The 69,123-nt window shown below is 57.8% G+C and overlaps 1 protein-coding gene across 2 annotated transcripts; it reads left to right on the top strand.

Annotated features, from left to right (window-relative positions):
• The first annotated feature begins 14,501 nt into the window (after nucleotides 1-14,501).
• On the top strand, nucleotides 14,502-41,293 carry EPHA2 (EPH receptor A2). 2 transcript variants are annotated; one of them, XM_035019703.1, is made up of 17 exons: nucleotides 14,502-14,625; nucleotides 19,131-19,198; nucleotides 20,600-21,269; nucleotides 29,710-29,865; nucleotides 29,967-30,299; nucleotides 30,771-30,886; nucleotides 31,543-31,696; nucleotides 32,363-32,462; nucleotides 32,955-33,010; nucleotides 33,256-33,381; nucleotides 33,483-33,668; nucleotides 33,859-33,920; nucleotides 34,002-34,211; nucleotides 34,423-34,572; nucleotides 35,262-35,455; nucleotides 36,065-36,220; nucleotides 40,338-41,293. In XM_035019703.1, the coding sequence occupies exons 1-17, from the start codon at nucleotides 14,541-14,543 to the stop codon at nucleotides 40,441-40,443; spliced, it is 2,928 nt and encodes a 975-aa protein (XP_034875594.1). In that variant the 5' UTR covers nucleotides 14,502-14,540; the 3' UTR covers nucleotides 40,444-41,293. The 2 variants fall into 2 exon arrangements, with proteins under 2 accessions (XP_034875594.1, XP_034875595.1); XM_035019704.1 differs by lacking the exon at nucleotides 14,502-14,625 and adding an exon at nucleotides 15,615-15,694 and having other exon boundaries at nucleotides 40,338-40,443.
• Nucleotides 41,294-69,123: the final 27,830 nt, after the last annotated feature.

Genomic DNA, 69,123 nt, shown 5'->3' on the forward strand with positions numbered 1-69,123 from the left:
AACAGCACCCTGGGCAGTTTGGGCCCTCGGCCGTGGCCCTGCTGTGTGGCCCCAGGGAGGTACAAATCCCTCTCTGGGCTTCGATCTCCCTGTAGGCCCCCCCAAAGTCAGAAGACCTCCTTCACTCTGTGGTGGGGATGCGGGCTTGGTAACTCAGGGTCCCCTTCCCTGAGTCCCTGCAGTGAGGCAGGCGGGTGCGAAGCTCCAGACCTGCATTCTTTCTACCAGTCCTCCCGGCAAGCCTTCCAGGAGGCTGCTATTCTTTCCTGCCCACGTGACAGAGGAGGAAACTGAGGCTCAGGGAGGCCTGGCCCAGGTCACACAGCTTGGAAAGATGTCAGAGCCTCCGGACCTCATTCCTGCCTTCTCTTCCCCGGGATACTAGGCCCTGGCTGTGTGGGCTGGGACCCCGCAGGCTGGCCCCAGGGCCTGGGCGGCTGTGGGGCCCCGGGGCCCGGGTGCGAGGCCCCTTCCCTGCTGGTGCCCAGGTGGCAGAGGAAGGTGCCCACCTGCCCCCCCACCCAGTTGCGGGCGTAGTGCCACGGCACCCCCCAGGAATGCCGCTGCATTCCTGTGGCGGGGGTGTGGCTGCCTGTGGCCGTGTTTGCCGGAGGCGGGTGCCTGTTGCTAAGCAAGGCCCAGCTCCAGGCGCTGAGTCAGCAGGCCCGGCAGTCCCGGCCCCCCTCCCTGCGGAGCACCAGGAAGGTGGTGGCAGGCGGGAGGACGAAGCTCTACTTCCCTCGGAGGGCGGGGGGGGGGGGGGGGGGGGTCCCCCCCGGGGACACAGTGGGGGACGTGGGGGTGGACGTCTGAGGTCTGCACGGGGGAGGTAAGGCGGTCCTGGCAAAGACGCTGGGGCAGTGGGGCCCGGGGCCCCCGGGGAGGAGGACTTCAGACTGGCAGGGAGGCAGCGGCTCTTTGAAGTGCCTTCTGTGCTCTAGGCGCCAGACGAGCTATGTCGTCTGCGTCCTTATCGCATATAATAAAACGAATTCACTCTTGATAACCTCCATTGTTCATGTGGGGAAACTGAGGTGCAGCCAGGTCCTCAATGAGTAAAGGGCACAGACTGGCCTCTGACCCCAGGCCTGTGCTCAGCATGCCAGGATGGGGAGGGACCCCGCCAGGCCTGGCTCTAGGAGCCTGGACTAGCCTTTCCCCCTGGGCCTCAGTTTCCCTTCTCTGCTGGGGTCAGCCTGGTGTCTCTCCAAGCCCTGACAAGGAAGGGAAAGTGGGAGGCCGCACAACTTCCTCCTTGATTAGGGACAAGTCACTTCCCCTGGCTGGTCTCACTGCCCTCCCCCCCCAGACTTTGGTCTGGCAGTGTCTGCCTTCAGATGTCCTTATCTTTATGGGCAATGCCCCGGGCACCACCCTCACCCACCCCCACCCCACTCGGGCATCCTGGGCAGAAAGGGGCAGGTGCAGGGACTGGCACCGGGAGAGCGCTAGCACTTAGAGGGGTTTGGATGCCAGTTCTGCTCCCTCCTGGGTCTTCCTTGGAACAGAAGTGGTGGGTCATGGACACTGGGAGCCAGGATGCAGGAGACAGGGTGGGGCAGGGTGAGGTGTGGGGGTCAGAAGGCCAGGAGTTTCGATGTCTGGTTTTGTGGGCTTTTTTTTTTAGATTTTATGTGTGTATGTATGTATTTGAGAGCAGGTGTGGGGGAGGGGCAGAAGGAGAGAGAGAATCTTAAGCAGGCTCAATCCCAGAGCAGAGCCCAACATGACATGGAGCTCGATCTCGTGGCTTTGAGATCGTGACCTGAGCTGAAACCAAGAGTCGGATGCTCAACTGATTGAATGGTTTTGGTGGTTTCTGATAAGAGAAGGAAGCGGAGATGACAGGGCTGGGGAAGGGCGGGCAGGGGTGGGGGGAAGCAAGTCCCATCCCAGACACTGTTGTCCCTACTGCCCTGGCTCCCCTCTCAGGCTTGGTGGGAGGCGACTGGAACCAAAGACAATGATTTGGGGGTTAGGGCTGAACGGGGCAGTGTCTGTGAGGCTTGGAGTGGGGGGGGCTGGGGGAGGCACCCAGGCTTTTGGGGGAAGGCCTGGCCTCTGCCCTGGGAATGTCTCTGATCAGAGGGCATAAACTCCATACCTGGAAAAGGCCCCCAGTTGGCTGGAGGAGTCCCTGCCCCTTTCCCTTGGGGGGTTCACAGTCTGAAGACAGAGGCAGGCAGGCAGTTTGAAGGTGAGGAAGGCAGAGCAGGGCCCAGAAATCCAGCCCCACAGGGATCAGCCTGGGGTCAGGCCCCCGGCAGGGGAGGGGGATGGTCTCTCAGATTGGCCCCAAGGCACATTTTCAGGCTGTGACATGAGGTGAAGCCCCTAGGCAAAACAATGATTATGGCCTGCTTCTCCAGGCCTGGCAAGCCGGAGAGGCTCTATTACAGGGTTGGAACAGTAGGCAGCCCTCCCGCCACCCCCCTGCCCCCCATGCACCCAGGTGCAGACACACACCTGCACACACGTGCAGACAGCAAGCCCCTCCACCTCCCTAAGCCTCGGTTTCCAGGGCTATTAGGAGGATCGTAACCGCGTGCATGCCTGCGTATACAGTATCTGCAGAGGCCAGTGCCTTCCTCCCCCACCCTGCGCCTTGCACTAGGACAGGACAGACAGACACAGGCACGCACGCATTCCTACACACTCACCTATGCCCTGCTCAGCACCCCCACTCACTCTCATGCAAGGTGCCCACACATCCTTGCTCAAAGACCTTCACACAGCTGCATGCACACGTGGATGTGAAGTTGGGGGCCATGGCAGGGTTCCCAGGACCCCAAAGAGAGCCCTCACCACCCCTACCAGCCACATTCTGTCTCTGGGGTGGACCCCCAAGTCAGCCAGTCCCCAGGCAAGGTCCCCAGGCTCAGGGGAGGTAGTGCATGAGAGACCTGTAGCTCTGGCTTCGAACGCCAACTCTGCCCCTGAGCCTCAGTTTCCCCATCTGTAAAATGGGGATATGAATAGTCATTGAGAGATCGCAGGGCCAGGGATACAGACCATAGGATGATCTGTATCAAGTGTGACATGGATAGAGTGCTGGGATATAGTAGATGCTCAATGAACGCTGGCTGGATTGCCGGGGGGAGGCAGAACCTGCCTGGAGTAGGGAAGATGACAGATATTATCAGGGTATTCAACAAACCTGTTATGTTCCAGGCCTTGAGCTGGGCACTGGGGCCTCAGATTTAAGACAAAACAAAACAAAGCCCTGTTCCCTCCTTTCCCTCAAGATGCTCACCCAATACTGCAGACTTGTGTCAACAGTCAGTTTCAAGTCAGTATGAGTTACGCTGGGAGTTGAATAGAGAGGCAGCAGGGTGCTGGGGGAAAGAATGGGCTTGCCACTTGTTGGGGGTGATCTTAGTCAAGTGACTTTCCTTCTTTGAGACTCAGTTTCCCCATCCATAAAATGGGCATGAAAATAACTACCTCACTGGGCTGGTTCAAGACGAGCTAGACCCATAGCTCACTAAGCAGAAGGGTTAATGACTGGTGTGGTGGCTCCCTGAAGGTGGTCCCTGGACCCCTTTCTCCTGTTCTGAGCCTGTGTGTGGGAAGGGTCTGGGGGTCTGGGACCAGTCTGTTTCCACAGCACAGCCTGCATTTCCTCACATCTCTGGGGCAGGGCAAGGGGCTGGGGCAGACCCCCAGGACGTGCTCGTCCGTGGACAGACGTGGTCAACCACCTTCAATCACCTGGGTCTGTGTGTTTCTGGTGACCACAGACCTGGAGAAGTGGCAGAAATGTACTGACCCTTAGGAACACCCCAATCTAATGGGAGAGGCACCCCCACCCCAGCATCTAGTCAGAGTGGGTCACTCTCTCGTCATAATGTGGGAGCTGGGAGGCCCCTTGGAGATGTCTCCTGAGTCACCGGGGGTTTGGCCTGGAGAGACCCACTCAGGATCACAAGGGTAGGACTCACCGTGGGGGCACTGGGTGTGGACACAGCGCTGGGGCAAACTGGTGCGTGCATGCCTGTCTAAAGACCTTGGAAGCCGGGATGTTAACCCACACCCAGGCAAGTCTGTGGTCTTGCTCCTTCCCTTGGCTGGTCAGTTGGCAAGTCCCAGGGGCAACCTTCCCCTTCTACAGGTGGAGAAACTGAGACCAGAATGAGGAATGAGAATGGAGTTTTCTAACTGTGACACCTTGAGCCAGCCTTAGTTTCCTTATCTGCTTTCCCTACAGGGTTGGTATGAGGGCAAAAGGTGATGAATGAGAAGCGGTAGCCTGGTGCCTGGCACAGAGACAGAGCTCGCTAACGCCCCCTGGGATCATTGTTATTCATTACTGTAATGAGGCCGCCAGGTGAGGTGGTAGTGACTGAAGGCTTTCAGGAGGAGGTGACTTTTAAAGGTGGGGTGAGGGGGGACGGCTGGGACCCAAGGGGAAGAACCAGCAACCTGTTTGCAAAGTGCACAGGGGAGCGCCTGTCGCCCACCGCGCGCCCCCAGACGCGCGTGTCCCCTGTCGTCGTCCCCAGGACCGCCCCTGTTTCCATGACGACGGGGGCCGCCGCTCCCCAGGCTCCGACCCCTTTAGGGAGGCGCAGAGCCGGTTCCTCGCAGCGGGGAAGGGACTCTGCCGGGTCGCAAAGCGCGAGCCGAGACCCTCCGCGGGGACACCTGCGGGGCGGAAGCGGGGGGCGGGGCGCTAGACGGCGCGGGGAGGTGGCCCCCTCCCGCCACTCCCCCGTCGCCCCCCCCCGCCGCGGGCCCTCGCCTCGGCCGCCCCGCCCCCGGCAGGTGGGGCGCCCGCGCGACAGGGACCCGAGCCCCCGCCCGGCCCCGCCCGCTCTCCGGTCCCGCGCGCCGGCCCCTCTCTCGGGCCTCCAGCGCCTCTCCTTGTCCACGTGGCCGCCCCCCCCCCCCCCCCGGGCCTTTTCTGGACTCTCCCGCCGGCTGCTCGGCGGCTCTGAGCGCCTCGGCTCCGAGTTTGTCCCTCAGCCGCGGGAAGAGCCGGCGGGGCGGCGGTGGTAGGGCCCTTCTGGGGCCAGGGATGGAGAGGGCGTAGCCCGGCTGGGGCGGGGGTGGGGGGCGAGCCTGGGTCCCTAACCGTGGGGCCCTGCTCAGGCCCCTCCTCGGCAAGCAGGAGATAAAGTTAGAGGCTGGGTACTTTTTTTCCAACTCATGTACTTATTTTTGTATAGCTCACTGATGCATATGGTGCAAAAATGCATCCGGTACGCAGGAAGGACACACAGCCAGAGTCACACCAACCCCCCAGGCCCCACCAAGTTTCCTAGTTTCTCTACTGCCCCCCCCCCCCCCCCCCCCCGCACATGCTCTTCAAAGCAGGGCTGTGTCCAGGTCTCTGGTGCCTCCTGCTCCACACAGGATTCAGCACAATGCATGTCCCAGGTCACCGAGGCCCTACAGACGTGAGCAGCGTGTCCAGATGCACGCACACACCCCCACCCAGGGCTGGCTGAGGGGCACCTCAGGGGGCCCAACCAGGGACTATGTGAACGGTGGCTAGTGTGGACAAGTGGCTGTGGGGTGATGGATAGGATTGCAGATGGATGGATGGGCTGGTGGACAGACGGACAGACAGCAGCTGCCAAGAGGTGACTACCTGGCTAGGCAGGACTGTCTGGGAAGTGATGGATGGGGCTGAGCCCATGGGGGAAGGAAGGAAGGATGGATGGATAGATGGACAGACTGACAGATGAGGGAGACAGATGAGGGAGTGGAGGAGGGCTGGGGGAGGGGGTGGGTGAGTGATGAGAGAGACTCTGCTGAGAGTGGGGACAAGGTCTTGCTGGGGAGGTTGTGGCAGAGATGATGCATAGGACTGGGTGAGGATGGATTGCTTACTGCTGGGCTGGCTACAGACAGCAGGACAGACAGATGGACTCATGGATGGGTGGGTGGGTAGATGGGGAGGGGAGTCGGAAAGGAGTGACCAGGGCTCCACTGGGACTGGTAGATGGAGATGGATAGACAGATGGAGGGAGACAGGATAGGGAGGAGGGGCAGGGGTGGGGTGGGATAGGAGCTTCTGTCTGTCCTGCAGTGGTTCCTACAGAGACCTGTACAGGTTTGTGTGTGTGCGCGCGCGCACACGCGTGCCCGCGTGTGCATGCAGATATGTGTGCTGCTGGGGATGTGATTGTGTTCACAGCACTTCCTAATATGTATGTAGACGCGTGAGGGCACAGGCCTGATGCTGGGCAAGGGAAGAAGGGCCTGGAGGGTGGGGTCCCTGCCCTTCCCTTAGGGACTTGATGGGATCCTGGTTTATCCAGGGAGCAGGGCCAGAAGGGGACCTGGGGCAGGGTTCCCAGGGAATGGGGCCTTCAAGGAGGGGAAGTGGCTGGGGTCAGACTTGGAGGTTCTCAGAAAACCAGCAGAGCGGCCTCCCTGCCCTTCCTCCCTTCCTCACCAGAGCCTCTGCCGGGCCAGCAGTGACTGTAAGGATGCAGGATGCGGGGCAGCGCCTGGCAGGTACTGTGCCAGCCCCGGCCCCCAGCTATGGTGTCAGTGATAAAAATAATCACAGCTGCCATTTACGGAGGACTTGCCATGTGCCAGGCATTGTGCCAAGAGTTTTTCACACTTTCATGGCTCCCCCCACAAGGTGGGTACTATAATATTTTTATCCCCGAAACAAAAGAAAAAAAAGATTATATTTTTATCCCCACCTGACCAAGGAGAAAACAGAAGCTCCTCATCCGGGGTTCACTGTCAGTGGTGGCTGTGGGAAGCCAGAAGTGTGCCCTTGGCCCCTCGCCACCCCTGGCACAGGAGACCCTGGTTGTCGGGCTGGAGCATCACAACTCACAACAAGGAGGGGGCCAGGGGAGACAGAAGACAAGAGTGATCTCCAAAGGTCACGCTTAGCCCAGTAGCACTGGGACCATAGAGCCCATGGGCTTGGATTCGGATCCTGGCTTTGCACTTGCTTGCGTGACTTTGGGCAGGTCACTGTACTGGCTAAGCCTCAGTTTCCTTGTCTGTGAAATGGGGGATGTGCTGCTTACAGGGGCTGCCATAAGGATGAAATAAGATAATGCAGGAAAAGCACCTGGAAGGTCAGAGCACCCCAGGGCCACAGTGGGGAGGTGGGGGACCCTGGAACTCAGGGAAGATTCCCCACCTTCTGCAGCAGGGGGAATCCCCCACAAGTCCCATCAGCCCTTGTCTCCCAAATTCATCCTGGGCCTCTGGGTGTGGCTGAGCACTGTGCTTGAGCCATCCTTCCCCCTCTCTAAGAGGAAGACTTCCCCCCACACCCCACTGGAGCGCCCCCCCCACCCCCCGTTAGCAGTGAGGAAAAGGGAGGGAAAGAGAGAAGTAACTAGCCCAGATCACACTGAGTGAGTTCTCTTACCAGTGCAGTGGGAAGTGTGAAAATTAATAAAAGAGGACCCCATCTAAAATGGAGTTGGGAGGGGGCACCTGGGTGGCTCAGTCGGTTAAGCCTCCAACTCTTGATTTCAGCTCAGGTCACCATCACAGGGTCATGAGATTGAGCCCGCTGCTGGGCGAGCGGCCTGCTTAAGATTCTCTCTCCCTCTGCTCCTCCCCCGCTAAAAGTAATTAATTAATTAATTTCAATGGAGTTGGGAGGCCCAAAGGGGGAGCCTTCATGCACTACCACTCTGCCACCCCTCAGTCACAGACCCAGAGAGGAAGAGATGTGCCTTGCAAGTCAATACTACTGTAGCCCTCCAGGCGGAAGGAAGATTTCCTTCCCTGATCAGCAACTCAGCCAATGACAAACTGTCACCACCCTGAACCCTCCGGTGGAGTTTTGTTCAGAACAACCCCTCCCAATTTCCTCCTTTTTCTCCATAAAGTAACATTCCTCTCCTTTACTTGTTGGACTTGCCTATGGCTTGCTTTTCCTGAATTGCAATTCTTTGCTATTCCTGAGTAAACCCATTTTACTGATAAAATAACGGGCTGTTTTTTGTTTGTTTGTTTGAAGCTCAACAGTGGCCTATTCGTTCAACAAAGCTCAATGCCATGAACAAAATGAGCAGAGCCAGCCCTCCTGGAGCTGACATGCTAATGGGGCAGACAACAGGCAACTTTTTAAAAAGATTTTATTTATTTATTTGACAGAGAGAAAGAAAGAAACAACAAGCAGGGGGAGGGGCAGGCAGAGGGAGAGGCAGGCCCCCCGCTGAGCAGAGAGCCTGATGTGGGACTAGATTCCAGGACCCCCGGGATCATGATCTGAGCCAAAGGCAGATGCTTAACCAACTGAGCCACCCAGGCACCCTTTCTTTCTTTCTTTTTTTTTTTTTTTTTAAGATTTTATTTATTTAGGGATGCCTGGGTGGCTAAATAAATCTTAAAAAGATTTTATTTATTTATTTGACAGAGAGAGAGAGAGAGATCAGACGATTAACAATACTACGTAGTAGAGTGTGGGGCTGCTGGTAAGTGCCATGGAGAAAAACACAGCAAGGAAGGGAGATAGTGAGTCCAATGTGGGGTGCCCTGCTGCCCTTTTACATAGAATGGTCAGGCAAAGTACCCCAGTGAGCTGAATGGACTTCCAGCAGGGACCTGAAGGAGGTGAGGAAGGAAGTGTGGGAGGGAGTGATCCTGGCAGGGGGAAGGTAAGTGCAAAGGCCCTAAGGCAGGGCTATTTCTGTCTTTGAAATTCTCAATCCAAAGGTTGATGAGGCACCTTCCAGGTGCCTGACAGTCTTTGGAGTCAGAAGGTCGGGGTTCCAGTCTTCATGCTGTTTCTGTGACCTCCAGCAAGGCCTTTCCCCTCCACGGGCCTCAGTTTTGTAAAATACAGAGGTTGGACTTTATCTTCTGAGGTCCCGTTCCACAGGACATGCTGTCACTAGTTTCCCAAGCATGGTCAAGGTTGTGTGTGTGTGTGTGTGTGTGTGTGTGTGTGTGTAGGGGCTGGGAGAGCAAGGACTTTGAAGATCCTTCTGCCCCTCAGGCTCCTGACCTTGATCAAGTGACTCAGACCTTCCTGAACCTCAAAGTTCTCATTTGTAAAATGGGAGTAGAGCCCCCACTTCTCCGGGTGCTTGTGTGCTTGGGATGAGGCAGGGCTGCAAAGCTCTTAGCCAAGACTGGCTCATCACTGGTACTCAACAAGTGGGCACTGCTTTTCCTTTGATATTTAAGACACCTGGTTAAAGACTGGCCCTCAGAGAAGGGAGAAAGGGCTGGGGGCCCAGGATGGTCAGGGAAGGCTTCCAGGAGTGGAGGGTCCAAGCTCAGTTTGGAAGGGGAGGAGGAGGATGTGGCCAGAGTGGGAAGGGAAGGCTCAGAGAAATGAGGGGTGACAACCGGGAGCCAGAGTCAGAAAGATGGGGGCACCAGGCGGAAGATGGCCCCCAGCAACACTGGCCCTCGAACCCCCAACGGCTGGCCCAGGCTGAGGCCCCGCCCCGCCCCCGAGACTCCGCCCCGTATCCAGGCCCCGGGGCAGGATTTGCCAGGAACCCACTTCAAAGGGTCCCAGGAAGCTTGAGCAAGCCCCAAAGGAAGCGGCACAGTCTCCGAGCCAGCTCTGGGATTGGGGGAAGCCCCGCAATTATGGGGGGGAGGGCTTCCTCCCACGCTGTCCGCCTCCGCTCCAAATGCGGGAGGAGCGCACATTTAAGTACCCCCTCCCCCAATGTCAAACTGTTCCATCGGGGGAGGGGAGCTCAGCAAAACTTCTGTTCAGGCAAGTTCAAGTTCACCCCCAAAACCTCACCTGAACATCGCTTCCAATTGCCGCTGCAACTGAAGCATGTGTTATTTGGAAAAAAAAAAAAAAAAAACCAAAGAGTCCTGGTGCCTGCATGTCTGTGCAGGCCACAAGCATTTACTGAGTGCCTACTGCATCCCCGGCTCCATAGGGCATGGCAAGAAGGAATACACCGGCCTCTGTCCCTCAAGGAGCTCCCTGCCTAAAGGGGAGGGCAGGTGAGGAAGTAATTATAACCTGAGAGCTGAGGTTTGTTCCAGGGTGAAACAATTTGGCCTGGGGGAGCCCAGCGGCTTTTCAGAAGTGCCTTCTGATTGTGAAGGTAACAAATAGCTAAGATTTAGTGCACACTCACTATGTGGCAGACACCGTGCCAAGAGCTAGACACGATGTCTTCTCATTTAACCCAGCAGCAGTGCTGAAGGGCTGAAACCATTATTATTGTGCCCATTTTATAGATGAGGCAGCTGAGGTTATAAGGCTTGGCCAAGGCCACGGTGTTGGTTAAGTGGCAGAATCCAGGTCCGCTGGACCCACTGTCCATTCATTCTTTCCTTGGCCCACTAAGTCTGTCTCGGTGCTCACCGTAGAGCAGGCACTCCCCTGAGTGTGGGGCTCCAGTGTTCCTTCTCCCGGGGTTGCCGAGGGGGCAGAGCACCAGGGAGATGCAGGATACAGCTTGGACAAAGGCATGCAGGCTTGAAAACACATAGTGTGTTCAGGAAAGAGCAGGGAGACTGGGCTCTGGGATGAGACACACTTAACTTTCTAGTTCTACCTCTGCTGAGTCCTAGCTGTAACTTTAGACAAGTCCATTCTCTCTTGGCCTCAGTCTTCATCCGCAAGAATGGCCACACTATTAGCTTTTCCTTCCAGGGCTGCTGGGAGGGTGAATGAGCTCTACGTGAAGGCGGCTTGGCGCATAGAAGGCCTTCAAGAAATGGGAATTGAAACAAATGGAGGGAACTGATTTAGAATGTCACCCTTGGGACACCTGGCTGGCTCAGTTGGTACAGTAGGAGACGCTTGATCTCAGGGTTGTGGTTTCGAGCCCTGAGTGGGTGAAGAGATTAGTTAAAAATCGTAAAAAAAAAAAAAATAGAATGTCACCATCACATGTGAGCATCTACTGAGTGACTCCTGGGCGCAGGGCACTGTTCTAGCTGGTGCCAGGAAGGCAAAGGGGCGTCAGACTCCTTCCTTGCCTTGGAGAGCTTACAGTCTAGTTGGGGAGACAAAAAGAGCTTAGCTGGCTGATGCCAGGGTCCAGGGGGGCATGTGGTATGGGGGCTCCAGGGGCTCAGGGGAAGGCCTGATCCCTGGGGGGGGGGGTTCACCGAAAACGGAATCTTCAGACTAGCCTCCGAGACACCTGCAACAGAAAGCAGGTGTCTCGGGGCACCTGGGTGGCTCAGTCGTTAAGCGTCTGCCTTCAGCTCAGGTCATGATCCCAGGGTCCTGGGATCGAGCCCCACATCCGGCTCCCTGCTCGGCGGGAAGCCTGCTTCTCCCTCTCCCACTCCCCCTGCTTGTGTTCCCTCTCTCGCTGTCTCTCTCTCTCTGTCAAATAAAATCTTTAAAAAAAAAAAAAAAAGAAAGAAAGCAGGTGTCTCATTCCAGGCCAGGGAACGGCTCCGGGCAAGGGGGGGTGGTGTGTGGAGTTCAGCTTCCAGAAGTAGGGGACAAGACAGGTACCCATGAGGGTGTGCACTGCGGATCCAGATTGCCTGGGCTAGAATGCCAGCTGCAACTTTTAGCTTGGCTCCTCAGCAAAATGGGGACAGTCACTGCGTCCACCTTGGGCGGCTATGAGAACTAAGGGGGTCAATGTAGGTCAAGGGCCTAGAACCAACCGGGCTGGGCCAGGCGCTTAAGCACTTTGTAAGTGTTGGCTACAGTGGTTTTTTTTTTTTCCTCCTGCTACTCTTGGCCAGAGGCAGGCACAGATCAAAGGTGGGGTGGATGAAGCTATTGTTTCAGTGTTGATCTTTGTCATCTCCTTGTCCCCAGCCCACAGCCAAGTCCTAGCAAAGGGGGACACCTGAGCAGGCTGGTGGGCTGGAGGTGGGGACGGCGGGCAAGGAGGCCGGTGCAGACACACACAGACACACTCAGCCTCAACCTGCCTGTACCTGAAGCCTCACTTCCTGCGGTGGCACCCAGGCCCCGCGGGCTTTTGGGGGCCTTTATGGGGTAATTCTATCTCCATTAGGGCTTTATTATGTCACAATAAATACCACTTTTCAGTGCTGCCACTTCCTAAGACTCACCAAAGAACTTCCCTTGTCAGCATCCAGTCAACCTGAGCGGGAAGGACTCCGGGTCGGGTCAGACAGGAAGAGAGAGAAGGGCGTGTCACCAGGTGAGTGACTAAAGACTGAGCAGCTGCCCCCGCCCCTCACCCTCCTCCCCTCGCACACACCACCCCTTCCCACGGGCCTCCGCTGACATGTCATAGTTGAGTGGCACCGGTCTCTGCGCTCTGGGTCCCCAGCTGGGCACATACTTCCAGGCACACAGCGGGCAACCAGCAGGGCCTGCCCGCAGCCCTGGCACCCCTGGCACGTGGAGCCAACCTAGTGGGGCCACGCAGGGAAGCCTAGGCGACACCTGCCACGCAGAGGACCTCCCAACACAACGCACGGAGACTCTCAGGCAACACAGAGCTTACTTACCAACCCCCTCATGCCCTCATTACTTCATTCGCTCCCTCGGCGAGTGTTTGCTGAACACCTGCCATGTGTCAAACACTGTGTTCTACAGACAAATGTCCCCACACTCTTGGAGCGTATCTTCTGGCCTGACATCCAGCATACGGAGCCTGCGTGGCAGGTAACACACCTGTAAGGGCAGGATCCTACACACAACACATGAAATCTTCCATTCACCACAGCCCAGAGTGTCCAACACAATATGCAAAGCACTTAGCCATACATTTACTGCGCACGTGCACGCGCACGCACACACACACACACACACACAATGCACGTGCCATCGAGGTGCCCAGTGCTCGCCACAGGCCCCACCCTGCATGGATGCTGCTTCCTCCATGTAACCATCGTCACAGCTGGGGTTTCACAAGTACGTCCCACAGCCACAGCCTATGTGGTTGACATGCACGACCTTCCTCCATCGTCGCCATAACCCTCTGAAGGAGGTTTATCCATCTTCCCGATGAGCAGACTGAGCCTCAGAGAAGGGAAACGTCCAAAAACCCATGAGCTGAGTCCACAGCCTATGTTCTCAGCCCTTGCCACGGATGGCACACTCACACACACATATACTTACACCCGCATATACTTACACACATGCACACACACCCCCGCACGCACACCCCCGCACGTCTGCACGCACTCACGCACACACCCACACATGCACATGCACTCACACACACACACACACACCAACAGGCCCACATGCACTCACGCACACCAATACTCTCATGGACACTTGCACGCTCACAGACTCTCAGAACACCAAGATTCTCCTATCATCTTGGTCAAAGGCTTTAATTATGCTACCCCAACACCTGTAATTAGCCCTCCTCCTTCTCCAGAGGAGGTGTCTGGACCCGCTTCCCAAGGGCAGGCGCCAAGGCCGAGAGGCCAAGATGTCCACATCTGGTAGGGAGGATGCGGGTACTGGAGCAGCCCAGCTTGGCCAAACAGGTCCAGGGGAGTCAAGGAGAGTCAAGGATGGGGTCAAAGAGAAGGGAGGTGGACAGAGGGGCCTGGAGTCTCTCAGGGAATCAGGCCTGTTACAGCTGCTCCTCCCGGACTGGCCAAATGGCGATTGGGCAACAGGCAGCCGTGGGTGGCCGGCAGGCAGGTGAGAGGACATTTCCCGTTTGTTTCACTAATTCCGGCCGCTTCCGTTGGGAGGGGAGATGAGCTCATGTCTGAGGAACCTTTGGGGAGGGGCCCCTTGAAGGGGCAGGGAGGAGGCAGGTGCCCTCCAAGGTATTGAAACAGACTGACAGATTCAGCCTTGCCAGGGGTGGGGGATGGGGTGCTCCACACAGCAGCCTCCTGCCTGCCCTTCCCCAGCACCTGGCAGCGGTTGAAGCAGAAACTACCTAGATTCAAATCCTGGCTCTACTTCCTTTGAGCTGTGCAATCTTTGGGCATGTGTGTAAGCCCTTGGATCCTCAGTGTCCTCTTCTGTGAAATAGGGATAATGAGACCTGCCTCCCAGAGGAGAGTTACATGAGATAATCCATGTCTGACTCATTCCTAGAGGTGGTTGCTCTTAGATTACGATATTCTCGAAGGCTCCTGAGCAGAGATGCTCTCCTCGACCTCCACCGGTTTGGTGCGCCCTTCAGAGGTCCTAGAAAGAGGGGCATCCCGGTCTATTTCGCAGCTCCCCTCATAGGCGTGCTTCTGAGGAGGCAACTGCTTCTTGCCCCCCAGCCCATGTCAGCCCAGGCCCACCGGCCAACGTTGAGCCCCATCCCGAGGGCAAAGGGTGAGAGTGCGGATGGCTCAGGGCCAACCATCCCCATGTCTGGGCCGAGGATCTTGGCTCAGAGCTGAAACTTGGGAGGGCCTGGGGGGCGCCAGGGAGTCCAGAGGGCCCCAAAGTCCTCCCCAAACCCCTCGGGACTCCCCTCCCTTCTAGCCCGGTGCCAGCCCTGCCCCTTTAAAGACATTCCTGAGGGCGTGGCTTCGGTGACGTCAGCGCGGGGCATGAATGAACACGAGCCGGTTCTCACCCAACTTCCATTAAGACTGGGGCAGGAGGCGAGAAGTTGCGCGCGGGCCGCGGGCGGGAGCGGGCGGCGAGGCGGGCGTGCGGCCGTGCGGGAGCCGGGCGCCGAGGACGCGGCCGGGAGCGAGGAGGCGGCATGGAGCGTCGGGAGCCCCGCGCCTGCCTGGCCCTGCTGTGGGGCTGCGTGCTGGCCGCGGCCGCCGCGGCGCAGGGCAAAGAAGGTGAGTGTGCGCGCGGGGCCGCCCCGGCCCGCCGCAGCCCGAGCGGCCCGACCGCGGCACCCCGAGCCTCTCGGAGCCCCGCGGGGCGACGCGCGCAACTTTGGAAACCGACCTGGCACCGCCAGCCCCGGCGTGCTGGGGTCGGGAGGGCGCGCGCGCTGCCTTCGCGACGAATCGGGGACCCCCCGCCCGGGGTTGCGGGGCCTCCAGGGACTAAGGGGGGCGGCCGGGCGCGCGGAGCTCGGAGGCCACCGAGAAGGGGCCGCGGCGCCGGCCACGCGGTCGCAGCCTCGGCGGCGGCTTCAGAAACACGTCCCGACGGGGGCGCGGGGGTCCCTTGGAGAACGGGGTGTCTGAGGGGCTTTCCGCGGACTTAGCCTCTTGGTGACCTGTCTTCACTAATCCGCTTGCCCCGATTTTGCGGAGAAGCATTCCTTGGAGGCCCCTCACTTTTGGGGAGGGGGCTCTCCACCCGGCAGGGAGCCCCCTGCGGAAGCCCCTGCCCCCTGAGATTTTCTCCACGCCTCCCTTTGCCTCCAGCCGGGCAGGAGAGTATGGGGGGAGTTTCGGGCCAACCTGCCCACGCAGAGCCTCCCTGTCTTCCCAACCCGCATTCCCAGGCTCGCGGGTCAGGTTCGGGGCCGCGAGTGTGGACAGGAAGTCCCAAAGTCAAGCGTTCTGAGCAAGGGGTGACTCAGAACGAGGAAATGCGGCAGGTGGGGGCGCGGTCTCTAAAGGTGTGGAGCCGTCACTCCAGGGCCACCGGGGAGTCCGGGCATCCGGGGGTGGGGGACTGAATCACCCACCCCCGCCCCAGCGCTCCCGGAGTGGCGCCGGGTGAGGGGCCCGCAGACTTTGACCTGGGCGGGGCAGGTGTGTGAGTGGGGGCATTGCCCCTCGGCTAGGGTCGCAGAGCGGATGGGGGCTCCTGCCCTTGGCCGAGGACCTTCCTGTCCAGCCGAGGCCGGCTTCGGTTTCCAACAGTGAGAGCAAGTTTTCCCCGTCGGCCTGGGCAGAGCGAGGCTTCCGCAGCCTCCAGAAGGGGGAAGTGCAGAGGAAACCCGGGCCGGTGAGAAGTTTCCTTGAGCCTTGCTTTCTTTTTCTGCCTCCCAAAAAGGGGTGGGAGGTTTTGCTTTTCCAAGTTGGGAGGAAAAGAGGCCAGAGCTGGAGCTCTTGGAGGTGGAGGTGGGGGGCACATCTTGTCCCAGTTCCTGTATGGGTCAGGGCTCCGGGTCCCAACTTGCAGGAGTGGGCGGCAGGGATTTCTACCATCTCCAATACTCACCCCACCACCCGCCAGCTTTTGGTCCTCCCCCTTCCTGGGGGACTGTGCTTGGAGAAAAGGGGAGAGACAGTTGGAATCACTACAGGCTTTTCTGGAAGGCTGTCCTGGGGGTGAGGGGATTAGACAGGACCCACACTACTGAGCTGCTGAGCGGGTGCCCGGCCGCCAGCTGGAAGCCTGGAGCTGCCTGGTCCTTGTGCCCCATTGTGCCTTCCCCAGCCTAGCCCACTAGCCACCCCCTCCATGGGATTGAGGAGGAAGAGGGTGTGTATTGGAGAGTCCTGGGTGGGGGAACATTTTTGCTTAGGCTCCAAGAGTCCCTGTGAACAACTCACTAGGTATGTCACGGTGGTGGTGGTGGGTCTACTGGGGGTAGATGGGGGTGGGTGTGTGGGCAGAGAGAAGGACACACAGGCCCCTTCCACCCTTAACCCAGGCTTCTGCTCACTTCCCTTCTCCTTTCTTGCCTCCTCCCTGGGGGTAGAGGAGCCAGAATGTATTTGGAGACCCAGATGGAGCCTATCTGGATTCTCAGGAGCCACTGTATCTGTCTTCTTTTTGCAAATGGGGAAACTGAGGGAGGCCCAAGCTAAGCCCTTGCCAGCCAGGGCCCTCTGCACAGAGGGTCAGATCTGAGCGGCTGGCTTCTAGGGCCGCTGGAGCCCTGGGCCCCTGGCACTGTGGTTTCATGGCTGATTTTCCTAGGAAGCAAAACAGCTGGGCACGGATGCAGTGGTGCTGATGAGGTGGCTGATGGGAAGGGGGCTGGAGAATGGTCCGGGGCCCTGGAAAGTCCTTGGCCGGGTTCCGTAAGAGCCCCGTTTGCCCTCTGTTTCCTTTTTTCCCACAGAGCCCCTTGTGTCCCCCCCTTTCTTTAGGAATTAGCTGGTTTCGGTTAAAGTGGGATGCGGGGAGCAGGGAGGTGACCCCAGGTAGTGCTGTGTTTGAGTAAAGAAAGCAATATGACATTCATGATGGAACCGAAGGCGAAGTCAGAGAGGGAGGTTTCCTGGGGGTGGCGACAGGGATTGAGGGCTCCCGGATGAGCCCTGCCTAGCCAGGGCCTCTCAGTGAAGGTTTCAGGGGCAGCCAAGGGGCTCCCTGGCCCCCCCCCCCACCCCTCCCAGGGAACCGGAGCCCTCTGTCCCTGAAGAGCTCAGGGAGAGAGAGCTGCACCAGGGCTGGGCTCCGGTTCCTGGTGATCGGTTCTAGGGAATTTCCGGGGAGGGGGCTGTGGCTGGAAGCCCCCTGGGGAGGCTCCTTCCTGTGTGAAGGCTTCTTTTCTTCTCAGATGGAGCCCCGTGATACTTCTAGAGCCAGGCCTGGGGCTGGAAGGGGAATGTGCTCTAGCAGGGGTGGTGGGGTCCCTCTGGGCCAGGTTAACCCTTCAGGGCCTGGGAGCCCTGAGCCCCCTCCCTCAGGGGCACAGTCTGCAGCTCCCTACCAGTCTGGGGAGGAGGGGATATACAGAACTGTGGGGGGCACTCACCATTGTCCTCCTACCCACCCAGCTGGAGCCAGGAACCCCCAGATTCCTTCCTTTGTAGCCAGAACATTCCATTTGCTAGTGGGGTGAGTGAGTTTTCCAAGCCTGGGCCCCGGGCATGCCCGAACAAATCTGCGCCCCTACCCCACCCGCTCCAGCCACCCTCCCCTATCCCTGTAGCCTTGGGACAGGTGCCACATCGGATTTCCTCTTCCCGGTCTGGGCTGCGGGGCCCTTCCTAGAGAGATTTGGCCCAGCTCAGCGGCGGGTGGCCATGCCTCACATCAGGCCTAGGGGCCTTCAGCCCAGGGGAGGAGGCCATCCTAACCCGAGGAGAGGATTTCCAAGACTCCTCTCTCAGTCCCCTCACTCCATCCCCACCCCTAAATCCGGCCCATCTCTGCTCCCTGCCTGCCCGGGTTCCACCCTCAGAGTTATTCTTCCAAGACCTAGGCTTGAGGAATGCCGCTTCTTGAGGCCATACTCCTCATGCTCCAGGGTCCAAGGAAGTGAGTGCTTGGTCCTCACCAACCCCCACGGCTTTATTACCCTCTGAATCCGAGGCGGGGGGCGGAGGCGACATTGTCTAGGTTCTCTGCCTGAGCTCCCCCAGTGTCCTTTCTCTCTAGGGAGGGTGGCGCCTATTGGCAGCTACCTGGACTTGACTTGGCAATGGAGGAGGGATGCTCCCCGGGGTCTTGGGTCTTGGCTATAGCCACTGAGCCTGGCAAAGAGCCAGGGGTGGACTGATGGGAGCTGCCCAAGGGCAGGGCTAGATCTAGGGGAGGCCACTGACAACGTGTCCCTCTGTCAGGCTCCAGATGCCTCTCTGGGGACAGCATGAGCCTGGCCCCTGATCCCTCTGGGCCTGGAAGTCCCCTCTAAAGTTTTCCAGCTCTGTTCCCCCCAGGCACCGCTGATAGGGCAGTAGCCAGGGTATGAAGGACAGGGCAGTGGGAGCGACTTTCCTAGGGACAGGACCTTGCCAGCTGTGTATATCTTTGGGCCCCTCCTAGGGGCCCTACGGGTTCAGAGCTTTATCCTGCCTGCTCTGTGGCTTTTGTGGTGGGAAGATCAGTTTCCAGAAACCCCCCTCTCATCGTCCCCCCTCTCCTCCCCTGGAGTTGTTCCCACCTGTTAACAGCCCTCTCGGGGTGCCACGAGACATGATGCACATATGTGTGCCTCGTCTGTGTGTGCTACGTGGCCTGGGCAGGATGGGGGTGTTTCATGCTGGGGGGGGGGATGTGGCAGGAGCAGACACGAGTGCCCCCGAGGCCCACATGCATGTGAAGTGCTGCTGAGGGGCCTTGTTTCTGGAAGCAGATGTGGTGGGCGTGGTGTCACTTAGCAGCCTTGCCCGCCCCAGCTCTCTGCCCAGCTGCTGTCCCTCCTGCTGAGCTGAGCTCCGTCCTGCTCTGCCCAGCTGGGGGCTGATGGGGGTGGGGGGTGGCGTGGCTGGAGCTGTGGCCTGGGAGACAGGGGGCCTAGTCCTCACCCAGCCTGTCGCATGGCTTTGACTGGGTCCCCTCCCTTCCCTGGGTCCCTGTTTCCCTCTCCATTGAGGGACAGGTCTTTGGGATATAGTAACCCCATATAGTAGGGTCTCTCTATGAAAGCTGAGGAAGCCGTAAAGGCCTCTTGGGGCTCCTGGGGGACTCTCACCTTTCCCACCACGGCCTGACTCCTGGAGACGCCCCCAAGCTCACGGGCCCTCCCTCCTGTCTCTTCCAGTTGTGTTGTTGGACTTTGCCGCAGCTAAAGGGGAACTCGGCTGGCTCACGCACCCATATGGCAAAGGGGTAAGCCTTCAAAGTCAAGCGCGGGCATGGGGATGGGGAAACTGAAACCAAGGGAGGATGGGGCCCACCTAATCGAACAGCTCAGTCAGGGATCAAACTCCTGTTTCCCACACCAAACTCCTGTTTCCCACACCAGGCTCAGAGTCTGCCATCCCAGACCAGGGCGGGGGGCTGCGGGTTGGTGGGGAAGGGGGAGGCAGAAAGGGTTGGGGAGACAGCTGGAGGCCCCAGCAGAGCAGGGGACCCTTGGATGCCCAGCCGCCCAATGCTCAGAGGAACCCCCTCTAGTTTTCTCCATCTACCTCTTGGGAGGAAGGGGTTAAAGGCTCCCTGTCTTCAAAGTCCCAGCCTAGAAGGTGAGGGGTAAGGGAGAGACAGGGTCCCCAGAGCCCCTGGGAAATGGGATCCAGTTCCTTCCTGCTCGGCCGCCTTCCCTTCTCCCCCAGCTGTTACCTCCCCTTCCTGTTAGGGGCTGAGTTTGTTTTGCCTTATCCCCACCCAAGACCTGCCCCCCTTCCCTGCCCGACTGTCACCAGGACTGGAGGGCAAGACACTGGGATGGATCCTTTTCCCGACTTTGCATGATCTTGGGGAGGATAACTGCTGCTCTCTGGGTCTTGATATTCCCCTCTATATAATAGGCCCTTGCTGAGTTTGTCCTGGGGCCCTGAGGCGGGGAGAAGTACGTCTCCAGGGGGTTACTTGGGGCAGTTTCCACTGCTGGCCAGGTCTGTGTGAGTCACGTGCTTGTCCCTGGTCACCTTAGCCCTGTGCAGGCCTGAGCTACATCTCTACAGATTTCCAGGATCCTGCAATGTCCAGCTGGGAAGAAACACAGATCACCTAATCCAACCCACTCATCCCCATCAGAGTGGGAAACTGAAACTGAAACTGAGGCCCAAGGGCAGTTGAGTGAGGCCTTGGCCAATGTCATGTAGTGTAGCCCAGGCCTCTATGCCCAGTTCCTCTGCTTTCTTTCATTCATTCATTCATTCATTCATTCATTCAGTTGTTCATTCAACAAATACTTTCCTGAGCACCTACTCTGTTCCATGTAGGCCCTGGGAATGCATAAATGAATTCGGGTCCACTGCCCCAATGAGTTCAAAATCCAGTAGGGGACAGATGTAGGTATCACCACATAGGCACCAAGTGCTGTGATAAAGGGGACGTGGAGACTGTGGGAGCCAGAGGGGGAGACACTTGGCCCAAGTCTTCCCAGAGGAGACTGAGCTGATGTTCTGAGGAGGGAAGAACATGTGCCGATCTGTTCCAAAGCCAAGATTTAAAAACTGTAAAGCACCGTCCTGATGCTTGCCACCTGGGCATTGCCTCTGGGTCTCAGTTTCTCCCTGGGCGCCTGCCCACACTAACCTGTCCCCCCCCCCGGCCCCCGCGCAGTGGGACCTGATGCAGAACATCATGGACGACATGCCCATCTACATGTACTCCGTGTGCAACGTGGTGGCCGGCGACCAGGACAACTGGCTCCGCACCAACTGGGTGTACCGCGGCGAGGCTGAGCGGATCTTCATTGAGCTCAAGTTCACCGTGCGTGACTGCAACAGCTTCCCCGGGGGCGCCAGCTCCTGCAAGGAGACCTTCAACCTCTACTACGCTGAGTCGGACGTGGACTATGGCACCAACTTCCAGAAGCGCCAGTTCACCAAGATCGACACCATCGCGCCCGACGAGATCACGGTCAGCAGCGACTTCGAGGCGCGCCACGTGAAGCTGAACGTGGAGGAGCGCTCCGTGGGGCCGCTCAGCCGCAAGGGCTTCTACCTGGCCTTCCAGGACATCGGCGCCTGCGTGGCACTGCTTTCCGTCCGTGTCTACTACAAGAAGTGCCCCGAGCTGCTGCAGGGCCTGGCCCGCTTCCCCGAGACCATCGCGGGCTCCGACGCGCCCTCCCTGGCCACGGTGGCCGGCACATGTGTGGAGCACGCCGTGGTGCCACCGGGGGGTGAAGAGCCCCGCATGCACTGCGCGGTGGACGGAGAGTGGCTGGTGCCCATCGGTCAGTGCCTGTGCCAGGCTGGCTACGAGAAGGTGGAGGACGCCTGCCAGGGTGAGTGGTGGTGCGGCGCTGGCGGGGAAAGGGGGTGCTGGGGGTGGGGGGAGGCTGTGCTCCTGGGTTCTAGGGTCGGCTTTGGCACCATTGGGACCTTGGGAAGGTCACCCCTGCTCTGACGTGTGGTGGTTCTGTGAGCGGAAATCGCAGAGCCTTCCTGGATTTTGGTTTCCTCATTTTTATTTTTCTTAATTTTTAAAAAGATTTTATTTATTTATTTGACAGAGAGAGACACAGCGAGAGAGGGAACACAAGCAGGGGGAGTGGGAGAGGGAGAAGCAGGCATCCCGCGGAGCAGGGAGCCCGATGTGAGGCTCGATCCCAGGACCCTGGGATCATGACCCGAGCCAAAGGCAGACGCTTAACGACTGAGCCACCCAGGCGCCCCTCAGTTTCCTTATTTATGGTTGGAGTCACTCATTCACTGAGAAGGAATAAATTAAAAAACGGTATACTGTGGAGGTTATGAGCAAGGATTCTAGGACAAAAATGCCTGGGTTCAAATCCCAGCTCTACATTTAGCTGTGTGACATTTGGCCAGTTTCTTAACCTCTCTGTGCCTGGTTGCCCACTCTGTAAAATGGAGAGGAACACGGTGCCCATCTTGTAGGCTTGTTATGATAATCAAATGACCTCACGCTCATGGAGTGCTTAGCTCAGTGCTTAATACGTAGGTGCTTTTAAGTGTGCTTGTTATTTTTGATTCATTCCACGAATATAACTTCAGTATCGGCTATATACCAGCACCGTGGACACGTGGTCCTGTTCCTGGAGCTCGTTCCATCTCTGTTAGCTCACTGCATGACCTTAGGCAAGTCACTTAACCTCTCTGGGTCTCAGGCTGCTCTTTGGTACATGGTGGTGAGGGAACTGGACCCAGGATTCACACCCCCCAGCTGTACATGAATCACCTGGGGAGCTTTTGAAAAATGTCTGCATTGAGGTCAGAGTGGAAGGCAGGTGCAAAATCTGCCCTCCCTACCTGACCTTCCCCGGGGCCGCGGACCCAGGTTCTCCTGATGAATCTTCTAACTGATAACAAATAGAAGCAGGCGGCGGGGGCGGGGGGGGGGGGCGATTCTCTGGGACTCTGTCTGGGAACAGGGCCTGGGCATCAGTGAGCTCACATCAGGAGGCTGTGGCTTGGCACGGCTGGGGCCTGTGACAGCGGAAATCTCTACAGCAGTGTGGATTTTTTCAATGGGTGACTTTTTCTAGAAATGGCTGTGGGGCAGGGCATTTGTGGAATGCAGGCCAACTGTTGGAAGACCAGCACATCTGCTCTCTCTGGGAATTTCTTTGCTGAGATAAGCGGGGTGTTGAGAAATTGGGGTTCAGTCCCTGCAGTTGCATGTACCCACTGGGCAAGAGATCTTGGGTAAATCTCTCTTCATCTCTGGCCTAAAATAAGAAGGCTTCCTCCTTGGTTTTTTAGCCCTAGATCGTGTGACAGACGAAGTAAGTTGAAATGTTGGAGGAGCCTAAAGCCTTTTCTGATGGGCTCCATTTGTCCCCTCAAACAAATCCTCAGAACCTTGCTTAACCCAGTCTGTAAACCCCTGGATGAGAAGTTCCCTAGAAGGCCCGTGGTGTAGCTTCTGCTGCAGCCCTTCCTGCCACCCCATTGTCCTTCCAGCTCCCCTATGCCGAGTCTCTCTTCCCGAGGCGGCCCCTGCTTTAGGTGACCTCCAGCGCACACTCCCAGTTTCAGACAATGACTGCGGGGTGGGGGGGCCTAGGCAGCCCAGTGGGTTGAGCAGGCTCCTCCCAAATGACATCCTCACACAAGAATGCAGGGGTGGGGAGTGAGGGGCAGCTGAAAACTTTCCACAGGCTGGTGATTCAGGCCCTGCAGAGATAAGTGGATGTTGGGGTTGTCTGGGGGGGGGGGCGGGGAGTGGGGGGCTCTCTCCAGTAAGCGGGGAGCAGGTTTCCTTCCCCTAGAGGTGGAGGGTCAGGGTTCTGGCAGGCTTTGCCGGTGAAGAGCTGAGTAGGCCCCGGATCTGGAGGACTGGTTTCCAAGAGCAAAATCTTTGACTTCATTGGTGGAACGCTCTCAACGGCCAGCTACCTGTTGCCCCAATTTTTTCTCCTTGAGATCCCTCAGCGTGGTTCTTAGGGGCCCTCGGTATGGCTGGGAACCCCCAGCCTGGCTGCTCTATATCCCTGCAGATGTTTGCAGCAGCCCCCGACCGTGGGGCCAGTGGAGATAAAAACAGGAGCTCCTATAGACAGGTGCCCTCCACGGGCTGGCGGGAGCCAGGCAAGCACTTTATCAGCACACTTGCTGAGTCGGGCCCACCTGTCTTCGAGGCATTTCATAGACAGGAGACTGAGGCTCAGAGAGGTGAAGAGACTCGCCTGGAGTCACACAGCGATGTGTGGTCACAGCGGGATTTGAATCCAGGCGATGCAGCGGCGCCCAGGCCGGAGGATGGGTCAGGAAATGGGACGGGAAATGACCAGTTCCTTTGGAATCCCTGACTCAGCTCCTGGCCAGGGGATGGAGCACGAGCTCTCCGGGCAGCCCCCGGATGGTGGCTCCTGGTGTGGGAGGGTGGATAATCGGGGGCTGTTACTGAGCACACAGAGGGAGAAATGGAGGCAGGTGCAGGGTCAGCCCTCCCCGCCTGACCCTCCCCGGGGCTGTGGAGCCAGATTCTCCCACTGGGGCTTTTACTGATGACAAATCATGCCCAGAGAGGGGTGTGGATTCCCTGAGGTCACCGAGCACCTGGTCCAGGTCATCTTCAGAGCTTGCTGCTTTTCAGGATTCTTTCCCCAGGAAGTTTGGCACTCAGGAAAGAGTTAAATGGACAACAGAAGGGAGGCACCTCCCAGGTGCTGCGGTCGGACAGGTGGGCACCCTGCCCAGCGAGCTCTCCGAGCTATGTCAGGAATGAGCCAGCTTCACTCCAGGCCCCCGCCCTGCCCTGGCCCTGCCTGGGGGACAGTGGAGTCGCTCATGCTGACCGGCCTCTCCCCCATCCTCTCCCCCAGGGCGGCTTTGTCTCTGCTTCCTGTGCTGGCATCGGCCGCTGAGCTGCTGGGGCCCTGCCTGGCGCCTCGGCCGTGGGCACTGCCGGCCAGGTGAGCAGGTGGCCGGCAGCTTTGGCCAAAGGCTCAGCCCAGCAGCTGGGAGGCCAGAGCTGGAGGTGGGCACCGTGGGGCATTCCCTCTTTGGAGGCGCCTTCAAGGGGCCCAGCCCCCTGGGGATGTCTCCTCTCTAATTTCTCTGTCCCCCCCCCCCCCCAATTCATACAGACACCCTACACAGTCCAGGCACCAGGCTGAGCATTTCATGTAGTTTCTTTCAGTCTTCACAAACCCGGAAAGGCTGAGGACATTAGCTCCATTTTATAGATGAGAATCTGAGGCCCAGAGAAGACATAGTGACCAGTGACCAAAAGAGCGGGGGCCTGGCACGAGGAGGGCGGTGTACTGTCCCCAGCTTGCTGCTCCTGGCGTGTGTCCTCCCCATAAGCTGTGTGCCCTTGGCAGGTCCCCTCTGGGTCTCATTCACCCCGCCTGTCAAATGGGTGGGTTGGACCCTTGCTGACCTAGTGATCAGGATCTACCTCCCATGACCTTTACCAAAAGCCCGAGAACCCGGATTGCCCTGTTAAGCAGCTGACTGGATGACCTCACCACGCGGGGCGAGAAGCAGGGTCCTAGTCCTGGCATCCTGAGTGGCCCAGGCCCAGCCCAGGGTCCATAGCTGAAGAGGAGGCACTCCCTGGGCAGGGGACAGTTCCGGTCAAGGTGGTCTCAGGGCAGGTGGGCCCCGGGCTGTGTCAGGAGCAATGGGCAGAAGCCCCGCTCAGTCAGGACATGACTGATCCCCAGGCCAGGGGCTCTGTGAGCTGTTGACACTTGGGCACGTCACTTCCCTGGCCTCATTGGCCTCATTTCTGTGCTTTCCTCTGGCCTGCTGGGGTGGGAGCCATGGATGGCTGGTCCCCCACCTCTGCGCCCTACCTGCCCCGCCCTCAGCTGGCAGCTCCATGGGGTGGCCCCTCCCTCCCCTCCAGAGGTAAGTGGGTCCCCAGAATGGAAGGAAGGAGGCAGGGAAAGCAAACAGAAGATAAAAGGCTGGTGGTGGGGAGAGAGCAGGAGGTGGAGGCTGGTGGTGGGGCAGTGGGGTGGCGGGGCCGGGGGTTGGGGAGCGGTGCTTATCACAGGCTTCCGGGGAGGAATGTGCCTGAAGATTTCTCCAGGGTGTGTGTGAAGGGGGCAGTCAGGCCAGAGGGACATCCCCACATGGGGCCGCCGGGCCACTGGGGAATGAGACGCCCCCAGGGTCAGGAGCTAGCAGTTCCCCTCATTGGCAGGGTCGATGACTTCTGGGTCACCATTTGCTGCCTGTCAGGGCACAAGACAAAGTCCACACTCTGCCTCCAGGGCTGGGGAGGTGACTGGCCCCAGGTGAATGGCCACTGCGACCTCTTGACCCTGTGACCTCGCCACTACCAGTTGGGGAGGTGGTTGGGCCTGGGGGGGAGGGGCTCCGCCAGGGGCGATTTGCGTCACTCCAGAGGGTGTATGTCCCTAAGTCACTCCACGCTGCCACCTGAGAGGCGGGCATCGGGAACTGGAAAAACCGGGGTGCAGCTCTGGGTGCAGCCACCGTGGCCCAGTTCCCTTGCTTGGTGTGGCCTCGGGCCCGCCAGTCAACCCCGGGCCAGAGAAGCTCTCCACAGGTGCGCCGAGGCCAGGCTCCTGTGTCAGGCAGTTGGACGTCCTGGGGCGCCGTCCCCGCAGGGTCTCCCAGGGCACGGCGACACCACTCACTCCTGGGGCGAGTGTGTAATGTACATGTCCTAGGGTTAGCCATTGACTCACACATTCACTCACTCGTTCATTCGCTCACCCGTCCCTCCACCGAGTCAGCAAACGTTAGCTGCACACCTACTGCGTGCCGGACCCTGTGCTGAGCCAAGCGCCACAGAGAGATCGGGCTCAGCGCCTGCTGCCAGTCTCACGGAGGGCTCTACTAGGAGCAGCAGCCATTTCAAAGGGAGTACACAAGCCAGGCTGTGAATTCCCCTGAAGCAGAAACGGTGTTTATCTGCCTCACCATCATATCCCAGATGGTGCCAGACACGTAGGAAGTGCTCCATTTCTATTTGGTAAACATAAGATTGAGTAACAGCTGCCCCCGTGGGGCAGAAGAGGGCCAGAAATTGGGCAGTCTGGGAGGGCTGTGGAGAGGAGCTCAAGCAGGGTATTGAAGGGTGCATAGGAGTCCCCCGGCCGGCTAAGGGACTGTGGGTATTTCGTGCACGTGGCTGTGGTTGGGTGTGTGTGAGCGCCCGATGTGTGCCCAGAATGCCAGGAAGCCCAACCAGGCAAGGTCAGAAAGACACGGGGGCTTGCTGGTGTCCTCCCCGTGAACCCCGGGGCCCCTGAGTACTGGCCCACTCTGGCAGGGCCCCGGGGACAGCCCCTTGTCACGCGGTGGGAGGAGGGGGCAGCGCATTCTCGTCAGGCCGGCACATGCCCTGTTGATGCTGCTTCTCCCCTGTATTATCTGGCATATCCGCAGCGGAAATCTCTCCAAATTCCCTCTTTCCTGCCGGCAGCAGTCAGGCCACCCCCGGGCTCTGGGGCCAAAGAATGGAACCTGACTCTTCCCCCACCCCACGTTCCTCCTCTTGGCATAGGACTGGGTGGGGGGCTGCGTGGGGGCGTCTTGGGGGGGGGGTGGCAGGTGGCTAACGCCTTCGGTAGAACCAAGCCCGAGCCGTGGGGGCCTGTGGTCCCCTCCCCAGCCTGAGGGTCTGAGCTGGAAGGTGGTTCTAGGGGTCCCCCGAGCACCCCGACTCCAATGGGCCTGGACAGCTGGGGCCAGCCCTTACCCGGGGTATAGGCCCCTCCAGGGCCAAATCAGGGCACTCGGGGGAATTGAAATCCCAAGATAAAATGGCCCGGCTCTCTGGAGTCTCATTTTTACTTGAAGATTTGGGGAGGAGACAGCTATTTTTGTAATGTGACAGATATATAAGGAGGAATGCAGAGTACACATGAGGGGCGCCTGGCTGGCTCGGTTGGTGGAGCGTGCGACTCTTGATCTCAGGGTTGTGAGTTTGAGCCCCACGTCGGGTACAGAGATTACTTAAAATTAAAATCTTAAAAAAAAATACATGTGGATTGCTGAAGTACAATAGGAGATGGTTCCTCAACCAATGCTGTGGGATTGCTTCTACGCTTTCTTCGCATAGGCCATAAATGTGCTGCGTTTGAAAAGACCTATGTCGACCCCTGCCCCACCACCCCACTGCTCTGAAATTAGTCTTGGGGTCTCCTGGCTATTAAAGCAGGTCAGGACTCATCTCCTGTCTCTTCAGGCTCGTTTCAGAACGTTGGTTTCTCTTTGCTCTAAAATGAGATGCATGTGGGAGGAGAGGGGCTCAAAGTCAGGTGTCCCGGGTTTAGGCTTTGGTTTTGTGTCTTAGGAGCTTGTTGACCTAGGACAAGTGGTCTTGCCTCTCTGGGCCTCAGGTTTGTCCCCTCAAAAGTGGAATGAATGATACAGTGCCCAAGTTAGACAAGCTTGTTGTGAGGACTGAATGAATGTGAAGTGTGTGGTCCAGGAGCTGCACACAGGAGGTGCCTAATCAGCGGTCACTGTGTCACTGCACAGAGCAGCCCCCTGTGTCCTGGACAAGCGCCCTCAGGGCCTCTGCTGCGGTTCTGACGTGGTGGCGGCACGTGGCGGGACAAGCTGCGCACTCACGGTGGGCGAGAGGGGCTGCCGAGGGGTCCTCTGAGGCCTGTCCCCTGACTCCCAGTCCTGCTCCCCACCTCTGCTCACAAAGGGAACTGGACAAGGAGGGAGACTTCGAGAATGTTCTCGACGGTGTGGATCTGACTGTGCCATTTTGCTCTGCATCAAACCTTTAATCCTAATGGCTCACATTGCCCCTGGATAAAATCCTGGCTCCTTGGCCTGGCATTAAAGGCCTCACTCAGTGTGGTCCCTGGAAACCCCTCGGCCTTCTTGCTTCCTGCTCCCCGCCCTCCCCCCCCATTTATGCCCAGAAAGCCACTCATACTTTCTGTATGAGTCTTGTTCTTTCTCACCCCTACCTCTTCCTTCCAACATTTCTGCCCTGCCGAACTCCTACTCGGCCTCTAAGCCCCAGCTGAAATATCCCCTCTATGACTCCTCAGACCTCCTTAGCTCTCCCCTACTCCTTTATGGCAGACATAGTCACGCAGGCCCACTCCCTGAGCCATGCCGCAGAGTGATGTCCTGAGGTGAATAAGATGGAGGTGGGTACAGTAATGGTGGGTTGCAGAAGAGGTCCCTTGGGTGATCCCACCCCCCACTCTGGCCACTTTGGCAGCTGCCCAAGCCCTGCACCGTGGGCCCTGTGTCTGGGCAGCTTCCTGCTTGTGAAGCCAGGAAGGGGCTTGGGGCAGGGGCAGGGGCAGGATAGGGTGGTGGGAGGAAGAAGCCTCTGGAGTCAGGTGCCTGAGCCCCTAGCCGGCAGGGCCAGGACAGGACCTTCCACCGGGGGAGGAAATGCTGCTTCCTGGCTGCCCTTGTAAGGGGCGGAAATGACTCGGTCCTGGAAGTAGCTCCACAGAAGGTGCTGGGGGCCTGGCCTTTCCTGCTTCCTGGTGGGCCAGCCCCGGAACAGGAAGGCAAGCGGGTCCTGGGCTAGGGGGGATACCCGCAGGGGTGGCATCCTGAACGGGTGTGCCTGGCCGCTGGGATAAGGCGGTGGTGACAGTGGGTCAACAGAGGCCAGCGGCGAAGATGCATTTACTGCCCTGGGCAGCTCTAAGGGAGGTGGGGACCCATCGGGCTGGTCTGCACAGATTAAAGGGGAGGAGGCAGGCGGGCAGCATGCTCCGTCCGGTGCCGAGCCAGGGGTGAGATGGGATCCTCGGGTGAGATGTGAGCCTTGAACGCCAGGCTCAGCTGTGGCCCTGGTTGCGAGAGCTGGTGGGGGGGGTGTGTGTGCAGAGGTTTAGAGCACATGGGAGAGGCCCTTCCTGGGTGCCCAGCGTGAGCTATGTGCTTGCCGTGCACTTGGCCTTCACAAGATGCTTTGCCAACGAGAAACCAGGCCCAGAGCGGTTTAGCAACCTGCTGGGGTCCCACGACAAGGTCCCACTAGAAAAGTCGCTTCAGGGACGCCTGGGTGGCTCAGTTGGTTGGGCGACTGCCTTCGGCTCAGGTCATGATCCTGGAGTCCCGGGATCGAGTCCCGCATCGGGCTCCCTGCTCGGCGGGGAGTCTGCTTCTCCCTCTGACCCTCCTCCCTCTCATGCTGTCTCTCATTCTCTCTCTCTCAAATAAATAAATAAAATCTAAAAAAAAAAAAGAAAAAAAAAAAAGCTGGAACTCCAGAAATCTTTAAAAAAAAAAGAAAAGTCGCTTCAGGTGGGACCTGGTTGAACTGATGTCTATCCCTGTGTCCGCCAGCCTGCTCGCCTGGATTCTTCAAGTCCGAGGCATCTGAGAGCCCCTGTTTGGAGTGCCCCGTGCACACGGTGCTGACCCCCGAGGGGGCCACCTTCTGTGAGTGTGAGGAAGGCTACTTCCGGGCCCCTCAGGACCTGCTGTCGATGCCCTGCACTCGTGAGTCTTGCTGTGGGTCAGGGAGGGTGGCCGGGGGGGGTGGGGGGGACGTGGCGTCCAGGCTACCGGGGTCTGAACTCTGGCCTCTGCCCTCTGTGCAGGCCCGCCCTCCGCCCCGCACTACCTCACGGCCGTGGGCATGGGCGCCAAAGTGGAGCTGCGCTGGACGCCCCCCCAGGACAGCGGGGGCCGGGACGACGTCATCTATAGCGTCACCTGTGAGCAGTGCTGGCCCGAGTCGGGCGAGTGCGGGCCCTGCGAGGCCAGCGTGCGCTACTCCGAGCCTCCGCACGCGCTGACCCGCACCAGCGTGACCGTCAGTGACCTCGAGCCGCACATGAACTACACCTTTGCCGTGGAGGCCCGCAACGGTGTCTCGGGCCTGGTGGCCAGCCGCAGCTTCCGCACCGCCAGCGTCAGCATCAACCAGACAGGTGCGGGCCGCGCGTCGGCAGGACGGCCACCCAGGGCTTGGCTGTGTCCGGAGGGAGGCAGCATCCAGTGGTCAAAGATCACAGGCTGTGGGGTTACGTCCGAGCTCTGTGACCCCTCTCAATTTCCTCACCTACAAAAGGGGAGTCGTAATAGGGCTCTCAAGAGGAGTCAGTAAATTATTATATATAGGGCTCTTAGAACAGTGCCTGTCCACAGACGGGATATACCAAAAGTTAGCTGTTGTTTGACTTTTATTATTTATGCACTCACAACTACTCGGAGGGCCCCCAGATGTGCCAGCCCGTGGGGTCCGGGGCCTGCGGCTCTGTGTGTGCCAGAGCCAGAAGAATCCCAGCTTGGGATCTGAAGAGCCTGGGCTGTGGATGGGACTGGGTCTGGGGGCACTCAGCCTCCTCCCCCGACTGCCCCCACGTGGCTCCTCATACTTCCCCCCACACTGTCCTGCCCAGAGCCCCCCAAGGTGAAACTGGAGGGCCGCAGCACCACCTCGCTGAGTGTCTCCTGGAGCATCCCCCCACCACAGCAGAGCCGTGTGTGGAAGTATGAGGTCACCTATCACAAGAAGGTAACTCAAGGGGTCAGGGCTGACCCTGGCTGGGCTGTAAGCAGAGGACGGCCTGGTCCCATAGATGCTTACCATATTCTGCAGATGAGGACACGGAGTCTGGGGTCTTCCTGAGAGTCACCTCTCCCAGGCCAGCACAGCAGAGAGTTGTGGGAGGGAAGACACAGTGTTCTGGAATCCCCAGAAGAGATAGTCAGGATGGGGGAAAGAGCCAGGTCTTGGCGATCAGACAGACCTGGGTTCAAGTCTTGGGTCGTGCATTTGCTGGCTGGAACCTTGAGTGACTCACTTCATTTCTCCAAGCCTCAGTTTCCTGCACTGTTAAGAGCGTCAAGGGGCGCCCGGGTGGCTCAGTCCGTTGAGTGTCCGACTCTTGGTTTTGGCTCAGGTCATGGTCTCGTGATCATGGGCTCCAGCCCCATGTTGCACTGGGCTCCACGCTCAGCTGGGAGTCTGTTTCTCCCTCTGCCCCTCCCCGTGCTTGTGCTCACACTCTCTCAAATAAATAAATAAAATCTTTAAAAAAAAAAAAAAGTAAAATCTTAAAAAAGAAAAAAAGAGCATCGAGTTTGCTAATGTGAGCTGCCTTGCTAAACTGGGCTGGGGGTGGTCCCTGGTGGGTTGAGCTGATGCCCCCGCCCTGCCCGCACCCACAGGGGGACTCCAACAGCTATAACGTGCGCCGCACTGAGGGCTTCTCGGTGACCCTGGATGACCTGGCTCCGGATACCATCTACCTGGTCCAGGTGCAGGCGCTGACGCAGGAGGGCCAGGGTGCTGGTAGCAAGATGCATGAGTTCCAGACGTTGTGTGAGTTGGGCAGCAGGGCATGGGCTGGGTTGGGGCCCTGGAACAGTTGGGACGTCTGGGAGGAGGAAATGGATCAAAGAACTTAGAAATGCCCCCCTCCTTTCAGCCAGGGCCTAGGAGAGCCTGGTGGGGATCGACCCCAAGTCTGGGGAGGGGTCCCAGGGACATGCATTCAGGGCAGTGTTGTGAGAAGGAGGGACATGGGGTCCAGCATTGGCAGATGCAGTTCCAATCCTGTGTCGTGGAAAAAGTCCCACATACCTGGTGGTTCCTACCGTATTCCCTAGGGAAGACCTGTCATTTGTCATCTATGAGATGGGAATAAATATTCTCATGAACCATCACAAGTAAAGGCATCCAGCACATGTCCCTAAAGTGGCCCTTGGGTGCAAAAGGGGCATTGCTGGGTGCCTGGGTGGCTCAGTTGTTGGGCGTCTGCCTTCGGCTCAGGTCATGGTCCCAGGGTCCTGGGATCGAGCCCCGCATCGGGCTCCCTGCTTGGCGGGAAGCCTGCTTCTCCCTCTCCCACTCCCCCTGCTTGTGTTCCCTTTCTCTCTGTGTTTCTGTCTGTCAAATAAATAAATAAAATCTTAAAGAAAAAGGGGAGCATTGCCATGTTTTAGGGTGCAGGGGGCTCCCTTGTCATCAGCTGGTCTCCCCTGACAGCCACGGAAGGATCTGGCAACATGGCGGTGATAGGCGGTGTGGCCGTTGGCGTTGTCTTGCTTCTGGTGCTGGCAGGAATCGGCTTCTTCATCCATCGCAGGTTTGTCGGAGCCCATGCCCCTGCTCCCCAGGGGCTGAGGTGGGATGCAGAGGGGCGGGAACCTCGGTTTCCTGTCTGGAAAATGGGGCTGATGGTAATCTAATCCCTGCCTCGTGGGGGCCCGTGAAGATGCAGTGAGCTGTCAAGTGCCCAGCACAGTGCCTGGCACACCGCGGGGGCTCGGGACGTGGCGGTTATTATCTTTGCTCTCGTTAGTAACGGTGTGTCCACACTTCCTCTGGACACGCAGACAGGAAGCTCTGGGAGCTCTAATGAGGAAAGCCTTCATTATGGCCACTTAAGGGGCCATTATGGGGTGTAGATCCCAGGGAGGGAGCCCTGCTTGCTCATTTCCTCCCCGCCTCTCCCAGCACACCAAGCCCCCGCTTAGGATGGGGTGGCTGAGGTGGGGGGGCGGGTGGCAGGAGGCTCATGGCCAGAGCAGGTCACTGACCTCCCCTGTGTGTTTGGCTCCCCATGGGTTTCTCTCAGGAGGAAGAGCCTGCGGACTCGCCAGTCCTCAGAGGACGTTTACTTCTCCAAGTCAGGTGAGATGCAGCGCCCTTCCATGCTCAGCTCCGCCCCTGCCAGCCCCCCCAGAGCCCCCTAGCTCGGTGGTGGAGATGGGGCAGCTAGGGTGCTCCCAGGGCTCTGCGGGGAGGGGGCCTGGGGCTTCCTTGGGCGCCTCAGAGGGGCTGAGCTAGAAGCTCAGTGATCATCATGTGGCCGCCTCCTCCTCCTCTTGGGTGACCCCTCCCCAAACTGGGACCCTGCCTCTCCTCCTCCCTTCCAGAACAACTGAAGCCCCTAAAGACATACGTGGACCCCCACACATACGAGGACCCCAACCAGGCGGTGCTCAAGTTCACCACCGAGATCCACCCCTCCTGTGTCACGCGGCAGAAGGTGATCGGAGCAGGTGAGCGTGGCGCCCTGCAGGGGGGCCTGGGACCGGTCGGGGGCGCCCGATGGCCAGTGGCCGGGCTGACTGGGTGCTCCTCCTGCCTCGTCTTCCTGCAGGAGAGTTTGGGGAGGTGTACAAGGGGACGCTGAAGGCATCAGGGAAGAAGGAGGTGCCCGTGGCCATCAAGACGCTGAAAGCCGGCTACACGGAGAAGCAGCGGGTGGACTTCCTCAGCGAGGCCAGCATCATGGGCCAGTTCAGCCACCACAACATTATCCGCCTGGAGGGAGTTGTCTCCAAATGTGAGCGCTGGTACCAGGGTGGGGACGGGACCTCGACCCAGGACCTGACCACCCCCAGTGGGGGTGAAGAGGGGCTGCTAGGGCCACCAAACGGGGGGAGCTCTGTGCATAGCTGTGCCCACCGCCACCCCCACTCACGCCCCCCGTTACTCCTCTGGCCACCCCCTCACACCTGTGCCGCCCTCTGCAGACAAGCCCATGATGATCATCACTGAATACATGGAGAACGGGGCCCTGGACAAGTTCCTTCGGGTGAGGCTGCGGGTCGGGGTAGGTGGGAACCCGGGGCTGGTGGATGCTGGGGGCTGCTGGCTGAGGGCCTGTGCTCCGCAGGAGAAGGATGGCGAGTTCAGCGTGCTGCAGCTGGTGGGCATGCTGCGGGGCATCGCGGCCGGCATGAAGTACCTGGCCAACATGAACTATGTCCACCGCGACCTGGCCGCCCGCAACATCCTTGTCAACAGCAACCTGGTCTGCAAGGTGTCCGACTTCGGCCTGTCCCGCGTGCTGGAAGACGACCCCGAGGCCACCTACACCACCAGTGTAAGCGCTAGGGCAGTTGTCGGCCCCCCGGGGGTGAAGCGGCCTCCACGCTGCCCCAGGTCCCCTCACCTGTGCACCTGGGCGTGGGCCTCCGCAGGCAAGAACGCCTCCAGGGAGCATGGGCCAGGGGCCCTGGCTCTATCCGGCCTGGCTGCGAGAGTCCTAGGGCTGGCCAGAGGGACGGTAGTGACCAGGCCTGGGTCCCCTGCAGGGCGGCAAGATTCCGATCCGCTGGACAGCCCCGGAGGCCATTTCCTACCGCAAGTTCACCTCCGCCAGCGACGTGTGGAGCTATGGCATCGTCATGTGGGAGGTGATGACGTATGGCGAGCGGCCCTACTGGGAGCTGTCGAACCATGAGGTAGGCCCCCGCGCCCTGCCCTGAACTGGAGCCCTTTACTCCTTTCTGCGCCCCGGTGGCCAGGCAGAGGAGAGTTTTAGGGGCTCATCTTCATCTGGTACGTTCAGTAAATGTTTATCGAGGGCCTACTATGGGCCAGGCCTTGTGCTGGGCTCCAGAGCCAGCCCCTGCTTCCAGTCGGTGGCAGGACACGGAAACGGGTAGTGGGGAGGGGATGTGCATTCCTGTGCGCACGGACCTGTGTGTGCGCGTGTGTGCGTGCGGTAGGTGCATTTGTGTGCGTGTGAGCATGCTCGCCTGGTGCCTCACGCGGCCTGGAGACTGAGTGCAGCGAGGGAGTGGGGGGACGACACGGAGCGGGAGGTGGGCTCTAGCTGAGTGGCTGGTGTAGACGTCCCGAGACTGGAGGGAGGCTGGCTGCAGGGCACACAGCCTGGCTGCTGCCTGGGCTGCCCCGGAGGGAGCAGGGTCAGGAGCCCCTTCCTCCGTGGAGCTCGGGAGACCGCCCCCTTAGCGTCTGCCCTTGGTGCCTCTGACACTTGCGTGTCGGACTCGAGAAAGAAGGCTCATCCCCTCTGTGCCTGGGGCTCCCCTTCCCTCCTGTGCCCACCTGCATGCGCGGGCCTCCGCAGGGAGATTGCAGGGGTGTGGCGGCCGCGCGGGCACCGCTGACCGTCCGGCCTTCCCAGGTGATGAAAGCCATCAACGACGGCTTCCGGCTGCCCACGCCCATGGACTGCCCCTCCGCCATCTACCAGCTCATGATGCAGTGCTGGCAGCAGGAGCGTGCCCGCCGCCCCAAGTTCGCCGACATCGTCAGCATCCTGGACAAGCTCATCCGAGCCCCCGACTCCCTCAAGACCCTGGCTGACTTTGACCCCCGGTGAGTTCCGTAGCCCCCATGCACGGCGGCCCCCAGTTCTACTCCTGAGCCGCTGCGGGGTGGCGGCCAGCCGGGACCGGTGGGCAGGGGGCTCGGGACTTCCGTGTGGGCTTTGCTTACCCTGGACGGGGGCTCAGATGAGACTAGGAGAAGCAGTTGACATACATGGGAAGTGCGCTGGGCCCTGTGCTCAGCGCCTGACATGTTTTAACTCATTCAAACGACCGATGAGATGGGTCCTATAATTATCCGCCTTTTGTTGATGAGGAACCTGAGACAGGGTGATTATTTTATGTGCTGGCAGGTGGCCAGGCTGGGGCTGTGCCTCCAGGAACCTGAATCTTAACATTTTGTTATTTTGTGGTTATTGGTGGTGGTGTTGCCAGGGGGAGGGGGTGGGGTGGGGTGGCAGCAGGAGTGCTCCTGACATGCCAGCCTGTCTCCCTGAACCCTACCCAACTGGGCTTCTCGGTTGCCCAGATAAGGAAACTGAGGCACGGGGCGGTGGGGTGGGGTGAATTGCCCAGGTTGGGGAGCGGCAGGCTGGGGGCCCCGGGGCGGGCCGGCTGCTGTAGCCGCTCACCGGCAGGTGGGTGACTCCCATTGCAGGGTGTCCATCCGACTGCCCAGCACCAGCGGCTCCGAGGGGGTGCCCTTCCGCACGGTGTCCGAGTGGCTCGAGTCCATCAAGATGCAGCAATACACAGAGCACTTCCTTGCGGCTGGCTACACCGCCATCGAAAAGGTGGTGCAGATGAGCAACGAGTGAGTCCGGCCCCACCTTCTCCCACCTGCCCACCACGCCCCTCTTCCTCTTTCTGTCTCCTTTTGGGAGCAGAGAGGCTTCCCAGGAAGGGCAGAGCCAGGCCGGCAGCCAGGAATTCTGGGCACTCAGGCCTGGCTTCCCTCTCTTCCTGCAGCTTTTTTCCAGAATGGGAAAATAATAGTCATTGTCCTAATCAGAGCAGGGTTTCTTGTGGACTGACTGCGTGCCTGAGCACTTTGAATCAGGCCTCAGGATAACTCGGCAGGTGGGGCTTGTCCATCTCTCCACGGACAGGTGGGAAACCGGGGGGCAGAGAAGTGCAATGACTTGCCCAGGGTCCCGTGGCCACTAGGGGCCCAGTAGAGCTCCAGCCCTGGTCAGTGGGGGCCCAGAACTCAGGGACCACGGAGGTCATTAGTGGAGAAACTGAGGCTGAGGGGGTAGGTAGCCTGCCTAAGGTCACACAGCCAGTTAGAGGCAGGGTGCCTCTCCAGGGTGCCGAAGAGAAATGGGTAGAGCCCTTGGACTTCCTGGCTGTTGCCTAGGAGAGAGTGCCATAGGCCATCCCCTCCTGGGGACGTCTCCCCGCATGGTGGTCAGGCTGCCCTGTGGGAGCTCTGCTCTCCCCTCCAACATCAGGGACCCTTCCCAGCATGGCCTTGGCAAGGATACCTCTTCTCATCCCTGGAGGGAGAAGACATGATCCTCTTAGCCTTTTGTGCCTCTAAAAATAGTGTTAAGTCCCAAGAGCCCAGTTTGTTTAGGGTCCAAGGTCAGGGCCAGAATGGGCCCTGGGGCTGGGAGGTTTTGGGAATCACATGGAGGGGTCCACCCGGGCCTCACACAGTTCGGGGTCACAGAAGTTCTGGGATCTGAGCCCGAGCAAGAACATTCTCCAGGGCCTCTGAAGACCGCTGAGCTGGGCTGCTGATTGCTGGTCAAAGCTTCTTAGACCAGGCGGTGGCCCATCCCAGGGAACGGGGAGTCAGACAGAGCCAGAGTGGGCCAGAGGGAGGCCCGGAGAGAGGGCGTGGGTCCCAGGCTCGGGCTCTGCAGTCACACTTGGCTTCAAGTCCCACATCTGCCACTTCCTAGCAGGAGACCTTGGTCAGATTCGGTTCCATCTTCGAGCCTTGGTCCCTGTTTCCCTGCTGTGCAGTTTGCATAGGTGAGAGCAGGTGACGTGCTTGGTACACAGTAGGGGCTTAACCCTTGTCACTCTCCTCTTCTCCCCACCTTGACCTCCTTGCTCTCAGCCCGCAGCCTGTGGGCAGAGGCCAGGGTTCCTGCACCCCCTCCTTTTGTCTGGGAACCTAGAACAGCCCCTTGGCCCCTCCAGGGGCTCCCACCGGGGACAGCATAGCTACTCTTGTGGGTGAGCGGAGCAGAGGGCAAGGAGAAGGGCTTACAGGAAACACATGTTCTTAGAAGCTTCCCGAAATAGCCCGGGGTGCTCCTTGGCCAATTCCTTTCCCACGAGCAGGGACGGGGCTGTCTTGGGTGGATGGAGGCTGTGTGTGTGAGTGCATGTGCGCTGTGTTTTGAAAGGCCCGAATAAAGGCAGGAAGTCATTCCACGCTCCCTCCGCCTCCCACCAGCTCGCTGGTGCTCCGAGCTGGGGCCTGCGTGACTCACCCCCACTGCCTCCTTCTTTATTTCAAATAAATGAAATGAATGGGGATCTTAGAGCACTTTTTTACCCCGAAGGCTGTGTCTATACATGTCCTGAGTCCCAGTGGGAGGCAGGGAGCTGGTCTCAGAACGCAGCACTTTCCTGGATGGGGTTGGGTCAAGGTTTAGGCTTCAGTGTCCCCTCCATCCCCCACTCCCATCCCCTCCAAGGGGCCGGCTGCTTGCCACCTTTTCTCGGGTTGAGCATTCACCAGGTTATTTTGGAGTCGCTTGAGTTTCTAGCCAGACTAGTGGTTCTAAATGTCTTTTGAGGAACTAAGGAAGTGGTAGATATTGTAGCCCCAGAAAATGCCCAGTCCAGCAAGAGGCCCTGTCCAGTGTCTGGGGCGACGCAACACAGCTTTCTAGGAGGGGGGCCCAGGCCGATGGGGTTTATGGTCTCCACGGGCCCTCAGCATAGGCTTTTGGTGCTGGTGCACTGTTTGCCGAGGGAATGAATCACTGACGCGTGAGGCTCCAGGAGCCCTCTCTCACTCCTTGTGCCCAGGGCCAGTGCACAGTAGGTGCTTGCTGGGGAGGTGTGGCCTTTGGATTTCCCAGGGCCAGGGCCGGCATTGAGAGTGCTCAGGAAAAAGGTAGCCTTGGTCGTGTGTCTCCCTACCCCTGTGATGAGAGTTGATGGGAGCGACAAGAGGGAAACTGAGGCTGGGGCAGGAACGGTCTTGGGACGGTCTGTGACTCTCATGTGCCTCTGTGGTTAGCAGATGAGACAGGGAAGGTGTCAGGGTCTCTTTTGTGTGAAAAGAGTGGAGCTGGGGTAGGTAGCTCAGGAGCATCTAAGCAAAGCTTCCCATTTTACATATACAGAAACTGAGGCTCAGAGACAGGACAGGACCTGCCCAAGGCTTTGATGAAGTCCAGCACTAGAATTTGGTCTCTTGCCTCCCGGCCCAGGGTTTTTGCTTCCTAGACGAGTCTCAGGAGCAGCCTCACTCCCACCCTGTCAGATTAACTATACCAGTCTGGGAGAGGGGCCCAAGGCGGCCTGGGTAGTGGCTCCATGTTCACCCATTCATTCAGCAGATACTTCTTGAGGACCTACTGTGTACCAGGCCTATCCTGGAGCCCAGGGGACTAGGTGTCTGCTGTTACCCTCCTAGCACTCACTTAACCCACTGGTTCTTAAATCATACATCAGGGTCTTTGGGACCTGATAAGATGCAGACTCCCTGCCGCCCCCGCCCCCCATCAGAACTTCAAGGTCAGTGAGTCTGGACTTAGGCCTGGGATCCTGCCTTTTCAGGAAGTGCCTCCTTCCCCAGGGGTCCCAGTGCTTCCCTGGGAAGCCACACTTGGAGACCTATAGGTGTGGGGGAAACAGCGCTGCTTTTTCAACAGCCCCAGCTGTCTCGGTTAGAATGGCCCACAGTGGTGGGTTGGGAAGTTCTCCCTGGTGTCTGACTTCTGGCCTTCCTGCTGCAGCGGGAGCAACCAGCCCCTCCTGGAGGTCCCTGAGCCATCTTCCCCACGCACCCTGGTCTGCCCTTCCCTGCCCAGCGCTTCTCTGAGGGCTCCCAGAGACTGTGGGAAAGTCATGTCTCCAGAATTGCAAACAGGAGCTCACACTGTATAATTAGTTTCATTTACAGCCGGGAGACGGCCCATAAAAACCTGGGTGTTTTCATGGGTTTGGGCTGATGGGTGAGGGTGGTGGAAGAGAAAAGTCCCAGAGTGAGCAATAAACGTCCTGCTCCAGGGCTCCTGGGAGCATAAGTGGTTTTACAAGGGGATTGAGGCGGGCAGGAGAGGGCCGTGGGCTCCTGGGCACATCTCCCCATCTGGCTGCCGCCTTCCCCCTCTGCCACCCATTTCTGGGGGATCTCCCACCCTCCAGTTAGGCACTCACCCCATTTTACAGGTGAGGAAATTGAGGATGCTAAAGGGAGAACACCTGCCTTGGGGTGACCTAGTCACCTGATTGGTGACCGCAAGCCCCTCCCCTTAGCCCTCTGCACATGGAAGTTTAACCCTTGAGGTCCCCCTGCAGTGTTTCCTGCGTTCTTCCTCAGTTGTCAGCATTGGGCACTCGGAGGGAGGAGGGGTGGAATAAAGCGGTGGCTGGGAAGAGGCCTTGGTGGGGGGAGCTGTGAGCAACAGCTAGAGGGTCCCTGCCCCCCGCTCCCCAGCCCCCAGTGATGGCGTCCACGCTGCTCCCGGGAGGAGGCTCTCTGAGCCTCAAATGTTCAACTCTGCAAAATGGCGGTGAAAAGAGCACCTGCTTCACAGATGATGGTGTAGATTGCACCGGGGAGGGGAGAAGCTTCTCACAGAGTGGGTGCTTCTATCACTTTCCTAACTTGGTTGATGTTAGCAAGCCTTCAGGATGTGGATCCTCCCATCGAGCCTCTGCCGGCCCCCCCCCAACTCCCTCTTCTCACCTCCCCCCAGCCCCAGCCCCTAACTCCCTCTCTCCCTCCCCCACAGGGACATCAAGAGGATTGGGGTGCGGCTGCCTGGCCACCAGAAACGCATCGCCTACAGCTTGCTGGGACTCAAGGACCAGGTGAACACAGTGGGGATCCCCATCTGAGCCCCGGCAGGCCTCAAACCCCCTTGGCCAAGAATACTTGAAGAAGCTGAGTTGTCTCCCTGCTAGCTCTGCACCAGGCCACCAGGGACCTTATTTATTTCTAGTTATTCCTTACTGATGCCACCCTGAGGCCTCTGCTGAGGGGCAGGTCTTGGACAACACCTTGGCCTATACTGGGGAGATGCTCAGGGACCCCGAGCTGGGGGCCTCTTCGTCTATGAAGGACAGACTGCCAAGCACTTAGCAGGTGCCGCCATGTTCCCAGCATGCCCTGGGGCGGGAGCCCCGCCAAGGCATTTGGACAGACACAGGACATTTCCAAACTGACCTCCCCTGCGCCGCCTCTGGAGATGGAGAGGTTAGCCTGTGGCCACGTGAACAGGGTACCTCCAGCGCCACCCACAGATGAGAAGAGGACAGCCAGCAAACTCAGCTGGGCAAGACCCAAAGTGGTTCCCCGGTCCCTCTGGTGCCTTCCTCAGCCCCCCAGGCCCTGTCCTCAGCCCCAACGGGCCGAATCTTGCTTCCCTGGGGCCCTCGCAGGATGCTTGGTTGTGTTGAGGTTTTTTTTAAATATATATTTTGTACTTTGTGGGGAGTATGTGTGTGTGGCAGGGGGCCCAGCCAGGGCTGGGGGGCAGACGGTGGCTTGTGTCAGACATTCCCAGGCTGGGGGCCGGTCCATCCGGTCTCCCTCCCCTTTAGACAACATTCACTATGTCAGTGTTACTGATTTTGTTTTTGTTGGGTATTTTTTCGAACCTTAATTTATTATTATTTTTTTTTATATTTATTGTTAGGAAATGACTTATTTCTGCTCTGGAATAAAGTTGCAGATGATTCAAACTGATCTTGCTTTGAGTCTTTGGAGGGAGCAGTGGGGCCGGAGAGAGGCCCTGTGTGTTGGAAGTGGGGGGTGGGGAGCTCACCCCGAGCGCTTAAACAGAGCTTCCTGCCCAAGGCACACACACGCCGTGGAATCATGGGAGTGGGGGTGGGTGGGAGGTGGGCAGGGGGCCAGGAAGCAGGCCCTGCCGAGCCCGGCCTCCATGCCAACTGGCCTCTGTCACCTTTGATCTCTAGACTTCTGGAGGCCTGGGAGGCAGGAGAATGGTGAGAGCAGCCATGGGCCCCCTCCCACACATCTCTGCAGAGCTTGTTGAAATAGATTTTTCGACCATCCACGTAGGGCCCTGAGGTTTACAAAGGCTTCTCACAAGTTTTGGCTTGTTGGAGCCTCAGTACTCTGAGTTTTTGTGAGCAGCCCCATTTTACAGAAGAGGAAAACTGAGGCTAGGCCCAGGGACAGGGCTTGCCCAAAGCCACACAGCAAGTTAGAAGCAGAGGCCAGAATTGAAAGCAGGGCCGGGAATCCCAGTTAGATGCTTTTTTCACAGATGAGGAGACTAAGGCTCAGAAATGTACAGTACCTTGCACACGGCAGGAAGGAACAGAGGCATTGAGGGCAACTAGAGTCCTTATTTCAAACCCTGAGCCTTCTCCATGATCCCACGCTGCGGCCCCGCATGCTGGAGGTCGTTCACAGCGAGCCTTAGGAGGGTGTCATCCAGGGGCATCTGGGTGGCTCAGTCGTTAAGCAGCTGCCTTCGGCTCAGGTCATGGTCCTGGGATCCAGCCCCGCATCGGGCTCCCTCCCCGGCGGGAAGCCTGCTTCTCCCTCTCCCACTCCCCCTGCTTGTGTTCCCTCTCTCACTGGGTCTCTCTCTGTCAAATAAATAAATAAAATCTTTAAAAAAAAAAGGAAGGTGTCATCCACAGGTGACCAGGGACATGGACCAGGTAAGCAGAGATGATCTGGGGCAGAGGAGGAAGGCTTCTTGGTGGAGCTGGCCCCTGAGCTGAGCCAAGTAGGGATTGTAGGGACGAGTGGGAATTAGCCAGTGAAGCAGTGGGAGAGGACAGTGCAGGCAGAGGAAACTGGAGGTGTGAAACCACGTGGTTGTGCAAGGAGGAACCGCAAACACTTGGTTATTAGGGCGTGATGTGGGGGGCCGAAATGGTCTCCCCTCCCTCGTCAGGCAGATCCAGGAGTGGGGTTTTTAAGCTGAGGGCAGTGGGGAGCCACTGAAGATTTTTAAGCAGGGTGAGGCGTGATGACTGTGGCCCAAACAGAAGGCACTGGTAGAGTAGGCCCACAACCCCTGCTTCCTAAATCAGCCTGGAGCTGTGCGGCAGCAAAGTTGGGAGGATGCTCAGCTTGCCTTGGGGTCTCAAGCCTGGCCCGCTCCGCCCTGACCCCCTGCCACCACAGGAAAGTGGCTTCCATGGGGAGCCAGGTCTGGGTCTGGCCCACTGAGCATCAGGGAGCCATGCAACATGGGGTGGGGCTGGAGTTGGGAAAGGAAAGGGAGCCCGGGACCAGCTCGCCAGGCCTTCCTCCCATTAGTGCTAGGCCGCCTGGGCGTGGTAGGCACCGTGGCTGAGTCAGTTTTTCCTGGGACCTGACCCTTGCTGGGCCTGCCTGGCTGGCCACCATGGCTCTGTTCCTGGGCCGTGGCAACTGCCATCACCACCGACAGAATGGTGGGTCCAGCAGGCCTCACGCCTGCAATCCCACAGCAATCCAGGCACTCGAGGGCACTCGAGGGCACTTGAGGCCAGGCCTGGGTCCCAATCCCAAAGCAACTCGGCCACTCGATGGCCCCACTGGTGAGCAGAGGTGGACACGGGGAAGTGGCTGAGCACGGGAGAGAGATGGCCTCATGGGCTCTCTCCCTGCAAGCCTTGATGGATATGAAGCTCTCCGAGGACACCGACCTCTGAGCTGCAGACTGGGATCTGTGCTCAAATGCCAGTGGGCACCTGTCTGGAGCCCCCAGCAGACCCCATGATTGCCTAGAGGGGAAATTGTGTGTGTGTGTGTGTGTGTTTTTAATTAAAATAAACCCAGCTCTGCCCTCTAGAGGACCTAGAGGCAGCGACACCCCCAAAGCGATTAGCACATCCAGCCCCCACATCTTGGCTCCTAAGCACCACTCTCTAATGAAAGAACCCAGGACTCCTTAGAGAAGTGGCTGATTCCAGGGCTGAGGCAGGGAAAGTACAGGATGAGTCTGGAGCATCCTGTAGGGATCGAGGGTAAGGAAATGCTCAAAACAAATAAATAGATAGGGGGGATGTCAGACCCAGGAGCCAACCTGAAAGAGATCCCCCATGGCCAAACCTGGAGCAGGTTGAACAAATGACACAGGACTAAATGGTAGCCCAATGAAAGACATATCCACGAGTCCAAACTGATAGAAATTGGGATGGAAGAAATAAATAAATAAACAGAGGAGACTAGACAAATTTTCCTTAGAGAAGAGCTCCGCATAATTCATGCAGGTTCTCACCTCCAGCGGGTGGAGGTTAATTCCAGATCCAGGCTTTTAATGTGAACTCGACCTAGGGATACCCTTCCAAAGAGAGGAACTACAGAAAGGGTTAAAGAAAAAGAAGAGGGAGAAACAAATTTTACAGAGGAGAAACCCAGCAAACACTGCCGTGAACCAAAAACAGAGGGCAGAAGGGATATGTTTCTTGAATTCCAGATCGGGTGTCATCAAACACACGGGATTTACTGGGTGCCAGCCACTGATCTCAGTGCTTCGCTCATGTTTACTTGTTTAATAGTCACAACAACTCTTTGAGGGGCGTGTCACTGTTAGCCCATTTTACAGATTTGAATACCGAGGTACAGGGAGGTTAATGAACTTGCCAGAGCCACCTGGCTCCTGCATGGCCGGGGCAGGCATCAAGTCCAGGCAGTCTTGGTCCCAAGCCACAGAGCCCCTAATAAAATGCTTTTCTGGGGGCGCCTGGCTGGCTCAGTCAGTGGAGCCTGCGACTCTTGATCTCAGGGTCATGAGTTCGAGCCCCACGTTGGGTGTAGAGATTACTTAAAAAAAAATGCTTTTCTGTTTGTTACCTTCAACTGCCAAGACAGGACAGTCTTGCTCTCTCTGCCATGTTGGGCACCTCCCTAGATATGATCTGAAAAGCACTGGTTCTGGGAAAACTGAGGTCACGTAACCTGCCCAGGTTCCCCAAATACCTCAGGGCCCCACACCCCAGGCACTCAGACTGGGGCAGGGGGAGGAGAGGATGGAGATGGGTTTGCTGCTCCCCCCTTGCCCTCAGTGGGCGCTGGGTGCTGGAGCCACAGAGATGCACCTGGTCCCTCCCTCTCTTCCCTTCGAGAGTTCTCAGGTGCGGGCAGGAGTGGCCCTACAGCAGGACCCAGGCTAAGAGGGGGAGGAGTTGGATGTATAGGAGCCAGAAGGGGACACCTGACCCGGCCTGAAAGGTTCAGGCGGGCTCCCTGGAGGAGGAAGAGCCATCCAAGCTGAAACACAGGTCAAGTGGGAGTCTACCAGGTGAGGTGGAGAGAAGTGGCCCTCAGAAGAGCCTGTCCCTGCCCTCCGTACTGCCGACCTCTGTGGGTAGGGCCTGAGTCTCCCCCATTGGACCAGGACAAGCCATGCGCTGGTTCCAACACCACCCTGGCCCCTGGCTCTCATGCCACGCGCAGCCCTATGATGCCAGCCCTGCTCGAATTCCCACCCCAAGCAGAACCTTTATCTCTGACCTCAGTTGTCATAGCTGGGAAGTGGGCTCTCAGCCCGCTGCCCTCCCCCCGGCTCTGAGCTGCAGGGGCCTTGGCAGCCCTTTGATACACCCAATAAAGCCCTGAAGAAGGTGAAGGCAGCAATTAGGAGGGTGCTGGGTGGGGGTTGCCCTCTTTCTCAGCTGCTCCCAGTCTAGGTGGCAAGTTAAAACAGTATCACCGGGCACGGGGCTCAGATTTCCTAATTAATTAGCAAATCCTAGAGGAATGGGCAGGCTCTCCGCCCTCCTACCACCCCCCCACCTCCAGCTGTGGCCCAGGGCCAGGCTAGGGCCTGCCGCACAGCAGATGCTGCTAGAACAGAGGTTGAGGAAATGTGTGCTGGAGTTCTCAGCTCTGGCCCTCTGTGCCTTCACCCACACTGTGCTTTATGCCTGGATCTCTGGCTCCCCAGAGCCGTGTCTGGCCCCTAGCAGGCCCTCAATAAATATTTGCTCAATAAACAAATGAATGAGGGAAGAGGGGCCCTAGGATCCAGTGGGGAGCCGTTTGGAGCCAGATTATTCAATATCCCCCAAACGAGGTTGTGTTGGGGGGTGTTGGGGGTGGGGCATGTGTGGCACAGACAACACAGTTCCCGCTGGTCTGGCCGCTGGGACCACACAGGCAGTAAAGGAGAAGGGATCAGCGTTTCTGAACACCTACTATGTGCCGATCAGCATGCCAAGCTCGAGCCCACGTTGTCTTACTGAAGGATCACAATGACCCTGCAAAACATGGATTTATCCCCACTTTAGAGATGGGGAACACTGAGGCTAAACACCGTGATCACTCAGCCAGGAGGTGACAGAGCAGAATTATGAGACAAGGGCCCTCTTTTCCCACCGCCTGCTGCTGAGTGACATTTGGGGGTCTTAGGGGTTCTTGGGAAGCAGGGTGGGAAGAGGAAGTCAGAGGCTCTATTGGGCACCTACTGATTTTGCTGGGGGACCCTGGGCACGTCCCTCAGTGTCTCTGGGTATCCGTTTGTCCATTCGTAACGTGGAGGGCTGGAAGTCCGTCCCTGCTGGGATGAGGGGCTCCTGCCACCCCCCAGACCTGCCCCGGCCCTCTTCCCAGGCAGTCCCCAGCGGCAGGCCCCACTCCAGCCCCTCAGGGTCTGGCTTCCCAATCCAGACCTTGTCAGCCAGTGTCTGTCGGCAGAACCAGACTCCGGTTTCTGGGAAGCTGCGGCCGCATCCTGCCCTGCCAGGGGTGGGGGCCCCCTCTCTCCCCCTGAGCCTGGGCCCCATTTCAGCAGCCTCATCACATTCCCCCGTGGCCTCCACAGCCCGGATGGATGGATGCAGTTTCCACACTGGTCTGGCGGAGCTAGGCAGCTGTGTGACCAGGTCTCCTGCTGGGCGGGGGGGGTCCTCCCCGCCAAGGACCAGACCTCAGGGGTCAGTTAGATCAACCCCAGCATCTGGGCGCAGACAGATGCACCTCCCCACCTCAGCCCAGGATGCATCGGCTATGCCCACCTCCCCCAGACTCTGCACTCCGCCGGCGCACTCCGGCGCGAGCCAGGCGCCCCAATCCTACCCTGGCTTCTCCATCTGAGCTCTCCCCACCCCCACGCCCCCATCCCTATCTCTGCCTGCGAAAACTGTCCTCAATCTCCCAGACCCAGCTGGGGTTCCCCATCCTCTGAGAGATCCCCGGAACCACCCCTGCTCTGAACTGGGAAAAAAAACACCCCAGCTCTCCCAGGGCCGCCTTCAGCCCGTGGATGGCCATGTGGAGCTGCAATGGTCCTCAGCCGTGTGTCCGTCTGTCCCTCCCTCATCCTCTGAGCAGCTCAACTTCTTTTCCTCAAGAACTCTATGAAGTAGAACTGTTGCTATGTACGCCACAGGTGGGGGGACTGTGCACCCCATTTGTCCAGGACCTGGCTTACATCGACTGTCCTATATAATTAGTAATAGTGTTCCTCTTCACCCTCTGTCCCCATTTGGATGATAATTTATTTGGTCACCCCACCATGAGACATGGAGAAGGGAGGGGCTTTCCTAAAGCCCTAGAGCTAACAAGTGGCAGAGTCAGGCTTCGAACCGGACACCTCGCCCCACAGCCCTGCTCTACCCTGATGGGTTTGGGCATGAATGAGCCCAGGCATTCTCCAGGGCCTACTATGTGCCATCCAGTGCCTGGAGCTCTTCCCCACACCCCTGGCCTGACACACCGGCTTCCTCTGGCCTTTGGCTCATGCGTCCAGCCCCAGAGAAGGTACCCCCATCTCCCCTCTTAAAGGTGCCCTGGAACCCCTACCGTATTTCTATCCTGCACTTTTGATTCCTCGCAACAATGGGCAGCAATGGTCAATATCTGTCATTGATGCCCACCCCCTGCCCAGAGGCCACTTCCATGAGGGTGAGGACAAGTCTGTTTCGTGGCTCCTGGCTCCCCACCAGGGTCCCCCCACCTATCCGATGAAGGAATCCACCAATGGTGCTGGGCACCAGGGAGAGGGTCAGGGGTGGGAGAACCCAGTGGTACCCTCACAGACTCCCCAGTCTGTTGGGGAGAAAGGCCCATGGGAAACATCAAGAGTGCCCGAGAGAGAAATTCTGTGGCTTGACAAGCATGGGAACTGGGGACCCAGAGAAAGAGCCACTTGCTCAGTCTAGGGCAGGTCAGGGAAGGTTTCAGGGAGGAGGTGGTATCTGAGCTGACTGGAAGGATGGGGTGGTAGGGGGAGAATGGAGGGTGTTCGCCTCAGGAGCTGGAGGCTGACCAGGGTGGCCGCAGCTGTGAGGGCAGGGCGGGCAGCAGGGAGGGTCCAGGCTGCAGGGGTGGGCAGGGGTCTGAACGCAGAGCACCTTGTTGCCCAGCTGAGGATTTGATTTTTATCCTAAGGGTGGGCACCAGGGAGCAGCTCAATGGTTTTTAACTGGGGGAAGGGAAGGTGGGCAAGAAAAATCTCAACTTGCATGTTTTTCAAAATTTGCAGTCCCCTTGTAAAAAAAAAAAAAAGTGTGTGTGTGTGTGTGTGTGTGTTGGCTTACAAAAAGAAAAGCTGATTTATTTGTGTGCCCCTGTGGAGGCCTGCTCAGGGCATGCTCTTCAGAACAACTCCCAGGATGGAGCCACCGAGGATGCAGGTGTCCCAGCCCCATCCCCCACCACCCCATCCTCAGCCATCTGTCTGGGAAGGTCCATTGTGGTGGCCTCTGACATCACGGCAGGGGGCAGCGTGATGTCACAGGGCCCCTTTGTGGCCGTGGAAGGCGAGGTGCCCCCCACCAGAGGCCCCCTTCCCACTCCCGCCCAATCCTATTAAGCATGGGCTGGGGACAAAGGAAGGCGCTTTGTGTTTTAACCCTGTCTGAAGTGAGTCACAGGCTGCAGAGGGAGGGGACAGCAAGAGGTTGTACATTCCAGAGCCTGCCACCTCCCCCAGCTGGGCCTGCAGGTCAGGCTGGCGGCCCTGCTGTCACCACCAGTCACCGTCCCAATACCAGGCCCTGCACCTCTCTCAGATCTGGGGCCAGAGCCTGTGATGTGAGGCTGCAGGCAGGACCTCCTCCTGCGTCCCCTAAATGCTGATAAGGCCGCCTTCAGCCTGGTAAAATGAGGGAGGCCTTGGGGGATTCCGGGGGGGCCCCTGGGCTGGGAGAAGGAGGTGGAGTCAGCTGGAGCCAGAGAAGGCAGCTTTGGGGCATAGATGGGGGGCCGAGGCCTAGAGAGGGACAGGACTTGTCACCCAGCAGCATCAACGATGAGCACTCATCAATGAGCACTTATTAAACTCTTACTGAGAGCCACACTGGTCTATGCCGTGGGTCATCTGATCCCTGAAACTCTGGAAGGTGGCAACCAGGACCAACCCCACAGACCTGGCCACTCAGAACAGGCACTCGGAGGGGGGGAGGCCCAGCTTGGGGACAGCTAGGTGGCCCCCTCCTTCTCCCAGGTGTCTCTGAGGGAGGAGGCGGCAGGACCCCCTGAGGCTTGAGCTCAGGGGTGAGAGGGCCTGAGTTCCAGTTCCTCTTCTGCAGTGAACTTGCATGCCCTCCCCTCACTGAGCCTCTGTGTACTCGTCTGTAAAATGGGACTAATCGGACCCTTCTCCCAGGATTGTGGCGAGGACTGGATGAGATAGCCCACGCGCCCAGCTGGGGGTGGGGGCAGGGCATCTCAGGGCTGGCGCCACCACCCCGACCGCCATCCTTGGGTGTCAGCCCTCAGCCAAGCCCCCTCCCAGGCTGGCATTGGACCCTTTGAAGGATGTGTCTGGCCCTAGGCTGGGAGTAGGGGGCAACCGACTGGAGACGCCTTGGCAGGGATAGACCGTAGCTTCAGGAGAGGTTCAGCACACTCCACCACCGCCCGAGTGGGCTCGCCATCTTTGGCAGAGTCCCCGGGCATGCAGGGAGGCTGGGGGTGGCTCCGTTTCAGGCAACAAAGCCCCCTTTCTCCCCATCCTGAGGAATGCCTGGCACCCCTCTTACCCCCGCCTCTATCTGTGTGGAGACCCAGACCCCAGGGTTCACTCTGTGGGGCCCAGGCTGGGCACTGGCCCTGCCCTGAGCCTGTGAGGCAGTCCTGGCCCTTTACCCCTGCCCCCCCCCCGCACCTCCCCTGGCCGCACTCACACACACACTCACGCGCGCGCACCCCCATACCCACATGCATCCCCCAAAGAGCCCAGCCCTCAGGTCGGAGCCCTGAGCTCAGTCCAGAATCCCAGGCCGGTCTGGAGCAAACATGTCCACAGCAAGCCGGGCTGGAGAAAGGGCCAGAGCGTGAGGACCCTGCCTCACCTTGGCTCTTCCTGTGTCTTTGTGCTTGCTGATGTTTTTTAAAAATACCCTCACTTGGCAAAGCAAAAAGTCACAGCTCCTCCACCCACACCTGCCCCATTTTTTTTTTTTAAAGATTTTATTTATTTGACAGAGAGAGACACAGCGAGAGAGGGAACACAAGCAGGGGGAGTGGGAGAGGGAGAAGCAGGCTTCCCGCGGAGCAGGGAGCCCCATGCAGGGCTCGATCCCAGGACCCTGGGATCATGACCTGAGCCGAAGGCAGACGCTTAACGACTGAGCCACCCAGGCGCCCCCCCATTTTTTGAATTGTCCCAGCATCTGAGCCCCTGACTCTGTTCAAACCCCTCATTTTTACCAAGGAAGATGCAGAGGCCACAGAGCCCGGTGAGGCGGGACTGGTGCAGTGGTGAGGAGGGGCTGCCGGGAAGGCCGCCTCTCTGCGCTGTAGGGTCGCATCCCAAGCCCCGCCAGGGCTAGGGAGAGGAACTGGCCTCCCTGGTGAAGGTTGCACCCTTTGTACAGATGAGAACACCAAGACTCGGAGGGGAGGAGCCCAACGTTACCCAGTGAGGAGCAGAGGGAGGAGCTGAGCTCCAGCCCTGAGGCCCCCTCCATGGATGGGAGGGATGGTCAGCGGTGCTGAGCCCCCAGACGCCCTCCCAGCCACCGCCGCCCTGGCCCAGCCGCCTCAGCTAGGGCAGGCCCAACCTGGAGGCGGGTGCTCAGGCCTAGGCTGTTGCCCTGGTCTTGACCCCTGAGCAGGATCTGCCCCTCCTGCTGCCACCCTGGCCAGACTCTGCCCAGACACCTCAGGAATGTGGGGGGAGGAGGATTCGGGAAAGATGGGGCCTGGGGTTCAGGGGTGGACAGAACAAAGAAGCTACGTGTCTGGACCCTCCCTGCGCCCCCGGGGGCTGCACCACATCTGGCGGCAGGGGCGGGGGGAGCCCTCTGAGGGTGGCTCAGGCCTGTGTCCCCATGTGCTGTGTGACCCTGGGTATGCCGCTGCCCATCTCTGGTTTCCTGGGCTGCAAAATGGAGCGCAGGAACAGGGGATCGGAGGCAGAGGAGCCTGCTGCAGGCTTGGGGTTGGGACTCCTGGCAGAGAGCAGAGAGAAGTGGGGGGCCAGCCCTGCGGTGGGCTCCTCTCCCTGCCTCCTCACTCAGCCTCAGGAATTGCCTTAATTACAGCGTCAGCTTCCCTGCGCTTCCTGCCATAAACCCAGGAATCTAAATTAGAAGGCAGGAGGCCGGCTCCCCCTTCCTTCTGACCCCCCAAGTCTGACGGGAAGTTCTCTTGGAGACAGGCCGCCAGTGGGGGGCTAACTACAGAGGTGCCCAGGGCCCAGACTGGGGGGGTCTGAGAGGCCGGGCGGGCGGGCGGGCGGCTATCCACAGAATCCTCACGCCTGGTCCTGCTGAGTGTCTGCTGCGTGCCAGGCACGGGGCTAAATTAGCCCTTTTGATCCTCCCAGTACTGCAAGACTGATGTCAAGATTCCCTGTTACAGAGGAGGAAACTGAGGCATGAGACCAAGGTCACCCAGGGTCTCGGTGGCTGAGCTCCCAGGCCAGGGCTGGCAGGATTTGCGGAAGGCAGAGGACAGGAAGGGGAACAGTGGAGATGGCTAGTCCATCCTGGGGTGGGGGGGGCTGACCCATGAGTCAGGGGGGTGATGGGAGGGGGCTGAGGGGCTGCTTGGCAGAGACCAGGTAGGGTGTAGGCCAGTGGATTCCGAGCACGGTCTGCCTTCCGCAAGCCTGGCCTGGGCTTCGCCCTTTCCCAGGACCTGGCCAGGTAGATCAGGGCCGGGCTGGGACCCTCCAGATTGAGAGTGAAACCCAGCCAGAGAGCAGTGTGCGTTGGTGCACGTGTGCGTGCTTGGGTATGTGGGCAGTTTGCATCTGTGGGTACTTGTGTGTGACATGGAGTGCATGCGTGCATGCGTGTGGTGGGGAAGTGAGGTCATCTGGGCAGAAGGGAGCTGAGCTTGTCCAAACCACTGGAGCCACTGGGGGAGAGAGAGACAGACTTGGGGGGGGAGGCGGGGTGCAGCAAGGGGAGGGGGTAGGTGGGGGGGGCCTGAGGGAGGGAAAGAGACCAAGGCAGAGAGGAGACAGCGAAGGACAGAGACAGGGACAGAGGGATGAGGTGGGATGGGAGGCAGACAGACAGACAGATAGGATGACGGAGGATGTTGGGGCAGTGGTGGGGAGACAAGGAGAGGCCCAAGGAAAAGCCCAAGAGATGCCCGCCCCGAGAAAGGATGGAAGTTTGACAAAGAGGGAACCAGAGAACAGAGCACAGGGGTGGAGCAGCCCTGGAGGGAAGGGGGCTCAGCCAGAGGGGCTTCCCCCTCTGCCGCCCCTGAGTGGGGGACAGAGGGAGGAACCCTCATGTCTGCTTTTTGTCCTGGTCGTGCATCTGAGATCACCCGTCCCTAAGGCAATTTTTGAGGACCTCTTATGCATGCATCCCAGGGGTGGGGTCTACCTGAAGAAGCAAGAGCTCAGAGGCTGGAGAGCACGGGGGCCAGGAGGGGAGGCGGGGGAGAGGCTAGGAGGGTGGTTTTGGATGGAGGAGCAGCATGGAGGCGGCAGTGTTGGAGGATGCTGGTGCAGAGCTGGGTCAGGCCCATACAGGGGGCAGGTCCACTTCTCCCCAGCCACATCCCAGCCCCTGTGACCCTACCATCATCCAACTCCCCAAAGTGGCTTCTAAGTGGCTTACAAGGCCCCATGGGCCCTGCAACCTGCCCCCCCCCCCCCCCCGGACCCTGGCAATGTCTGGAGACATTTTTGTTTGTCACAGTTAGGGGAGTGTGCTGGTGTCTGGTGTGTAGAAGCCAGGGATGCTGCTGAACATCCTATAACACACAGGACAGCCCCTACAACAAAGGATCATCCAACATACTCCCCTCCCCTCTGTTCCCTGAGCATGCCAAATTAGTCCCTGCCTCAGGGCCTTTGCACTTGCTGTTAGCCCCGACTAGAATACGCTCTCCCCAGATCATCACACAGCTTGTCTTCTCATTCTTCCAGAATCTGCTCAAATAGTCCCTCCTTAGAGCAGTTTTTCCTGAGACTGCCACCCCCTTCCACATTCTGTTTATTTCCCTCCCAGCACTTATGCCCAAATCGTGACGATCTTGTTTATTTATTCAAATCCTTATTATAGTTTGTCTACCCTCCACTTGGCTGTGAGCCCCACAAAGGCTGGGGACTTTGGCTTTCAACAGTACCCAGACGCTGAGTACTGGGTGCTAAAATTGAGAGCTCACTTAGAACCGCCAGAGGCTATTTTAAGCACTTTGCTTAGAACACTCTGCATATATGAATTTATTTCAGTCCTATGAGGTAGGCACCATTGGTATACCCATTTCACAGATGGGGAAGCTGAGGCTCAGAGATGTCAAGTAACTGGCCCAAAATGACACAGCTAGTCAGTGCATGAGCTGAGATTTGAACCCAGGGCAGCTGGTTTTGGAGTTTCATGCCCTAACTTGACAGTGCCACACCATAGCCTGTCTGCAAATGTGACTGTAACCCAGACCCCCATCTTTCCCTCTCCCTGAGAAGGACTATCCCCCTGTTGTACCCTGGCCCTCTCACCTTCCCCCCGCCCCCCGCCGCCTCCAGTGCTGCTATGGGTAGAAGTGAAGCTTCTGAAAAGGAGGAGGTCGGGGTGCTCCTCATCTCTGCTCCAAGTCAGCGTGGGGAGATGAGACCCTCACGTTGGCAGATTCTGACAGGAGACTCGGGGACCTGGATTGGGGGGCTCCTCACCATGGGGATCCCCTGCCACAGCCAGGGCACTGGGGCCACGACCGCTGCCCTGTGGACTCTCCCAGGCACTCCTGGGAGCTGGGGAGGAGGCGCGTGGCCTTCCTCGTGCCTCTCTGGCAGGGGGGTGGCTGGCATGGGGTGAATCTGAGGGCTGGGCTGAGCCCCGCACCGGGGCCCCTCCCTAGCCTAGCTCAAAGCCCCTGATGAAGAGCTACAACCAGGGGGGGCGGTCTCCATAGGGACAGCGGGAGGCTGTGGATGCCCTGGCCTGCCGGAGATGGCACAGGACCTCGGAAGGCTGCCTGGAGCCCTTTGCCGCCGGATTCCCAGCTAGGAGGCCGCGCACACTCACAGCCTACTGCCCATCCCTCTGTCCACATCCCAGGGCCCCCTCTCCCAGGCTCTCTGATTAACCCAGTAGCTGGCCCAGTTGCCCCAAAACATCTTTCCCTCGCCCCATCCCGTCTCCCCACATCTGTGGAGTGGATCGAGGGACAGACTGGGCCTGGGACCTGCCAGGAAGTGCTTTAACTCCCCTTCATTCGACTAGCCTTGCCTTCTCCCACGGTGCGGTGGTTAGAGCAACCACGCTAAGCTCCACGGCTGAGTTCATATTTTGCTTCGCCACTCATCGGTTGTGTGATCTCGGGCAGGTGTCATTGTCTCTCTGAGAGCCCAGTTTTCCCACATGGGGAAGGTAACTAGGGCTTTGGGAGGCTCCGCTGGGATGAGGCATAGAGTGTTGAGCACAGCGCTCAGCTTGTGCTAAGTGTTCAATTGTGGGAGCTGTTTTCGTTCTTTATTCTCCATGAAGAATTTCCTGAGGCAGACAGAACACACAGACAGACCCGCCTGAGAGCAACCCCTAGCCCACATAAGGCTTGATTCTGAGGGCCTCCCAGGCAGGAGCTCTGGATTCTCATCCTGGCTTTGCCATTGTGTTGCTGTGTGACCCGAGCAAGTCGTCATCCCTCTCTGCGCCTCAAGCTCCCGCTCTGAACAATAACCATTTGGCTTAGAGGATCAAGGAGACTCGGTCCTGTGAAGACCCCCCACCCCGGGTTTGAATCCTGACTCTACCGTTTACTGTGACCTTGGCAAGTGATGTCTCTCTGCCTCCATTTTCCACTGTAAAGGTGAACAATAATAGTACCTACCCACAGGATTAAGTGAGTTAATACATGTCAAGTACTTACAACAAGCCTGGTATACGGTTAGTGCTCAACAGATGTGGGCCCTTACTCTTAGCTAACATTATGTGTAAGGATCTTTTTTCCCAATTGAGGTATGATTGACATACCATAAGATCACCTTTTGAAAACATACCCTTGAGTCGTTTTTAGTAGACTCACAAGGTTGTGAGGCCGTCAACACTGGTTCCAGAATCTTTTCGTCACCCCAAGATGAAACCCTATACCTATTAGTCACTCTGCATCTCCACACCCCCCACACCGCCACCCCTTCCCCTGCAACCTCGAATCTACTTTCTGTCTCTGTGGCTTTGTGCATTCTGGACATTTCATGTAAATGCAATACGCAGCCTCGGGTCTGGCTTCTTTCACTTAGTGCAAATATTTTCAAGATTCATTCCTGGGGCGCCTGGGTGGCTCAGTCGGTTAAGGTCTGCCTTCGGCTCAGGTCATGATCCTGGGGTCCTGGGATTGAGCCCCGCATCGGGCTCCCTGCTCAGTGGGGAGCCTGCTTCTCCCTCTCCCTCTGCTGTTCCCCATGCTTGTGCTCTTTTCTCTGCCAAATAAATAAATAAAATCTCAAAAAAAAAAAAAAGAAAAGTTGCTCTACCACTCACTCTACCAATTGAGCCAGCCAGGCATCCTGGTACAAGTTTTTTGTAAACACGTTTTTCATTCTCTTCAGTATTTTCCCTGGAGTGGAATTGTTGGGTCATATGGTAACCCCACAGTGAGCTTTTTGAGGTGCTGCCAAACTGTTTTCCAAAGTGGCTGCATCATTTTATTTATTTTTTAAAGTTTATTTATTTTTTTAGTAATCTCTACATCCCACGTGGGGCTCAAACTTACGACGCCGAGATCAACAGTCACACGCTGTTCTGACTGAGCCAGCCAGGTGCCCCTTCTGCACCATTTTATATTCCTACTGGCGGTGTATGAGGTTCCAATTTCTCCCCACTCTTGCCAACAGTGGCTGATGTCTTTTGTACTGTAACCATCTTAGTGGGTGTGAAGTGGTATCTCGCTGTGGTTTTGATTTACATTTTCCCAATGACTAATGATGTAAGTGTCTTTAAGTGTGCTTATTGGTCATTCACATATCTTCTTTGGAGAAATGTCCACTCAAATCCCTTGCTCATTTTAATTTTTTTTATTTTTTAATTTTTAAAAGATTTTATTTATTTATTTGAGAGAGAGAATGAGACAGAGAGAGAGAGCACATGAGAGGGGGGAGGGTCAGAGGGAGAAGCAGACTCCCTGCTGAGCAGGGAGCCAGATGCGGGACTCGATCCTGGGACTCCGGGATCATGACCTGAGCCGAAGGCAGTCGCTTAACCAACTGAGCCACCCAGGCGCCCCCTTGCTCATTTTTAAATTGGGTTATTTGTCACTTTATTGTTGAGCTGTGTTCTTTATATATTCTAGATACTGGGCACTTATTAGAATCTGAGTTGCAAATATTTCCTCCATTCTGTGGTGGTTGTTGTTTTTTTTTAAGATTTTATTTATTTATTTGACAGAGAGAGAGAGAACACAAGCAGGGGGAGCAGCATGCAGAGGGAGATGCAGACTCCCCACTGAGCAGGGAGCCTGACCGGCTCCATCCCAGGCCCTAAGATCATGAGCTGAGTCGGCGAGGGCAGACGCTTAACCAACTGAGCCACCCAGGCGTCCCTGTCTTCACTTCTTGATAGTGTCTTTTAACTTTTAACTTTTTAATTTTGATCAAGTCCATTTATCTATTTTTTTTCTTTGCTTCTGCTTAGATGTTGTATCTTAGAAACAATTGCCTAATCCAAGGTCAAACCTGTTTTCTTCTAACAGTTTTATCATTTTAGCTCTTAAATTTAGGATTTTGATCCATTTTGAGTTAACAATGGACGTACATAGTGTATAGGGTGTGAAGTAGAGTTCCAACTTTGTTCTTTTGCATGTGAAAATCCAGTTGTCCCAGCATAATTTTTGAAAAGATTCTTTCCCAATTTACTTTTCCTGGCACCTTTGTCAAAAATCAACTGACCAGGGGCACCTGGCTCTCTGGTTTGTGAGTTTGAGCCCCACGCTGGGCATAGAGATTACTAAAACAAACAAACAAACAAACAAACAAATAAACTTCTTTAAAAAATCAATTGACCATAATGTCCCTTACCCTTGAGGAGGATGATAGACAGACAGCTGATTTCAGCTGAGTGGTATCAAGGTTGTGAGGGGAAAGCAGAGTACTTTGCAAGGAGATCCAACCCAGGGAGGCTTCCAAGAGGAAATAATATTTAAACTGAGGCTTGAAGGATGTGTAGCAATTACCCAGCACAGGGGTGGGGGAGGGAAGGGCATTCCCGGCAGAACGAAGAGCTGTCTTCACAGAGAGGCGCCTGTGAATCAGGAGGGAGAAGGAGGGGGCCAAGGGGAGAGGCTGGGAGGTGGGTTTGGCACCCCCGTCTGACTTTCTGGACAGAGATGGGGCTACACTTGAGGGAAAGCAAACTTCCTTGACCTTCTGTACTAAACAGTGCCTTTCAGGAAAGGTCCCAGTCCTTGGCTTATTCCAATCCCTCAGCTCCGGCCCCTTTCCTGTCCTCCTGCCTGGGGCAGAACGGAGGGAAGCCACATCCCCTTGTCGCAGGAGAAGCAGGATGTGGAACTGAATGAAGCCACAGAGACTGTCTTCCTCAGTGGCCCCTGCCAGAGTGTCCTCTGTACAGGCCCTGGGGCCCTTCCTGCAGCACCTCCGGCTCCATCTTGTTTGACTTGGACGGGGGCCCTGATAGAGAGGAGGGACGGGGGCCCTGATAGAGAGGAGGGACAGGGTGTGGGGGCACGGAGCCCTGAGCCCTGAGCCCTCAGGAATGGTTCCAACTAATACTGTTCTCTACCCAGCCAGGATTCTAGTGACTGGGGACAGATAGGACCCCAGTCCCTCACCTGCTCCCTGGGTCACTCCAACATCAAGCCTGGCAGGGTTAACCTTAGGGAGCCAGGAGTTGAGGGGAGACTAGGTTTCTATTTTGACCACTGAAAGGTTTATAGCACAGAGTTGGATGCGTGATCCTAGCTGGGGAGGGGTCCCCCCTTCACTTAATCCACTCATCCCGACCCCACCCTCTTATCCAGATAGAGAAACTGAGGCTCAGGTCACCTGACAAATGAGAAGCAGAGGCAAGATCTGAACCCCGGTCTCCCAACTCCTGCCCCAGCGACCACTCCTTCCTCTGATCCTCCCATACAGATGACTGATGCCCAGACCCGGTGCTGGTGTTTGGGATGCTTTCAAGGTCACATCTGGGCTCTGGTGGGTGCGGCTGCCCGGTGCTGTAGGACTTAACCATCCCCCAGCCCCGAGAGCCTGAAACACGGCCTACTGGGAACCGAGGGAGCTTGCAGGCTCCTCCCCCTTCCCGTCATGCCCCATCAGAGGCTGACACTTTCCTGGCCCAAGGCTCCAGAGGCATCAACAAAATGGGCTGAACAAACACGTCTTGCTGAGTTGTCCTAAGACTGGCGATGCTTTCCAGCCAGAGACCACCGGAAACACACCTGAACAAAGCTGGGCTTACTCCTCCCAGTGAGGAGGGAGAACGCACCCCTCAGGAAGACGCGGGGCACCCGTGAGAGGGAGCTGGCCGGGGCGTATGAAGGGGTGATGGGTGCTCCTTGAGAGGACTCGAGGGGGTGGAGCCCTGCTCTGGATTGGCCACAGTCAGGCAGCTGCAGTAATTCTGGGATTGGACGTCTCAATCATTTTAATCTAGAGAGGAAGAGGAAGGAATTGAATGAAGAGGAAGAGTTCAAGGTCACAGCTCACCCCAGTCGCAGGGGACTTCTCATCCAGGCAGAGTCTTCTCTTGCAGTTGCCTTCCCTTAAGCAACGGGTCAGAGCTGTGGAGCCGGCTTCCCTAATGACACAAACCTTTGTGTTTGGCAAAGAAGCATCTGTCCCTCATTCAGCCAGATAGAGGGACGTCTGGTCATTTTTGTGGGTTGGACCATGTTCATTTTTGTCTGTGTGCAGACACGATTACGGAGTGGTCTTGTCTTTGTCTTGATCCATCAAGGTCATTGGGTGGCCTCGTCTGATGTTGGTGATCTGTGAAATTGCTTGTGTTCGTGGGAGCATGCCATGGCCTAACGGGGAGGCCAGGCTATCAGGGGCTGGTTTTCTCTTTCTCCCTGTGAGAGGAACCAGCATGGAGCCCTGCAAAGTGAGCCACGTCACACAGGGTGCCCGTGAGGGGTAAATGTCAGTCACACTTTGTCTGTCTGTCCCAAGGCTACAGAGGAAGCTGTGTGGGGAAGCCAAGAGGCTTCGCAGTCAGGCTGGGGTTCGAATCCTGACCTCGTTTGTGCTCTTGGACAAGTCACTTCCCTCTTGCAACTTCATCCACTCCATAGATATTTAACCAACACCTGTTGTCTGCCAGGGACTGAGGACCTTGGGCAAGTGCCTCACTCTCTGGGATTCAGTTTACCCCTCCAGAGAATGGGAATAATCTTGGGACCTAAGATAAATTAGTGCCTGTCTCCCAGGGTTGCTGTAAGGCTCAATGAAAAACTGTGTTGGGGGGGAGTCTCAAGCACTGTACTTCCTGGGGTCCCTGCCTCCCTGACCACCCCTGCCTTGTGGGGCCTTCATGAGTGGGGAAGCAGGAGGGGCCCACTCTATGTACAGCCTGCTTTGGAGAGTGAGTCCCGGCCCCCTTGCCCAGGGACCCAAGGCCCCAGCTGGTCCCCAAGCAGGTCTGTTGGGAGTCCCCTCCCAACAGGGGTGATCTGTAGCTCCTGGGCCTTCTCCAGAGCAGTGGTGCCAATGTGGTGACTAGGGCCTGGGGAGGCAGAGAGGGTGCCAAGGCTGCGGGGGTGGACGAGGGCATGCACCATCCTGTCTTCTCCAGGCGTGGAGGAAGGGGTGGTGACAAGAAGGTGTGAGAGGCCAGCACAGAAGGAAGTTTGTGCACCCACAGGAGGTGGCAGGGGGAGGGCCCATTACATGGGTCTGAGTGGTATGGCAGGTGGGGGCTCTCAGCTGAGGGTGGTGCGGGGAGGTTGTGTGTATATGCGTGGGCAGGATCTGACAGCAGGGGGGTGCACATTCGTGTGTGCGTGTGTGATACCCCCACCTCGGTGCGTGGGTCTTGAAAACAGCCTGAATTTAGGATTCAAACTAGCCTGGGTCTATTCCCAGTTGAGTGACTTTCCGGCTGTGTGAACTTGACCCTGGCACTTGCGTGTTCTGAGCCTCATTCGTCTATGCCAGGAGCACACCTTGAGCTCTAGCTGTGTGCCAGGTACTGGGGAGACAGGGGCAACCAAGGCAGAGCTCAGGCTTCCATGCAACCAGCCTTACTTTCCCCATCTTTAAAGCAGAGGTGGCAATACCCATTCCCCGGATCACATCTGTAGAGCACAGGGCATAGGGTCTAAGTGTTGGGTGGGAGATTTGTTGTTTCCAGGTGTCTGGAAACCTTGGAGCTGTTCCCCTTCTTCCAAAGGACACAGCTCTCAGCTGGTGGGAACGGGAGCCAAGGGGGTCCTCCTTCAGGGCATGATCCAGTTCCCAGACTGCCCTTGCTCTGCTCTGCTGGCGTGGGCCCTGGGAATGAGTGGCCAAGGCATCTGAGATGGGTCGGATGAGGTGGGGGCCTCGGCATTCCAAGAACCCTGGCACCTTCCCAGCATCAGGGAAGAGAAGTTAGGGGGGCGGGTCTGGAGGACAAAGATCCTCTGTGGGCCCCCTTCAGTCAACCAACCCCACACACCCACCTAGGATGGGCACAGGTGTGGGATGGAAACTCTTCCAACAAGTTGGGACACCCTCATTCCCCTGGGCCGGGCTCGCAGGGTGGGGGCTGGGGAAAGGGCAGAGGAGGTGGCTGCCAACTCCCCACCGGCTGCTGTATACACCCAAGCGATGAGCTGGCTCTTGGCTTCACTGCCTTGTCACCTGGCCAGGTGTGCCAGGAGACGCCGGCTGGCTCCTGCCTGGCTCTGGTCGGCATTCAGTGCTCTGGCCCTGCTGGATCTGGGCGCAAGAAGGGGAAGCCAGAGGAGGAGGATCCTGGACCCTTGCTTAGAACCAGATGTCTGATTTCCCTCCTGGGGCCGCAGCAACTCCTCTGAGCCTGAGGGACATCTGCTCCTCTAGCAGGGGACGCTGGGTAGAGCTTCAGGCACCCCTGGGCTAGAAAGGATGATGCCCTGGAGAAGGGGTTGGTGACCTCTCTTCCACATCGGTGGGCTGCAGTGCGGCTCAGTAAGACTCAGGTGGGGCAGAAACAGGCTGTTGCTAAAGTGGGAAGGATTCGGGTTAGAGCCGAGAGAGTCATTACAGCCCAAGGAGGGATGCTGGAGTCAGAAAGGGATGCTTATGGGGCTGCCGGCCTGATCTGTCTCAGGGCCTGCCTTTGGCAGGGGTGGGGAGTCAGGTCAGGAGAGATGGAGGAGAGGGCTCGGGGAGAGGGGCTGGATCCCCTCTCCTTCATTCCAAGTGAAGGGCATGAGGATCCTGCACCCAGCCTAGCACCCCACCCATTCCCTCATACACCGCCAGCCATCTCCCTGCAGAGAAGCCAAGCTGGGGAGTTGTATGGTTAGAACTGCAGGATGAGGGGCGCCTGGGTGGCTCAGATGGTTAAGCATCTGCCTTCGGCTCGGGTCATGATCCCAGGGTCCTGGGATCGAGCCCCATGTCCAGCTCCTGGCTCAGCGGGGAGCCTGCTTCTCCCTCTGCCTCTCCCCCTGCTCGTGCTCTCTCTCTCTCTGTGTGTGTGTCTTGAATGAATAAATAAAATCTTAAAAAAAAAAAAAAAAAAGAACTGCAGGATGATCAGGGGCAGATCCCCTTAACCTCCTGGAGCCTCAGTTTTCCTCTTCGGCACTATGGGCAGACTGTATCTGTGTGGGGTACTTGCTATATGCCACACCTCCTTGCACATGGTTTCACTTTTCCCTCCTATCAGCCCTCTGATGCAAACACCACTATAGCCCCATTTTACAGATGAGGAAACCGGGGCTTATTGAGAGTCCGAGGGAGACTGATGGTGAGCTGAGATGTGTTCAGCCTGTGTCCCCCACCCCCCGCCCCCCATTCCCTCTCTCAGAGAGCGGAACAAGGCAATACCGTAGCCTGGGTGTGTGGCAGCTTGCAGGAGAGACTGCGGCCAAGTTCAAGGTCACAGCTCACACCAGTCGCAGGGGACTTCTCATCCAGGCAGAGTCTTCTCTTGCAGTTGCCTTCCCTTAAGCAACGGGTCAGAGCTGTGGAGCCGGCTTCCCTAATGATACTGACTGGTGTCCAGGTTCCCCCTGCCCCCCACTGAGATTCTGTCCACCACGTGCCACCCCCAGCTCACGGGGTCACCGGTGGCCCCCCGAGGGACACCTGCTTCCTCGTCAGCCCTCTGCTGTCCAGGTGACAGCTCTGTCTCCCCATGCTGGGCCTGTTCTTGCTATTTTGCACCCCGCTGCCTGGCTCTGGGCATCCCCTGCCCGGGGCATTTTGTGCTGGCGCGTCCAGAGAGAGGCAGGGGGGCACTGTGTCCTGACCCTCTTCCAAGCTTGCTTTGTTTTGTGTTCAAAGAAGATGCAAGGGGTTTAACACACCATCAACATGTCAGTACTTGCCCCGACAGGGAGGGGCAGCCAGGAATGACCCCAGGGAGCTAGCACTTGTAGTTCATCTACTCTTCCCTGAAACCCGGCCCCCCCACTCCTCCCAGGCCCTTGCTGCTGCCCAAGCTGGGGCCTCCAGTCTGCTCCCTCCCGGCAGCCTCAGCTGACCACTCCCCTCCCCTGTGCTGAAAACTTCAGCGGCCCCACTTTGCTTCCTGATAAATCCTGACTGCTGGGTCTGGCATTCAGGGCTCTCCCTGCGGTGACCCGCAGTGCCATGGACCACCTGGGCCCATGGGGCCCTCTCACTGCTGGCTTCCGGGCCCTAAGTCTGCCCTGAGCCTCTTCTAGCAGTGAGGGACACAATGGTTCCATGAGTCCCCAAGGGGAACTGAGGCCCAGAGGGGGACTCCACCTTGTTCCAGGTCCTATGGCCAGGCATTCTGGCAGAGGCCCAACTCCTCTCCCTTGGGCCTTGCTTCCGTGGGCCCTGGGCCCCTTGGGAGCCAGCTGCCAGTGGGCAGGGCTGAGCCCTCCTCCCCTCCTGGATGGTCACCCAGATTCCTGTAAGCTAGAGCTGAGGAACAGGTGGTCAGCCTGTGCCAATCACCCCCGGGTGCTCTGTGTACCCGCCGGTCCCGAATCACCCCCAGGTGTGTACCCACCAGCCCCACTGCCCACATGTCTGTTCCTCCCCAGAGCAGCCTCTTGTCAGGGGAGCAGTGAGGACTCCCTCTGCCTCCTTGCAGCTAGGCTGGGGGCACAGGGCCCTGCGACCTCGTCCCAGCACCATCCCGGAGTGAGACTGCAGCACCTCTCACTCTCCCTCTCCGGGCAGGGAGGTCTCCCCGCTGGTGCCCACCCCACTGGCCCTGCCCAGGCGGCCCCCAGCAGCTTGTTTTCCTGGTGCTGGGCCTGGCTCAGCCTCCAGGGCCTGCCAGTCACGTAGCCAAACTTGTTCCTCCTCTCCCACCGCCCAGGCTGCTGAGCACAGCGGGTTTCCTGCTGGGGAGAGCACAATGGAGCTGGCCCCAAGGGACCCGCCCTGGGGCGGTGCCAGCCCAGCTGGCTCTGAGCGCTGTGTGACCCGAGACAGAACCCACACCCTCTCGGAGTCTTGGTTTCTCTGGTGAGAAGGACGGTGGTGAGACAAGGGCATGAGGGGCCACCTCCAATATTGATAACAGCGAACTCGCCTTGAGCCCTGAGGACATGCCAGGTGCAGAACCCCCACATCCTCACAGCCACCCATAAACTCAGTCGGGTCAGAGCAGGGCTAACTCACTTGACTACAGGTGGAATCTCCCTCATCTGTACAACCTCCCAGAGCTTCATCCCATCTCCTGCTCAGAGAGCTGCTCTCCCCACCCTTGCCTCCCCCTGCAGACCCTGTGTCTTCTTTCTCCCCGCCCCTGGGAGGCACCCAGCCCGGCCCCCACGGAGAAAGGAGAGGAAGTGTTAGAAGGTCCACATGAGGTCAGAGAGCACCTGCACCCAAGTGGTCCAGGCCTGCTGCCCCAGCTTAGGGTGATATGGGGAGAGGGGCTGATAATGGAGGGAAGAAGAGGTAGCAGGGAGAGAGCCTGGGGGCCAGGAAGGGCCTGCAGCCTGGCCTGGGAAGGAGTCAGACAGTTTGGGAGCAAGAATCACCTGACAAGCCCTCCAGAAGAGGGTTTCTGAGGCTGGGAGCCTGAGGTCCTACAGAGTTCTGCTCCGTCCTCCCCACCTGTCTCCACCTCGTCCCCACCGCCACCCTCGGCCTAGATCATCTCTTCTTCATCTCCAAATCTGGACCAGGCTCTCCATCCCAGGGCCTGACCATGAACCAAATCCTTTCAGTTGTGGGGAGAAGGGAAGTGGCCACCAGCTTCCTCAGGACACACAGATGAGCAGCCAAAGCCTGCCTGCCTGACTCTGCATGGGTCAGGGTACCCTGTGGGTTCCCAAGTGAGAACCAGGGAGACGGCAGGGCCTGGGTTTCCAGCAAGACACTGTGGCTCCCCTAGTGGGGAGGAGAAGTGGCCACTGTCCCTGCAGCCACATCTCCAAGGCCTGGCATAGACTCCTGATGACTGACCCCTTCCCCTGACCTCCAGGATCAGAGGCCTGACCTTGCTCCTGCTAAGCCATGACCTCCATCCTGCTCCCCTCCCCAGGCCATGGAGGCGCCACAGTGACTCAGCTCTGAAGCTCAGGGTCCCCAAAGGAACCAGCCCTAGACAACGTCCCCGCTGACCCAACTCATCTGACTTTGAGAGTGCTGCCCCTCCCCCCATGCTCTCTTAGGCCCCTGGGACGCGGAAGCCCAGCTTTGCCTCTCTGAGCCTGTTTCCTATCACACAATGGTGCTCAAGTCATCCCCACTTCCTAGGCTGGTGGTGAGGACCAAAAGGGACAATGTACATAAGGACCGTCACCTCATGAGGCGGAGATCCTAAGAATTTTTATTTTTATTTGGATTTGCCTGCCATCCCTGTGTGTGTCTTTGTCCCATGTCCTCTCTTGCACTTCTTCTTCTTTTTTTTAAAAGATTTTATTTTATTTATTTATTTATATATTTTTAAAAAGATTTTATTTATTTATTCATGAGAGACAGAGAGAGAGAGGCAGAGGGAGAAGCAGGCATCCCGCAGAGCAGGGAGCCCGATGCGGGGCTCGATCCCAGGACCCTGGGATCATGACCTGAGCCGAAGGCAGACACTTAACGACTGAGCCACCCAGGAGCCCCTAAAGATTTTATTTTTAAGTGATCTCTACACCCAACGTGGGGCTTGAACTCACAACCCCGAGATTCAGAGTCACATGCTCCACCAACTGAGCCAGTCAGGAGCCCCCCTTTTTTTCTTTTGTTTTCTCCTGCGCTTCTGACCCCCTTATGTCCTTCTTGCTACCTTCTGGGCCTCCAAGTCTGCTGGAAGTGTCAGCCGTCCTCACAGAGTGCCCAGGATCCCACTTCCTCCCAGTCCACCCCAGCCCTTTCCCCAGATCGGCTTCTGGGCCTCCCAGCAGGTCTCAAAGCCCCACTGCTGGGCCTCCTCCACCAGCTCCCCACCAGCTCCTCAGCAGAGGAGGGAATCAGGACCTGAGGGTGTGGGGGTGGCAACAGGGCTCTGGATTCTGATGCCCACTGTCCTACCTGCTGGAACAGGAATATTTGACACCTTGGGGAATCCTGCGGGCCCTTCTGTCAGCTCTGGCATGACCTGCTTGCCGCCCCCACCCACTGGGAGAAAACCCTTTCCCAAAGTGTGATTTCTCCCCCACCCACTTCTAGGGCCAGGAAGGCAGGGCCAGGCAGGGGAGACCAGCTGCACTGGGTTTGTTTTAGGGGTTTTTCTCTGCTGCTGGTTTCTAAACAGAACGCCTGGGTGACTATGGGGACAGAGCCAGACACAGCCCCTTATGGGGCCGGGGGGTGGGGGGTACAATAGAAGATGATGAGGGGGCATTTACCCTCCTCCCAGAATCAGGCTGGGGCTTGGAGAATCTCTGAAGCCCCCTGATGCAGGAGTTATTCCCCCATTTTACAGAGGAGGAGACCTAGGCTTAGCGGGGGCCCAGGGATGTACCCAAGGGCACACAGCTGAGGAGGGGGCCAGAGGGGTGACTCGCAAGGGCTGCATGGGGGCTTGGCTACTCTTTCTTCTTCCAAACTCCCTCCCTTGCTTCACTGTACCCTCCCCCAACTCTGCGCCCCCTCCCCCCAATCTCTCAGGCTGTCCCTCCTCTCCTCTTTCTTCTCCAGGTGGCCCCATCCTCGGACCTGTCCTCATCACCCGCCCCCAAAGTGGACACAAGCCCCTCATGGCTTCAGTTGCCAACAGCCAAACCATTAACCTGAGATCACCCTAGCAACATTCAAGGAACGTGCATGGGTCAGGCCCTGCTCTAGAGGTGTTACCTACCTAATTGAATCCTCATGACAGTTCTGTGAGGTAGGTGCTGGTTTCCATTCCCATTTTACAGGTGAGGAACCCGAGGCCCAGAGATGTGAAGTAAGTTATCTGTAGGGGGCAGAACCAGGGTTTGAACCCAGGCCTCTCCTATGAATTCCTTCTCCATGTTATCCCTCTGGCTGTCTAGCCCAGACCTCCGACCTGGGCTTCAGGCTGAACGACCCCTCCCAGTTTCCCTTGAGCCCCCGGCAAGGGGGGTCACCATCCCTGTCTGGCCCCCAACAACCATAGCTCCCATCTCTGTGTCAAGACCTGTTTGTTCGGGGCACCTGGGGGGCTCAGTTGGTTAAGCGTCTGCCTTCAGCTCAGGTCGTGATCCCAGGGTCCCAGGATCAAGTCCAGGTCAGGCTTCCTGCTTAGCGGGGAGTCTGCTTCTCCCTCTGCCTGTGCCTCCTGCTTGTGCTTGCGCTCTTTCTCTTTCTCTCTCTCTCTCTCTCTCTCAAATAAATAAATAAATAAATAAATCTTGAAAAAACCCAACAACAACCTGTTTGTTCCATGTTCCCCCCTCCCACCCCTAGCCTGGGAGCATCTCGGGTTCCATTCATTCATGGCCATGTCCCCACACTCAGCTCTGCAGGTTTGGCACACAGTAGGCCCTGGGTCCCTGTTCTAGAAGGAACAAAGGCATTCTAGCTCAAGATCCCGCCTTAGCCTCCCCACAGTGCCCTCTGCTGGTCAGACCAAACGCTGCCCTGGGGCCTTCCCGCCATCCTCCCATGCCTGATCCCCACCACCCTAATAACCCCCTGGGTTTATAGAGCGCCTTTCTTCCTCTGAGCTTAAAGCGCTTTCCCACCTGTGATCTCCCTGGCCTGGGACCAGCCGAAGCATTTCTCTCACTTTACAGAAGCAAACCAAGATGAGAGATGGGGCGAGCCCTGGCGTGCTACTGGCAGATCCAGAAAAGAGTTTGTTTCTCCAACCCTCTGGGTTACAGATGAACAGACTGAGGCCCAGAGGGGTACAGACTTGTTCACATGAGTCCTGGGCCAGAACCCGCTGTCCTAAATACTGTCCGGGGCTCTCCCATGACATCGAGATCTCTGCCTACAGCTCAGCAAGGGTTGGCCAAGTCATTAAACGTAAGGAGCTTCTGTTGTCCCATTTGTAAAAGGAACAGTACTTCCTGCTCTGCCTGCCTCCCAGGGGACTAAGAGGTGGAGGACATGGAGGCCTTGAGACCAGGCGAGGCCAGATAGCGGGAGAATGAGGGCAGTGGTCCAAGCCGCAGACATCAGCAGGACCCTCACCTCTGCCTGGCCTAAACACAACCCCGGGGCCACTCCCATCCAACATTTGACTTTCCAACGGGCTGGCACATTGTGTATGCTGCCCACGTCCTGCCCTGGATGACCTGGTCAGGGTATCAGGGGTGGAAGGTGAGAAGAAGTGGTGGCCAGTCTAACCCTACATCTCAATTCCTGCCCTGTTATGCCCCTCCTGGCTCTTCTCACAATTTGTCAATAAATGCATTTATTTTAGTGACTTGTTAATATCTATCTCTCTGCCAGACTCTAAGTCAGGGTTGGCAAGCTTTTTCTGCAAAGGGCCAGAGAGTATTTCTGGCTTAGGGGGCCATACCATTTCAGTTGCAACTACACAACTCCACTGTTGTGAGGTGGAGGTGAAGCAGCCATAGGGGCGCCTGGCTGGCTCAGTCAGTGGAGCCTGCAACTCTTGATCTCAGGGTCGTGAGTTCAAGCCCCACGTTGGGTGTAGAGATTACTTAAAAAAAATCTTTAGGGGCACCTGGGTGGCTCAGTCAGTTAAGTGTCTGCCTTCAGCTCAGGTCATGATCTCAGGGTCCTGGGATCCAGCCCCGAATTGGGCTCCCAGCTCAGCAGGGAGTCTGCTTCTCCCCCTCCACCTGCTCATGCTCTCTCAAAAATAAATAAATAAATAAATAAAATCTTAAAAGAAATTCTTTAAAAAAAGGTGAAGCAGCCACAGACAACAGGTTAACAAATGAGCATGGATATGTTTCAATAAAACTTTATTTACAAAAACAGGCCAAGGGCCGGGTTTGGCCCAAGGATCAGTTTGCTGACAACCACTCTAATCTCCAAGACAGCTGAGACTTGTCTGATTACTCTCAACTGTATCCTGTTGTTTGGGCAGATAGCACATTGCAGGCACAGATTTTTTTTTTTTTTTAAGATTTTTTATTTATTTGACAGAGAGAGACACAGCGAGAGAGGGAACACAAGCAGGGGGAGTAGAAGAGGGAGAAGCAGGCTTCCTGCAGAGCAGGGAGCCCGATGGGGGGCTCGATCCTAGGACTCTGGGATCATGATCTGAGCCGAAGGCAGACGCTTAACGACTGAGCCACCCAGGCGCCCCCGCAGGCACAGATTTGATCAATATTTGATGAATGAGGGAGTGAAACAGGAAAAGACCTAAGTGGTGGGACTTGAGGGACATGTGTGATGTGGACTGATCAAGGCGGGTGCAGAGCTTGTGCAAACATCAAGAAGCAGGAATGGAGGGGATGCTGCCCGTCCCCAGGAGTTACCAGGCTCGGAATCACCCCAGAGGTCAAGATAGAGGGGCAGTGGGGAGTCTAAGGGCTGCCCCAGTGTGGCCACGACTTGGACCCACCCTTAGGGTTACTGGGAGGATTAACAGAACAGGACCCGTAAGGGTCTCAGCAACAGCTGCTGACACATGATTATGTTGTTGCTGTTATTAACTCAAACACCTGAATCTGCCCCCAAGCCCTCACCAATGGCCCCACCTGGGTCAGCAGGGCTCTCCCCCACTGAAGAT

The sequence above is a fragment of the Mirounga leonina genome, unplaced genomic scaffold (genome assembly GCF_011800145.1).
Source record: "Mirounga leonina isolate KUSES-001 unplaced genomic scaffold, KU_Mleo_1.0 Mir_173, whole genome shotgun sequence".
In the NCBI taxonomy this organism is placed as follows: domain Eukaryota; kingdom Metazoa; phylum Chordata; class Mammalia; order Carnivora; family Phocidae; genus Mirounga; species Mirounga leonina.

Bases quoted from the DNA above. Each gene is read 5' to 3' on its own strand.
- EPHA2 (XM_035019703.1), top strand. From the start codon at position 14,541: ATGGAGCGTCGGGAGCCCCGCGCCTGCCTGGCCCTGCTGTGGGGCTGC. The intron at 33,382-33,482 runs GTGAGCGTGGCG...GTCTTCCTGCAG, and splicing joins GCAGAAGGTGATCGGAGCAG to GAGAGTTTGGGGAGGTGTAC. The intron at 34,212-34,422 runs GTAAGCGCTAGG...GGTCCCCTGCAG, and splicing joins AGGCCACCTACACCACCAGT to GGCGGCAAGATTCCGATCCG.